The 72,089-nt window shown below is 41.7% G+C and overlaps 6 non-coding genes across 6 annotated transcripts; 2 read left to right on the top strand and 4 right to left on the bottom strand.

Annotated features, from left to right (window-relative positions):
* Window positions 1-35,058: 35,058 nt before the first annotated feature.
* Window positions 35,059-35,172, bottom strand: LOC140313541 (U5 spliceosomal RNA). Its single transcript, XR_011917059.1, has one exon. It is a non-coding gene; the product is annotated as a U5 spliceosomal RNA (small nuclear RNA).
* Window positions 35,173-35,560: 388 nt separating this feature from the next.
* LOC140313530 (U2 spliceosomal RNA) lies at window positions 35,561-35,751 on the bottom strand. Its single transcript, XR_011917050.1, has one exon. It is a non-coding gene; the product is annotated as a U2 spliceosomal RNA (small nuclear RNA).
* A 304-nt stretch (window positions 35,752-36,055) lies between these two features.
* LOC140313546 (U5 spliceosomal RNA) lies at window positions 36,056-36,169 on the bottom strand. The gene has a single exon (XR_011917064.1). It is a non-coding gene; the product is annotated as a U5 spliceosomal RNA (small nuclear RNA).
* A 4,999-nt stretch (window positions 36,170-41,168) lies between these two features.
* On the bottom strand, window positions 41,169-41,282 carry LOC140313549 (U5 spliceosomal RNA). The gene has a single exon (XR_011917067.1). It is a non-coding gene; the product is annotated as a U5 spliceosomal RNA (small nuclear RNA).
* Window positions 41,283-60,061: 18,779 nt separating this feature from the next.
* On the top strand, window positions 60,062-60,175 carry LOC140313552 (U5 spliceosomal RNA). The gene has a single exon (XR_011917069.1). It is a non-coding gene; the product is annotated as a U5 spliceosomal RNA (small nuclear RNA).
* A 308-nt stretch (window positions 60,176-60,483) lies between these two features.
* On the top strand, window positions 60,484-60,674 carry LOC140313560 (U2 spliceosomal RNA). Its single transcript, XR_011917077.1, has one exon. It is a non-coding gene; the product is annotated as a U2 spliceosomal RNA (small nuclear RNA).
* The last annotated feature ends 11,415 nt before the right edge of the window (window positions 60,675-72,089 follow it).

Raw genomic sequence — 72,089 nt, 5'->3', positions numbered from 1 at the left:
CCAACTGTGGTCGGACATTCACACCGTCTTACAGCGGAACACCTCCGCTCCCTCTTTTGATCATACATTGTCGGGCATTCGCACCTTTTCTTACCCGCTTTTTAATAACCATGGTCGGACTTTCATACCTTCTTGTAGCCGAACAACTCCGCTCCTGCTACTGATTGTGTAAAGTTTGGTATTTTAACATATTCTTACCTGTTTTTTTACCAACTATGGTCGGACATTCACACCTTCTTACAGCGGAACACCTCCGCTCCCTCTTTTTATGGTGTATGGTTGGGCATTAGCACCCTATTTTTACCCATTTTTCCGGAATTATGGGTGGACATTCACACCTTCTTGCAGCTGAACCACCTTAGCTCCCTATTTTGATCATGTATGGTCTGGCAATACTACCTTTTCTTACCCATTTGTGAGTAATTATGGCTGGACATTCACACCTACTTGCAGCCGAACACCACTTTTCCCAGTTTTGATGATGTATGGTCCAACATTCTTACCTTTTCTAACACATTTTTCAGCAATTATGGTCAGACATTCACACCTACTCACAGACGAACACCTCCGCTCCCGCATTTGATGGTGTATAGTCGGGCATTTTCACCCTTTCTCATCAGCTTTTTGCAAATTATGATCTGACATTCACACCTACTTGCAGTCGAACACCTCCACTCCATCTTTTGATGGTGTATGTTCGGGCATTCAAAACTTTTCTTATCCCAAATCATACCCGTTATGTATTATTTGGGATTTTATGTATAAAATGAATTCCTTCACTCAAACCAAGTTAAAACTGCTTTGTCCTTCATATTTATCAATGTCTAGATCGACTTCAACAAAGAACAACATTGGATTTTGCAGTAGTAGAAAGAGCAACACTGAAGGATCAGGAATCCGAGAATAAGCTTATTTTCATACGTTCTGCATGATTTGGGATTTTATGTATAAAATTAATTTCTTCACTCAAACCAAGTTGAAACTACTTTGTCCTTCATATTTATCAATTTCTAGATCGACTTCAACAAAGAACAACATTGGATTTTGCAGTAGTAGAGAGAGCAACACTGAAGGATCAGGAATCCGAGAATAAGCTTATTTTCATACGTTCTGCATGATTTGGGATTTTATGTATAAAATTAATTTCTTCACTCAAACCAAGTGGAAACTGCTTTGTCCTTCATATTTATCAATGTCTAGATAGATTTCAACAAAGGATATTTTAACCTTTTCTTACCCGCATTTTACCAACTGTGGTCGGACATTCACACCGTCTTACAGCGGAACACCTCCACTCCCTCTTTTGATCATACATTGTCGGGCATTCGCACCTTTTCTTACCCGCTTTTTACAAACCATGGTCGGACTTTCACACCTTCTTCTAGCCGAACACATCCGCTCCCGCTATTGATTGTGTACAGTCGGGTATTTTAACCTTTTCTTACCCGCTTTTTACAAACTATGGTCGGACATTCACACTTTCTTACAGCGGAACACCTCCGCTCCCTCTTTTGATGGTGTATGTTCGGGCATTCGAACCTTTTCTTACCCGCTCTTTACAAACTATGCTCGGACATTCAAACCTTCTTGTAGCCGAACACATCCACTCCTGCTTTTGATGATGTATGGTTAGGCATTCAAACCTACTTGTTGCCCGCTTTTCATTAATTATGGGTGGACATTCACACCTTGTCGCAGCCAAACACCTCCGCTCCCTGTTTTGATCATATATGGTTGGACATTCGCACCTTTTCTCACCCGCTTTTTGCAAACTATGGTCGGCCATTCACAGCTTCCTCTCCACCATACTTGTGTGGTGGGATATTCACACCCACTTGCATCCGAAGACCTCCGCCCCCACTTTTGTTGATATTTAGTCGGTCATTCGCACCTTTTTGGCAAACTATGGCCTTCTTGCAGCCAAACACCTCTGATCTTGCTTTTGATGATGTAAGGTTGGGCATTCAGACCTTGCTTCACCTGCTTTTCATCAAATATAGTTGGACATTCACACCATCTTGCAGCCGAACACTTCCGCTCCACCTTTTAGTGTTCTATCACACTTTTTTTTTCACCGCATTTTATAGACTATGGTTGGAAATTCTCAACCACTCTCATCTGAAGACCTCTCCTCCCGCTTTTGTTAATACATTTGAACTTTAGTCGGACATTCACACCTTCTTGCAGCTGAACAACCTCCACTCCCTCTTTTGATCATGTATGGTCTGGCAATACTACCTTTTATTACCCGTTTGTGAGTAGTTATGGCTGGACATTCACACATACTTGCAGCCAAACACAACCTCTCTCGCTTTTGATGATGTATGGACCGGCATTCTTACCTTTTATAACACATTTTTCAACAATTATGGTCGGAGATTCACACCTACTCACAGCCGAACAACTCCGCTCCTGCATTTGATGGTGTATAGTCGGGCATTCTCACCCTTTCTCATCGGCTTTTTGCAAATTATGATCTGACATTCACACCTACTTGCAGTCGATCAGCTCTGCTCCCTCTTTTGATTATGTTTGGTTGGATATTCGAATCTTTTCTTAACTGCTTTTTACTAACTTTGGTTGAACGTTCACACCTTCTTGTAGCCGAACACATCCACTCCTGCTTTTGATGATGTATGGTTGGGCATTCGCACCTTTTTTTTTACCCATTTTTCAGGAATTATGGGTGGACATTCACACCTTCTTGCAGCTGAACACCTCCTCTCCCGCTTATGATCATGTGCGGTTTGATATTCGAAAATTTTCTTTCATATTTTAAAGGAATTATTGATGTAAATTCAGACCTTCTTGCAGCTGAACCCCTCTGCTCCCTCTTTTGATGGTGTAAAGTCGGGCATTCGACCCTTTTCTTACCTGCCTTTTACAAACTATGGTCGGACATTCAAACCTTTATGTAGCTGAACACATCAGCATTAAACAAATTTGGGTTTGGGTCACACTTCATAAACTGGATAAGGATATTATATAGCTCCCCAAATGCGTGTGTCAGGACAAATGATCATACTTCTCCAAGCTTCAGTCTGCAGAGAGGTACAAGACAGGGTTGCCCACTTTCTCCCTCACTTTTTGCTATTTTCATCAAACCTTTAGCAGCTGCTATCAGACAAGATAGAAATATTAAAGGCACCCCAAAATATTGAGCATAAAATAAGTCTTTATGCTGATGATGTTTTGCTTTTCCTTCAGAACTCTCAAACGTCTCTCACTCACACGATCACACTCATAAATAAATTCTCAGCACTTTCTGACTACTCTATCAATTGGTCTAAGAACACAGTTCAGCCCATTAACTGTAGAATCCAGAATATACCTGTGATCACTTTACAGTCAGGAAATATTAGATATTTAGGCATAAACATTTCCTCCAGGCTCTCAGAGCTAACAAAGCTAAATTATGTGCAATTATTAAAGACAGTAGAGGACGATCTCTCTCGTTGGAAGTCCTTACCTATATCACTTATGGGGAGAGTTACAACCATTAAAATGATGATACTACCAAAAGTTAATTATTTGTTCTCAATGATCCCCATAAAACCATCTGCTACTTGGTTTAAGTCACTAGATTCATGCATCTCCAAATTTCTGTGGAAAAACAAACCACCACGTATTAGTTTAAAAACCCTACAGAAGACCAAGGACTGTGGTGGATTAGATTTACCTAATTTTCAGCACTATTCCTTAGCCAATAGGTTACAGTATATATCAAAATGGTTTAAACCTAGCCCAATAGATGAACCATGGATAAATATAGAACAAGCATTGTGTGATAATCTGGAAATCTCTGACCTGCCACTTATTAGTCAAAACGTAAAAAATCACAAATGTTTCAAAAGCATTAACATCAGCACCTCTCTGACAGCCTGGTGGGAATTTCTTAAAATAACAAAGTCCTCACTTTTCCCGTGTAAGCTTACACCCATCTGGAACAATCCTGACATACTGCAAAACAAAAAAATGCTAAACTTTACTCTGTGGAAGATCAAAGGAATCAAACATCTGGAACATATAATCCAAAATGGAAATTTTATTTCATTTGATGAGCTCATATCACAACATGAGATAGGCAGCAATAAATTCCTAGAATATAAAACAACTTAAGTCTATAATAACAAAGAAATATATCCTCCACCAACCAGACTTACAACTCCCAAATAGGGTAGCAGAATTTCTAAGCATCTGCACCCCAAAACTACTATAAAAAATATATAAATTATTGTCTAAGATAGATGACACAATGTCTCTTCCATCCTCAAAATGGGAGGCAGATTTATCCATCAGTTCTAGTCATAGCTTCTGCCACAAATATGTTTGAACACCTTCAAAATGACTCGAAATCCTAATTTACAGCTCATACAATACAAAATCCTTCATAGAACACACTATACAGGACAAAGGATGTTCAGGATGGGTCTAACACACTCAAATATCTGCTCACATTGCACAGATAACACACCTGATGATTATGCACACGCTTTGTGGTTTTGTGCGCCTGTCCAGAAGTTCTGGCTTGAAGTCTGTGAGGACCTATCAACATGGCTAAAGTGTAGCATCCCTGCATGCCCCACACTGTGCATACTGGGTGACTTAGACAACATCAACATGGAAATTAACTCAGCACACATGGTTCTCACAGTGTTATGTATCGCAAAGAAAACTATTCTCATGAACTGGAAAGCGAAGAACAATCTGTGTATTAACCAGTTTAGAAATTTTCTTTTAGATTATATTAGCATGGAAACGTGGGGCCCGGGTTGGTCATTGCTGGGGGGGACTGCGTGTCGGGCTTGGAGGGCAGATTTGGGGGCTTGCAGGTGGGGCTGTCTTGCGTTGTGGGGCGGGGTCCCTTAGGGGCCTTGGGGTGGTGGCTGCTGGCTCTATGCTGGGTGGCCGGGCCGCTCTGGCGTGGGTGGTGGTTCTGGGCCTGGGCCCTGGTGGCTCTGCGCTGCCTTACGCCCGGGGGGGGGGGGGGTGCTTTTCCCCTGTTGGGGGGGGCCTGGGCGATTGTGGGTCTCAGGCCCGGGCTGCTGCGACTGGTGTGACCGGGTGGTTTGTTTGTTTGTTTTTTGTTGTTGTTTGTTTGTTTTTTGTAGAGGTCCTCCGGGGTGGGGTGGGGTTGGGTTGAGTGGGGTGGGGCGGGATGGGTGCCTTCTGGGGGTACAGTAGCTCCCGGAATATGGTCGCTGCAGACCCCAAGCCTGGTGGACATCAGGCCCTCCTGCCCTGTGTTGGCTCCCAGGTAGCGGGGATGCCTATTGCAGCCAGTCCCTGGCTGCCCTCTCCGGGGGAGAGTAGCTCCTTTCAGGTACTCCTGGTGGCGCTAAGGCTGGATTCCCCTCAGAGGCCATGAATTGTTGTCTGTTTTGTTTTTTACAGGTGTAGCAGCTGGTTGTCTGGTTTTTGTTTCTATTTTTGTTCTGTTTCCTCTTCTTTCCTCTTCTTCTTTCCTTGTCCCCCGGTCCGGTTCAGTTCTATTACACGTTATATATTGTAAACAGAAATAAATAAATGGGCATCAAGGGGAGCTTTAGATTTATAAAACTTCCCTTGGCAAAGCAAATCTGTTTGGCATCAAAGGTATTCAGACTACAATTCTGCTGCCATAATGCTGAACAGGACAAGGAAAAAAAAAAAAAAAAGAAAAACGAAAATGACATACCTACTTTCCTTTATCCTTTTAATGGTTCTCACCTTCTCAACACTAAATGTGAGAAGTGTGAAATCAAAGACAAGAGTCCAGAGTATTTTATCCTTCTTAGACTCGATAAAATCAGATGTGTTTTTAATACAAGAATGTGGACTACCTTTTTTAAAAAACCATAGACAATGGGAGGAAATGTGGCCCCATTTATCGATATGGAGTTGCTCAAATCAAAATAAAAATGATGGTGTGGCCATTCTAATTAAAAATCTGCATGTTCTGGTGAAAGGTAGCACAGTGGTGAGAGACGGACGGGCACTTTTAGCACACTTGAATTTTATGGGGCAAGACTTTAACCTCTTAAATATTTATGGTTTCGATGGAAAAAATGACAGGTATGACCTTTTAGAAGATATACAGCTTTACATGCTAGGGCAAGTACCTTTAGTTGTAGGAGGGGATTTTAACTGTATCTTGAGCAGGAAAGATAGAAAAAGAGCAGGGGGAGATTTTAAAGTGGATAAGACTTCGATTTTACTTCAGGGCATATGCAGGGATTTTAAGCTTACTGACTGTTTTAAAACTATGCATCCCAGAGAGGAGGGCTTCACCTGGTTTAGTCATGATGGCACCAGAGCCTCTCGCATTGATTATTTCTTTACTAGAGATTGCCCACCCATGGATGTTAGATTAACCCCTGTTTTCTTTTCAGACCACCTTATGCTCTCCTGCACCCTTTCACCCCCTTCTGGTGTGACGGTCGGAAGTGGTCTGTGGAAACTCAACTGTTCCCTGTTGGAAGATGAAATCACAGTCAGTCAGTACAGGGAATGTTATAAAGAGTGGCAGACCCTTCAAGACCTCTACGAAACACATGCACAATGGTGGGAAATGGTGAAGGAAACGACCCAGACTTTTTTTAAACATCAAGGTAAACGTAAAAAAAGGAAAGAGAATAGATGTATGATGGGACTACAGAAACGCTTACAGCGCTACTTTAAACTAAATCAGTGTGGCATAGACTTTAATGAAGAAATCAAAGATGTCAATAAGGAAATGTCAGTTTTAGCAGAAATAAAGAGTAAAGGAATTTTTGTAAGAAGCAGGGAGCAGGAAATTGAGGAAGGTGAAAAATGCACACAGTACTTTTTTAAGACAGTTATAAATAAAAAGGAGTGTATTCAAAATCCAAAAAGAGAAGATGGGTTTTTAACAAAATCCACACAAGAGATGATTGAAACTGTACATACCTTTTATAGTAACATGTACAAAGAGAAACCAGTGCACTTGGAAACATTGGCAGAAATTTAAAAATTCGTTGACAAAACCGTAAAAGAGAATGCACACTTGACACAGGATTTTACTGCTTTAGAGAAAAATGCCTAACAGGTTTTAAGAGAAGTTGAGCTCCGGGTTTAGACGGGCTTCCTGCAGAATTCTATCTGACCTTTTGGGACCTTTTATCATCAGACATTTTAGATGTTTTTAAAGATTTTGAAAAACTCGACCGACTGCCTGACAGTTTTAGAGTGGGAATAGTGACTCTACTTTATAAAAAAGATGACAAGACTGACCTAAAGAATTGGAGGCCCATCACACTTTTAAACTTTGACTGTAAACTTTTTAGCAAGGTTTTAGCGACATGGATGTCCTTTGTTTTAGAGGAGGTAATGTGGCTTGTGCCATCTCAGGGAGACAACTCACCGACAGCCTCGTACTGACTCGAGACATCATTGATTACGCTAGAGACAGAAACACCCGGCTTGTCATCTTAAATTTAGACTTTGAAAAAGCTTTTGATCGGGTCTCGCATCAATATCTCTTTCAGGTGTTGCAAAAGGTGGGTTTCCCTCAAAGACTGACGACATGGGTGGGATTACTGTACCAAGATATAAGCAGTAGGTTCGTCATAAATGGTCACCTGACTGATGCAGTGAAAGTGAAGTGCGGTGTTCGGCAAGGATGCCCATTATATGCTCTCATGTATGTGTGTTGCATCGAGCCTGTAGCACAGATCTTGAGAAAAGATCAACAGATTAAAGGAGTTGTAATCCCAGGCAGTGCAGCCTTGGTAGCTAAATGTGTCCTATACATGGATGACATTAACATATTGTGTACAGATATTTTATCTATAAATAGAACTTTCGATGTCACTGACTGGTACGCCAAGGGATCAGGGGCAAAAATAAACAAAGAAAAGACACAAACCAAATTTTACGGACCATGGACAGAATCAGAGGTGACTGGACTCCCCCTGACAATTGCCCACAGAGACCAAAAAATACTAGGGATCAAATTTGATACAGAAGGAAAAGGAAAAACAAATTGGCCAGATATTGTGGGGAAAATAAGGAAACGACTAGGGTTTTGGGGACTCAGAGGACTGACAAGAAGGCAAGATTTTAATTATCAAAACAGTTATTTTACCTCTGCTGTTGCTTGCCAGTTCTGTCTTTATGCCACCTTGAAGAGTTCTTTTAGACCTGGAACGATCCATCTTTTATTTTTTATGGAACTCCAAATGGGAAAGGTTGAGGAGGGAAGTACTGAAGAAGCCAAAAGTGAAAGGAGGGAAAGCAGTACCAGATCTGTATTTGTTTTTAGGAAGTCTCTTTACCTCTGTCCAATTAAAGTGTGAAATGAACCCATCCAAAAACCCAGCGGCAGCTGCAATGGCAAGATTCTGGATGGGGGCCTACTTGAGAAGACTACGACTTTTACCATCAGACCTGAAAGTACCTGTGTCTTTTAATCTAACAGAAAGTTATGCTTTTATAAAGACATTTCTAAACCATTTTAATTTAGAACAAGAAGATGTACAAGTTTTAACGTGCCATCGATCTTTGGTCTCTGTTGTGCAGGAGCGGGCCCCAGTGAGTCCAGTGCGTGGGCTCACTATTGGCGAGCCCTCAACAGTTTGGCGCAGTGTGAACCTTTCAGCTCTTCCGAACAGACTTTGGGATTTGTCATGGATGGTGGCTCACGAGATTCTCCCAGACAGATCTGTCATGCACTCCAGGGGTATGTCGGCGACGGCCACCTGCCCCTGTCCAGGTTGTGGCGCGCCTGAGATGGTGAGGCATCTCTTCTGGGAGTGCAGTGCTGCTGTGGACTTGTGAGCAACAGCCAACTCCCTCCTTTTACAGTCCAACCATAATTAGTAAAAACTGGGGAAGAAAAGGCTCGAAAGCCCGACTATACACCATCAAAAGCGGGAGCGGAGGTGTTCAGCTGCAAGAAGGTCTGAATGTCCATCAATAATTGCTAGAAAACATGAAAGAAAATTTTCGAATGTCAAACCGCACATGATCATAAGCGGGAGAGGAGGTGTTCAGCTGCAAGAAGGTGTGAATGTCTACCCATAATTACTGAAAAATGGGTAAGAAAAGGTGCGAATGCCCAACCATACATCATAAAAAGCAGGAGTGGATGTGTTCGGCTACAAGACGGTTTGAATGCCCGAACATAATTTGTAAAAAGCGGTTAAGAAAAGGTTCGAATGCCCGAACATACACCATCAAAAGAGGTGCTCCGCAGTAAGACGGTCTGAATGTCCATCAATAATTGCTAGAAAACATGAAAGAAAATTTTCGAATATCAAACCTCACATGATGATAAGCGGGAGAGGAGGTGTTCGACTGCAAGTAGGTGTGAATATCAGATCATAATTTGTAAAAAGCGGGTAAGAAAAGGTAAGAATGCCCAACCATAAATTATCAAAAGCGGGATGTTTGGCTGGTATTTATCAATGTCTAGATAGATTTCAACAAAAAACAACGTTGTATTTTGCAGTAAAAGAAAGAGCAAAGGTTCAGAAATCCGAGAAAAAGCTTTTCGTGAGTTCTACATGATTTAGGATTTTGCTTATAAAATGAATTCCTTCACTCAAACTAAGTTAAAACTGCTTTGTCCTTCCATGTTTATCAATGTCGGGATAGATTAAAAAAAAAAACACGTTGTACTTTGCAATATTAGAAAGAGCAACACTGAAGGATCAGGAATCCGAGAATAAGCTTATTTTCATACGTTCTGTATGATTTGGGATTTTGCTATAAAATCAATTCCTTCACTCAAACTATGTTAAAACTGCTTTTAACTTCATATTTATTAATGTCTAGATCGACTTCAACAAAGAACAACATTGTATTTTGCAGTAGAAGAAAGAGCAACACTAAAGGATCCGAGAATAAGCTTTTCATGTGTTCTGCATGTGTTGGGATTTTGTCTTAAAATGAATTTCTTCACTCAAACTATGTTAAAACTGCTTTGTCCTTCATATGTACCCATTTCTACATATATTTCAAGCATAAACTTCCTCATATTACCCTGAATGAGAAAAAACAGCACTTGTGATTAAGCCAAACGCCCCTTTTGAGGAGTTCTGCATGATTTGGGATTTTATCTATAAAATGAATTCCTTCACTCAAACCAAGTTAAAACGGCTTTTACCTTGATATTTATCAATGTCTACATAGATTTAAACAAAAAAAAACATCGTACTTTGCCGTAAAAGAAAGAGCAAATCAAAAGTTTTAAGAATCCGAGAATAAGCTTTTTTCATACGTTCTGCATGATTTGGGATTTTATGTATAAAATTAATTCCTTCACTCAAACCAAGTTAAAACTGCTTTGTCATTCATATTTATCAATGTCTAGATCGACTTCAAGAAAGAATAACATTGGATTTTGCAGTAAAAGAAAGATGAAGTATCAGGAATCCGAGAATGAGCTTATTTTCATGCGTTTTGCATGATTTGGGATTTTGCTATAAAATGAATTACTTCACTTAAACTATGTTAAAACTGCTTTTAACTTCATATTTATCAATGTCTAGATCAATTTCAACTTCTTATACTGAGAAGTCCAATGTTGTTCTTTGTTGAATTCAATCTAGACATTGATAAATATGAAGGACAAATCAGTTTTAAAATAGTTTGAGTGAAAGAATGCATTTTATAAGCAAAATCTCAAATCATACAGAACTTACGAAAAGCTTTTTCTCGCTTTTCACTGCTTTTTACAAACTTTGGTCGGACGTTCACACCTTCTTGCAGCCGAACACCTCCGCTTCCGCTTTTGATGGTGTATATTCAGGCATTCGAACCTTTTCTTACCCGCTTTTTACAAACCATGGTCGGACTTTCACACCTTGCAGCCGAACACCACCTCTCCCGCTTTTGATGATGTATGGTCCAGCATTTTTACCTTTTCTAACACATTTTTCAGCAATTATGGTCGGACATTCACACCTACTCACAGCCGAACACTTCCGCTCCCGCATTTGATGGTGTATAGTCGGGCATTCTCACCCTTTCTCATCAGCTTTTTGCATATTATGATCTGACATTCACACCTTCTTGAAGCCGAACACCTCCGCTTCCGCTTTTGATGGTATATATTCGGGCATTCGAACCTTTTGTTACCCGCTTTTTCAAACCATGGGTGGACCTTCACACCTTCTTGTAGCCGAACACATCCGCTCCCTCTTTTGATGGTGTACAGTCGGGTATATTAACCTTTTCTTACCCGGTTTTTACAAACTATGGTCGGACATTCACACCTTCTTAAAGTGGAACACCTCCGCTCCCTCTTTTGATGGTGTATGTTCGGGCAATCGAACCTTTTCTTACCCGCTTTTTAGAAACTATGCTCGGACATTCAAACCTTCTTGTAGCCGAACACATCCACTCCTGCTTTTGATGATGTATGGTTGGGGATTCGCACCTTTTCTTAACCATTTTTCAGTAAATATTTGTGGACATTCAGACCTTCTTGAAGCTGAACACCTCCGCTCCCGCTTTTGATGGTGTATAGTCGGGCTTTCGAGCCTTTTCTTCTCCGGTTTTTACAAATTATGGTTGGACATTCAGACCTTTTTGCAGCCGAACACCTCCGCTCCCTCTTTTGATCATACATTGTTGGGCATTCGCACCTTGTCCTACCTGCTTTTTGCCAACTATTGTCGGACATTCACACCGTCTTACAGCGGAACACCTCCGCTCCCTCTTTTGATGGTGTATATTCGGGCATACGAACCTTTTTTTACCCGCTTTTTACAAACCAAGGTCGGACTTTCACACCTTCTCTTAGCTGAAGAACTCCGCTCCCTCTTTTGATTGTGTACAGTCGGGTAATTTAACCTTTTCTTACCCGCTTTTTACCATCTATGGTCGGACATTCACACCGTCTTACAGCGGAACACCTCCGCTCCCTCTTTTGATGGTGTATGTTCGGGCATTCGACCCTTTTCTTACCTGCCTTTTACAAACTATGGTTGGACATTCAAACCTTTTTGTAGCTGAACACATCAGCATTAAACAAATTTGGGTTTGGGTCACACTTCATAAACTGGATAAGGATATTATATAGCTCCCCAAATGCGTTTGTCAGGACAAATGATCAAACTTCTCCAAGCTTCAGTCTGCAGAGAGGTATAAGACAGGGTTGCCCACTTTCTCCCTCACTTTTTGCTATTTTCATCAAACCTTTAGCAGCTCCTATCAGACGAGATAGAAATATTAAAGGCACCCCAAAATATTGAGCATAAAATAAGTCTTTATGCTGATGATGTTTTGCTTTTCCTTCAGAACTCTCAAACGTCTCTCACTCACACGATCACACTCATAAATAAATTCTCAGCACTTTCTGACTACTCTATCAATTGGTCTAAGACCACAGTTCTGCCCATTAACTGTAGAATCCAGAATATACCTGTGATCACTTTACAGTCAGGAAATAATAGATATTTAGACATAAACATTTCCTCCAGGCTCTCAGAGCTAACAAAGCTAAATTATGTGCAATTATTAAAGACAGTAGAGGACGATCTCTCTCGTTGGAAGTCCTTGCCTATATCACTTATGGGGAGAGTTACAACCATTAAAATGATGATACTACCAAAAGTTAATTATTTGTTCTCAATGATCCCCATAAAACCTTCTGCTACTTGGTTTAAGTCACTAGATTCATGCATCTCCAAATTTCTGTGGAAAAACAAACCACCACGTATTAGTTTAAAAACCCTACACAAGACCAAGGACTGTGGTGGATTAGATTTACCTAATTTTCAGCACTATTCCTTAGCCAATAGGTTACAGTATATATCAAAATGGTTTAAACCTAGCCCAATAGATGAACCATGGATAAATGTAGAACAAGCATTGTGTGATAATCTGGAAATCTCTGACCTGCCACTTATTAGTCAAAACGTAAAACATCACAAATGTTTCAAAAGCATTAACATCAGCACCTCTCTGACAGCCTGGTGGGAATTTCTTAAAATAACAAAGTCCTCACTTGTCCCGTGTAAGCTTACACCCATCTGGAACAATCCTGACATACTGCAAAACAAAAAAATGCTAAACTTTACTCTGTGGAAGATCAAAGGAATCAAACATCTGGAACATATAATCCAAAATGGAAATTTTACTTTATTCGATGAGCTCATATCACAACATGAGATAGGCAGCAATAAATTCCTAGAATATCAACAACTTAAGTCTATAATAACAAAGAAATATATCCTCCACCAACCAGACTTACAACTCCCAACTAGGGTAGCAGAATCTCTAAGCATCTGCACCCCAAAACTACTATAAAAAATATATAAATTATTGTCTAAGATATATGACACAATGTCTCTTCCATCCTCAAAATGGGAGGCAGATTTATCCATCAGTTCTAGTCATAGCTTCTGGCCACAAATATGTTTGAACACCTTCAGAATGACTCGAAATCCTAATTTACAGCTCATACAATACAAAATCCTTCATAGAACACACTATACAGGACAAAGGATGTTCAGGATGGGTCTAACACACTCAAATATCTGCTCACATTGCACAGATAACACACCTGATGATTATGCACACGCTTTGTGGTTTTGTGCGCCTGTCCAGAAGTTCTGGCTTGAAGTCTGTGAGGACCTATCAACATGGCTAAAGTGTAGCATCCCTGCATGCCCCACACTGTGCATACTGGGTGACTTAGACAACATCAACATGGAAATTAACTCAGCACACATGGTTCTCACAATGTATCGCAAAGAAAACTATTCTCATGAACTGGAAAGCGAAGAACAATCTGTGTATTAACCAGTTTAGAAATTTTCTTTTAGATTATATTAGAATGGAAACGTGGGGACCGGGTTGGTCATTGCTGGGGGGGACTGCGTGTCGGGCTTGGAGGGCAGTTTTGGGGGCTTGCGGGTGGGGCTGTCTTGCGTTGTGGGGCGGGGTCCCTTAGGGGCCTTGGGGTGGTGGCTGCTGGCTCTATGCCGGGTGGCCGGGCCGCTCTGGCGTGGGTGGTGGTGCTGGGCCTGGGCCCTGGTGGCTCTGCGCTGCCTTGCGCCCGGGGGGGGGGGGGGGGGGGGCCCTGCCTGTGCCTGGGGGGGCTGGGTTACCCTGGACGCGCCACAGTATGGGTGGGTTGGTGCAGGTCCTGGTGCCGGGCTTGTTGTTCTGGGACCTCCAAGGTGTCCGCAGATGATTGTTTTTTTTCAGGGTGTCGGGGCGTGCGGTGGGGGGGGTGCTTTTCCCCTGTTGGGGAGGGCCTGGGTGATGGTGGGTCTCAGGCCCGGGCTGCTGCGACTGGTGTGACCGGGTGGTTTGTTTGTTTGTTTTTTGTTGTTGTTTGTTTGTTTTTTGTAGAGGTCCTCCGGAGTGGGGTGGGGTTGGGTTGAGTGGGGTGGGGCGGGATGGGTGCCTTCTGGGGGTACAGTAGCTCCCGGAATGTGGTCGCTGCAGACCCCAAGCCTGGTGGACATCAGGCCCTCCTGCCCTGTGTTGGCTCCCAGGTAGCGGGGATGCCTATTGCAGCCAGTCCCTGGCTGCCCTCTCCGGGGGAGAGTAGCTCCTTTCAGGTACTCCTGGTGGCGCTAAGGCTGGATTCCCCTCAGAGGCCATGGATTGTTGTCTGTTTTGTTTTTTACAGGTGTAGCAGCTGGTTGTCTGGTTTTTGTTTCTATTTTTGTTCTGTTTCCTCTTCTTTCCTCTTCTTCTTTCCTTGTCCCCCGGTCCGGTTCAGTTCTATTACATGTTATATATTGTAAACAGAAATAAATAAATGGGCATCAAGGGGAGCTTTACATTTATAAAACTTCCCTTGGCAAAGCAAATCTGTTTGGCATCAAAGGTATTCAGACTACAATTCTGCTGCCATAATGCTGAACAGGACAAGGAAAAAAAAAAAAAAAGAAAGACGAAAATGACATACCTACTTTCCTTTATACTTTTAATGGTTCTCACCTTCTCAACACTAAATGTAAGAAGTGTGAAATCAAAGACAAGAGCCCAGAGTATTTTATCCTTCTTAGACTCCATTAATACAAGAATGTGGACTACCTTTTTTAAAAAACCATAGACAATGGGAGGAAATGTGGCCCCATTTATCGATATGGAGTTGCTCAAATCAAAATAAAAATGATGGTGTGGCCATTCTAATTAAAAATCTGCATGTTCTGGTGAAAGGTAGCACAGTGGTGAGAGACGGACGGGCACTTTTAGCACACTTGAATTTTATGGGGCAAGACTTTAACCTCTTAAATATTTATGGTTTCGATGGAAAAAATTACAGGTATGACCTTTTAGAAGATATACAGCTTTACATGCTAGGGCAAGTACCTTTAGTTGTAGGAGGGGATTTTAACTGTATCTTGAGCAGGAAAGATAGAAAAAGAGTAGGGGGAGATTTTAAAGTGGATAAGACTTCGATTTTACTTCAGGGCATATGCAGGGATTTTAAGCTTACTGACTGTTTTAAAACTATGCATCCCAGAGAGGAGGGCTTCACCTGGTTTAGTCATGATGGCATCAGAGCCTCTCGCATTGATTATTTCTTTACTAGAGATTGCCCACCCATGGATGTTAGATTAACCCCTGTTTTCTTTTCAGACCACCTTATGCCCTCCTGCACCCTTTCACCCCCTTCTGGTGTGACGGTAGGAAGTGGTCTGTGGAAACTCAACTGTTCCCTGTTGGAGGATGAAATCATAGTCAGTCAGTACAGGGAATGTTATAAAGAGTGGCAGACCCTTCAAGACCTCTACGAAACACATGCACAATGGTGGGAAATGGTGAAGGAAACGACCCAGACTTTTTTTAAACAGCAAGGTAAACGTAAAAAAGGAAAGAGAATAGATGTATGATGGGACTACAGAAACGCTTACAGCGCTACTTTAAACTAAATCAGTGTGGCATAGACTTTAATGAAGAAATCAAAGATGTCAAAAAGGAAATGTCAGTTTTAGCAGAAATAAAGAGTAAAGGAATTTTTGTAAGAAGCAGGGAGCAGGAAATTGAGGAAGGTGAAAAATGCACACGGTACTTTTTTAAGAAAGTTATAAATAAAAAGGAGTGTATTCAAAATCTAAAAAGAGAAGATGGGTTTTTAACAAAATCCACACAAGAGATGATTGAAACTGTACATACCTTTTATAGTAACATGTACAAAGAGAAACCAGTGCACTTGGAAACATCGGCAGAAATTTTAAAATTCGTTGAAAAAACCGTAAAAGAGAATGCACACTTGACACAGGATTTTACTGCTTTAGAGAAAAATGCCTAACAGGTTTTAAGAGAAGTAGAGCTCCGGGTTCCTGCAGAATTCTATCTGACCTTTTGGGACCTTTTATCATCAGACATTTTAGATGTTTTTAAAGATTTTGAAAAACTCGACCGACTGCCTGACAGTTTTAGAGTGGGAATAGTGACTCTACTTTATAAAAAAGATGACAAGACTGACCTAAAGAATTGGAGGCCCATCACACTTTTAAACTTTGACTGTAAACTTTTTAGCAAGGTTTTAGCGACATGGATGTCCTCTGTTTTAGAGGAGGTAATTCACCCAGACCAGGCTTGTGCCATCTCAGGGAGACAACTCACCGACAGCCTCGTACTGACTCGAGACATCATTGATTACGCTAGAGACAGAAACACCCGGCTTGTCAACTTAAATTTAGTCTTTGAAAAAGCTTTTGATCGGGTCTCGCATCAATATCTCTTTCAGGTGTTGCAAAAGGTGGGTTTTCATCAAAGACTGACGACATGGGTGGGATTACTGTACCAAGATATAAGCAGTAGGTTCGTCATAAATGGTCACCTGACTGATGCAGTGAAAGTGAAGTGCAGTGTTCGGCAAGGATTTCCATTATATGCTCTCTTGTATGTGTGTTGCATCGAGCCTGTAGCACAGATCTTGAGAAAAGATCGACAGATTAAAGGAGTTGTAATCCCAGGCAGTGCAGGCTTGGTAGCTAAATGTGTCCTATACATGGATGACATTAACATATTGTGTACAGATATTTTATCTATAAATAGAACTTTCGATGTCACTGACTGGTACGCCAAGGGATCAGGGGCAAAAATAAACAAAGAAAAGACACAAACAAAATTTTACGGACCATGGACAGAATCAGAGGTGACTGGACTCCCCCTGACAATTGCCGACAGAGACCAAAAAACACGACGGATCAAATTTGATACAGAAGGAAAAGGAAAAACAAATTGGCCAGATATTGTGGGGAAAATAAGGAAACGACTAGGGTTTTGGGGACTCAGAGGACTGACAAGAAGGCAAGATTTTAATTATCAAAACAGTTATTTTACCTCTGCTGTTTCTTGCCAGTTCTGTCTTTATGCCACCTCGAAGAGTTCTTTTAGACCTGGAACGATCCATCTCTTATTTTTTATGGAACCCCAAATAGGAAAGGTTGAGGAGGGAAGTACTGAAGAAACCAAAAGTGAAAGGAGGGAAAGCAGTACCAGATCTGTATTTGTTTTTAGGAAGTCTCTTTACCTCTGTCCAATTAAAGTGTGAAATTAACCCATCCAAAAACCCAGCGGCAGCTGCAATGGCAAGATTCTGGATGGGGGCCTACTTGAGAAGACTACGACTTTTACCATCAGACCTGAAAGTACCTGTGTCTTTTAATCTAACAGAAGGTTATGCTTTTATAAAGACATTTTTAAACCATTTTAATTTAGAACAAGAAGATGTACAAGTTTTAACGTGCCATCGATCTTTGGTCTCTGTTGTGCAGGAGCGGGCCCCAGTGAGTCCAGTGCGTGGGCTCACTATTGGCGAGCCCTCAACAGTTTGGCGCAGTGTGAACCTTTCAGCTCTTTCGAACAGACTTTGGGATTTGTCATGGATGGTGGCTCACAAGATTCTCCCAGACAGATCTGTCATGCACTCCAGGGGTATGTCGGCGACGGCCACCTGCCCCTGTCCAGGTTGTGGCGCGCCTGAGACGTTGAGGCATCTCTTCTGGGACTGCAGTGCTGCTGTGGAATTGTGAGCAACAGTCAACTCCCTCCTTTTACAGTCCAACCATAATTTGTAAAAACCGGGGAAGAAAAGGCTCGAAAGCCCCACTATACACCATCAAAAGTGGGAGCAGAGGTGTTCAGCTGCAAGAAGGTCTGAATGTCCACCAATAATTACTGAAAAATTTTTAAGAAAAGGTGCAAATGCACAACCAAAAATCATCAAAAGCAGGAATGGATGTGTTCCGCTGTAAGAAGGTGTGAATGTCCGACCATGGTTTGTAAAAAGCGGGTAAGAAAAGGTTCGAATGCCCGAATATACACCATCAAAAGCGGAAGCGGAGGTGTTCCGCTGTAAGAAGGTGTGAATGTCCGACCATAGCTGGTAAAAAGCGGGTAAGAAAAGGTTCGAATGCCCGAATATATACCATCAACAGTGGAAGCGGAGGTGTTCGGCTGCAAGAAGGTGTGAACGTCTGATCAAAATTTGTAAAAAGCAGTTAAGAAAAGGTTCGAATATCCAACCAAACATAATCAAAATCGGGAGAAGAGCTGTTCAACTGCAAGTAGGTGTGAATGTCAGATCATAATTTGCAAAAAGCTGATGAGAAAGGGTGAGAATGCCCGACTATACACCATCAAATGCGGGAGCGGAAGTGTTCGGCTGTGAGTAGGTGTGAATGTCCGACCATAATTGCTGAAAAATGTGTTAGAAAAGGTAAGAATGCTGGACCACACATCATCAAAAGCGGCAGAGGTGGTGTTCAGCTGCAAAAAGGTGTGAATGTTCGACTAAAGTTTGTAAAAAGAGGGTAAGACAAGGTGCGAATGCCCGACAATGTATGATCAAAAGCGGCAGTGGAGGTGTTCAGCTGCAAGAAGGTCTGAATGTCCATCAATAATTGCTAGAAAACATGAAAGAAGATTTTCGAAAATCAAACCGCACATGATCATAAGTGGGAGAGGAGGTGTTCAGCTCCAAGAAGGTCTGAAAGTCCACCCATAATTCCTGAAAAATGGGTAAAAAAAAAGGTGCGAATGCCCAACCATACATCATCAAACGCAGGTGCGAATGCCAGACCATACATCATCAAAAGCAGGAGTGGAGGTGTTCAGCTACAAGAAGGTTTGAATGACCGAGCATAGTTTGTAAGAGGCGGGTAAGAAAAGTTTCAAATGCCCGAACATACACCATCAAAAGAGGGAGCGGAGGTGTTCCGCTGTAAGAAGGTGTGAATGTCTGACCATAGTTGGTAAAAAGCGGGTAAGAAAAGGTTAAAATACCCGACTGTACACAATCAATAGCGGTAGCAGAGTTGTTCGGCTACAAGAAGGTGTGAACGTCCGCCCAAAGTTTGTAAAATGCAGTTAAGAAAAGGTTCGAATATCCAACCAAACATAATCAAAAGCGGGAGCAGAGCTGTTCGACTGCAAGAAGGTTTGAATGTCAGATCATAATTTGCAAAAAGCTGATGAGAAAGGGTGAGAATGCCCGACTATACACCATCAAATGCGATAGCGGAGTTGTTCGTCTGTCAGTAGGTGTGAATGTCCGACCATAATTGCTGAAAAATGTGTTAGAAAAGGTAAGAAGGCCGGACCATACATCATCAAAAGCGGGAGAGGTGGTGTTCGGCTGTAGGAAGGTGTGAATGTCCAGCCATAATTACTCACAAACGGGTAAGAAAAGGTAGTATTGCTAGACCATACATGATCAAAACAGGGAGCGGAGGTGGTTCAGCTGCAAGAAGGTGTGAATGTCCGACTAAAGTTTGTAAAAAGCGGGTAAGACAAGGTGCGAATGCCCAACAATGTATGATCAAAAGAGGGAGTGGAGGTTTTCGGCTGCAAGAAGGTCTGAATGTCCAACCATAATTTGTAAAATCCGGGGAAGAAAAGGCTCGAAAGCCAGACTATACACCATCAAAAGCGGGAGCGGAGGTGTTCGGCTATAAGAAGGTCTGAATGTCCACCCATAATTACTGAAAAATGGTTAAGAAAAGGTGCGAATGCCCAACCATACATTATCAAAAGCAGGAGTGGATGTGTTCGGCTACAAGGTTTGAATGTCCGACTATAGTTTGTAAAAAGCGGTTAAGGAAAGTTTCGAATGCCCGAACATACACCATCAAAAGAGGTGCTCCGCAGTAAGACGGTCCGAATGTCCATCAATAATTGCTAGAAAACATGAAAGAAAATTTTCGAATATCAAACCGCACATGATGATAAGCGGGAGAGGAGGTGTTCGACTGCAAGTAGGTGTGAATGTCAGATCATAATTTGTAAAAAGCGGGTAAGAAAAGGTAAGAATGCACAACCATAAATGATCAAAAGCGGCAGCAGAGATGTTCGGCTGGTATTTATCAATGTCTAGATAGATTTCAACAAAGAACAACATTGGATTTTGCAATATTAGAAAGAGCAACACTGAAGGATCAGGAATCCGAGAATAAGCTTATTTTCATACGTTCTGTATGATTTGGGATTTTGCTATAAAATCAATTCCTTCACTCAAACTATGTTAAAACTACTTTTAACTTCATATTTATCAATGTCTAGATCGACTTCAACAAAGAACAACATTGTATTTTGCAGTAGAAGAAAGGGCAAATCAAAAGATTTAGGAATCCGAGAATAAGCTTATTTTCATGAGTTCTGCACGATTTTGGATTTTACGATAAAATGAATTCCTTCACTCAAACTATGTTAAAACTGCTTTTAACTTCATATTTATCAATGTCTAGATCGACTTCAACAAGGATCCGAGAATAAGCTTTTCATGTGTTCTGCATGTGTTGGGATTTTGTCTTAAAATGAATTCCTTCACTCAAACTATGTTAAAACTGCTTTGTCCTTCATATATACCCATTTCTACATATATTTCAAGCATAAACTTCCGCATATTACCCTGAATGACAAAGAACCACACTTGTGATTAAACGATACGCCCCTTTTGAGGAGTTCTGCATGATTTGGGATTTTATCTATAAAATGAATTCCTTCACTCAAACCAAGTTAAAAAGGCTTTTACCTTGATGTTTATCAATGTCTACATAGATTTAAACAAAAAAAACATCGTACTTTGCCGTAAAAGAATCAAATCAAAAGTTTTAAGAATCAGAGAATAAGCTTATTTTCATGCGTTCTGCATGATTTGGGATTTTATGTATAAAATGAATTCCTTCACTCAAACCAAGTGAAAACTGCTTTGTCCTTCATATTTATCAATGTCTAGATCGACTTCAACAAAGAACAACATTGGATTTTGCAGTAGTAGAAAGAGCAACACTGAAGGATCAGGAATCCGAGAATAAGCTTATTTTCATACGTTCTACATGATTTGGGATTTTATGTATAAAATTAATTCCTTCACTCAAACCAAGTTAAAACTGCTTTGTGCTTCATATGTATCAATGTCTAGATCGACTTCAACAAAGAACAACATTGGATTTTGCAGTAGAATAAAGAGCAACACTGAAGTATCAGGAATCCGAGAATAAGCTTATTTTCATGCGTTTTGCATGATTTGGGATTTTTCTATACAATGAATTACTTCACTTAAACTATGTTAAAACTGCTTTTAACTTCATATTTATCAATGTCTAGATCAATTTCAACTTCTTATCCTGAGAAGTCCAATGTTGTTCTTTGTTGAAGTCAATCTAGACATTAATAAATATGAAGGACAAATCAGTTTTAACATAGTTTGAGTGAAAGAATGCATTTTATAAGCAAAATCTCAAATCATACAGAACTTACGAAAAGCTTTTTCTCGCTTTTCACTGCTTTTTACAAACTTTGGTCGGACGTTCACACCTTCTTGCAGCCGAACACCTCCGCTTCCGCTTTTGATGGTGTATATTCGGGCATTCGAACCATTTCTTACCCGCTTTTTACAAACCATGGTCGGACTTTCACACCTTGCAGACAAACACCACCTCTCCCGCTTTTGATGATGTATGGTCCAGCATTTTTACCTTTTCTAACACATTTTTCAGCAATTATGGTCGGACATTCAGACCTACTCACAGCCGAACACTTCCGCTCCCGCATTTGATGGTGTATAGTCGGCATTCTCACCCTTTCTCATCAGCTTTTTGCATATTATGATCTGACATTCACACCTACTTGCAGCCGAACACCACTTCTCCCGCTTTTGATGATGTATGGTCCGGAATTCTAGTCTTTTCTAACACATTTTTCAGCAATCATGGCTGGACATTCACACCTACTCACAGCCGAACACTTCCGCTCCTGCATTTGATGGTGTATAGTCGGGCATTCTCACCCTTTCTCATCACCTTTTTGCAAATTATGATCTGACATTCACACCTACTTGCAGTCGAACAGCTCTGCTCCCGCTTTTGATTAGGTTTGGTTGGATATTCGAACATTTTCTTAACTGGTTTTTACAAACTTTGGTCGGACGTTCACACCTTCTTGCAGCCGAACACCTCCGCTCCCGCTTTTGATGGTATATATTCGGGCATTCGAACCTTTTCTTACCCGCTTTTTACAAACTATGGTCGGACATTCAAACCTTCTTGCAGCCGAACACATCTACTCCTTTTCTTACCCATTTTTCAGGAATTATGGGTGGACATTCACACCTTGCAGCTGAACACCTCCTCTCCCGCTTATGATCATGTGCGGTTTGATATTCGAAAATTTTCTTTCATGTTTCAAAGCAATTATTGATGGATGTTCAAACCTTCTTGTAGCCGAACACATCCACTCCTGCTTTTGATGATGTATGGTTGGGCATTCGCACCCTTTTTTTACCCATTTTTCAGGAATTATGGGTGGACATTCAGACCTTCTTGCAGCCAAAAGCCTCCGCTCCCTCTTTTGATCATACATTGTCGGGCAGTCGCACCTTTTCTTACCCGCTTTTTACCAACTATGGTCGGACATTCAAACCTTCTTGTAGCTGAACACATCCACTCCTGCTTTTGATGATGTATGGTTGGGCATTAGCACCTTTTCTTACCCATTTTTAAGTAATTATTGGTGGACATTCAGACCTTCTTGCAGCTGAACACCTCCGCTCCCGCTTTTGGTTGTGTATAGTCGGGCATTCGAGCCTTTTCTTCCCCGGTTTTTACAAACTATGGTTTGACATTCAGACCTTGCAGCCGAACACCTCCGCTCCCTCTTTTGATCATACATTGTCGGGCATTCGCACCTTGTCTTACCCGCTTTTTACAAACTTTAGTCAGACATTCACACCTTCTTGCAGCTGAACCACCTCCGCTCCCTGTTTTGATCATCTATGGTCTGGCAATACTACCTTTTCTTACCCATTTGTGAGTAATTATGGCTGGACATTCACACCTACTTGCAGCCGAACACCACTTCTCCCGCTTTTGATGATGTATGGACCGGCATTCTTACCTTTTCTAACACATTTTTCAGCAATTATGGTTGGAGATTCACACCTACTCACAACCGAACAACTCCGCTCCCGCATTTGATGGTGTATAGTCGGGAATTCTTACCATTTCTGATCAGCTTTTTGCAAATTCTGATCTGACATTCACACCTACTTGCAGTCGAACAGCTCTGCTACCGCTTTTGATTATGTTTGGTTAGATATTCGAACCTTTTCTTAACTGCTTTTTACAAACTTTGGTCGGACCTTCACACCTTCTTGCAGCCGAACAACTCCGCTCCCGCTATTGATTGTGTACAGTCGGGTGTTTTAACCTTTTCTTACCCGCTTTTTACAAACTATGGTCGGACATTCAAACCTTCTTGTAACCGAACACATCCACTCCTGCTTTTGATGATGTATGGTTGGGCATTCGAACCTTTTCTTACCCGCTTTTTACAAACTTTAGTCAGACATTTACACCTTGCAGCTGAACCACCTCCGCTCCCTGTTTTGATCATGTATGGTCTGGCAATACTACCTTTTCTTACCCATTTGTGAGTAATTATGTTTGGACATTCACACCTACTTGCAGCCGAACACCACCTCTCCCGCTTTTGATGATGTATGGACCGGCATTATTACCTTTTCTAACACATTTTTCAGCAATTATGGTTGGAGATTCACACCTACTCACAGCCGAACAACTCCGCTCCCGCATTTGATGGTGTATAGTCGGGCATTATCACCTTTTCTCATCAGCTTTTTGCAAATTATGATCTGACATTCACACCTACTTGCAGTCGAACAGCTCTGCTCCCGCTTTTGATTATGTTTGGTTAGATATTCTAACCTTTGCTTAACTGGTTTTTACAATTTTGGTCGGACCTTCACACCTTCTTGCAGCCGAACAACTCCGCTCCCGCTATTGATTGTGTACAGTCGGGTATTTTAACCTTTTCTTACCCGCTTTTTACAAACTATGGTCGGGCATTCAAACCTTCTTGTAGCTGAACACATCCACTCCTGCTTTTGATGATGTTTGGTTGGGCATTTGCACATTTTCTTACCCATTTTTCAGTAATTATTGGTGGACATTCAGACCTTATTGCAGCTGAACACCTCCGCTCCCGCTTTTGATGGTGTATAGTTGGGCTTTCGAGCCTTTTCTTCCCTTACAAATTATGGTTGGACTGTAAAAGGAGGGAGTCGGTTGTTGCTCACAAGTCCACAGCAGCACTGCACTCCCAGAAGACATGCCTCACCGTCTCAGGCGCGCCACAACCTGGACAGGGGCAGGTGGCCGTCACCGACATACCCCTGGAGTGCATGACAGATCTGTCTAGGAGAGTCTCGTGAGCCACCATCCATGACAAATCCCAAAGTCTGTTCGGAAGAGCTGAAAGGTTCACACTGCGCCAAACTGTTGAGGGCTCGCCAATAGTGAGCCCACGCACTGGACTCACTGGGGCCCGCTGCTGCACAACAGAGACCAAAGATCGATGTCACGTTAAAACTTGTACATCTTCTTGTTCTAAATTAAAATGGTTTAAAAATGTCTTTATAAAAGCATAACTTTCTGTTAGATTAAAAGACACAGGTACTTTCAGGTCTGATGGTAAAAGTCGTAGTCTTCTCAAGTAGGCCCCCATCCAGAATCTTGCCATTGCAGCTGCCGCTGGGTTTTTGGATGGGTTAATTTCACATTTTAATTGGACAGAGGTAAAGAGACTTCCTAAAAACAAATACATATCTGGTACTGCTTTCCCTCCTTTCACTTTTGGCTTCTTCAGTACTTCTCTCCTCAACCTTTCCCATTTGGAGTTCCATAAATAATAAAAGATGGATCGTTCCAAGTCTAAAAGAACTCTTCGAGGTGGCATAAAGACAGAACTGGTAAAATAACTGTTTTGATAATTAAAATCTTGCCTTCTTGTCAGTCCTCTGAGTCCCCAAAACCCTAGTCGTTTCCTTATTTTCCCCACAATATCTGGCCAATTTGTTTTTCCTTTTCCTTCTGTATCAAATTTGATCCCTAGTATTTTTTGGTCTCTGTGGGCAATTGTCAGGGGGAGTCCAGTCACCTCTGATTCTGTCCATGGTCCGTAAAATTTGGTTTGTGTCTTTTCTTTGTTTATTTTTGCCCCTGATCCCTTGGCGTACCAGTCAGTGACATCGAAAGTTCTATTTATAGATAAAATATCTGTACACGATATGCTAATGTCATCCATGTATAGGACACATTTAGCTACCAAGCCTGCACTGCCTGGGATTACAACTCCTTTAATCTGTCGATCTTTTCTCAAGATCTGTGCTACAGGCTCGATGCAACACACATACAAGAGAGCATATAATGGGCATCCTTGCCGAACACCGCACTTCACTTTCACTGCATCAGTCAGGTGACCATTTATGACGAACCTACTGCTTATATCTTGGTACAGTAATCCCACCCATGTCGTCAGTCTTTGAGGGAAACCCACCTTTTGCAACAACTGAAAGAGATATTGATGCGAGACCCGATCAAAAGCTTTTTCAAAGTCTAAATTTAAGATGACAAGCCGGGTGTTTCTGTCTCTAGCGTAATCAATGATGTCTCGAGTCAGTACGAGGCTGTCGGTGAGTTGTCTCCCTGAGATGGCACAAGCCAAATTACCTCCTCTAAAACAGAGGACATCCATGTCGCTAAAACCTTGCTAAAAAGTTTACAGTCAAAGTTTAAAAGTGTGATGGGCCTCCAATTCTTTAGGTCAGTCTTGTCATTTTTTTTATAAAGTAGAGTCACTATTCCCACTCTAAAACTGTCAGGCAGTCGGTCGAGTTTTTCAAAATCTTTAAAAACATCTAAAATGTCTGATGATAAAAGGTCCCAAAAGGTCAGATAGAATTCTGCAGGAAGCCCATCTAAACCCGGAGCTCGACTTCTCTTAAAACCTGTTAGGCATTTTTCTCTAAAGCAGTAAAATCCTGTGTCAAGTGTGCATTCTCTTTTACGGTTTTGTCAACGAATTTTAAAATTTCTGCCGATGTTTCCAAGTGCACTGGTTTCTCTTTGTACATGTTACTATAAAAGGTATGTACAGTTTCAATCATCTCTTGTGTGGATTTTGTTAAAAACCCATCTTCTCTTTTTAGATTTTGAATACACTCCTTTTTATTTATAACTTTCTTAAAAAAGTACCGTGTGCATTTTTCACCTTCCTCAATTTCCTGCTCCCTGCTTCTTACAAAAATTCCTTTACTCTTTATTTCTGCTAAAACTGACATTTCCTTTTTGACATCTTTGATTTCTTCATTAAAGTCTATGCCATACTGATTTAGTTTAAAGTAGAGCTGTAAGCGTTTCTGTAGTCCCATCATACATCTATTCTCTTTCCTTTTTTTACGTTTACCTTGCTGTTTAAAAAAAGTCTGGGTCGTTTCCTTCACCATTTCTCACAATTGTGCATGTGTTTCGTAGAGGTCTTGAAGGGTCTGCCACTCTTTATAACATTCCCTGTATTGACTGACTATGATTTCATCCTCCAACAGGGAACAGTTGACTTTCCACAGACCACTTCCTACCGTCACACCAGAAGGGGGTGAAAGGGTGCAGGAGAGCATAAGGTGGTCTGAAAAGAAAACAGGGGTTAATCTAACATCAGTGGGTGGGCAATCTCTAGTAAAGAAATAATCAATGCGAGAGGCTCTGGTGCCATCATGACTAAACCAGGTGAAGCCCTCCTCTCTGGGATGCATGGTTTTAAAACAGTCAGTAAGCTTAAAATCCCTGCATATGCCCTGAAGTAAAATCGAAGTCTTATCCACTTTAAAATCTCCCCCTGCTCTTTTTCTATCTTTCCTTCTCAAGATACAGTTAAAATTCCCTCCTACAACTAAAGGTACTTGCCCTAGCATGTAAAGCTGTATATCTTCTAAAAGGTCATACCTGTCATTTTTTTCATTGAAACCATAAATATTTAAGAGGTTAAAGTCTTGCCCCATAAAATTCATGTGTGCTAAAAGTGCCCGTCCGTCTCTCGCCACTGTGCTAACTTTCACCAGAACATGCAGAGTTTTAATTAGAATGGCCACACCCTCATTTTTATTTTGATTTGAGCAACTCCATATCGATAAATGGGGCCACATTTCCTCCCATTGTCTATGGTTTTTTAAAAAAGGTAGTCCATATTCTTGTATTAAAAACACATCTGATTTTATGGAGTCTAAGAAGGATAAAATACTCTGGGCTCTTGTCTTTGATTTCACACTTCTCACATTTAGTGTTGAGAAGGTGAGAACCATTAAAAGGATAAAGGAAAGTAGGTATGTAATTTTCGTTTTTCTTTTTTTTTTTTTTTCCTTGTCCTGTTCAGCATTATGGCAGCAGAATTGTAGTCTGAATACCTTTGATGCCAAACAGATTTGCTTTGCCAAGGGAAGTTTTATAAATGTAAAGCTCCCCTTGATGCCCATTTATTTATTTCTGTTTACAATATATAACATGTAATAGAACTGAACCGGACCGGGGGACAAGGAAAGAAGAAGAGGAAAGAAGAGGAAACAGAACAAAAATAGAAACAAAAACCAGACAACCAGCTGCTACACCTGTAAAAAACAAAACAGACAACAATCCATGGCCTCTGAGGGGAATCCAGCCTTAGCGCCACCAGGAGTACCTGAAAGGAGCTACTCTCCCCCGGAGAGGGCAGCCAGGGACTGGCTGCAATAGGCATCCCCGCTACCTGGGAGCCAACACAGGGCAGGAGGGCCTGATGTCCACCAGGCTTGGGGTCTGCAGCGACCATGTACCCCCTGTACTGTACCCCCAGAAGGCACCCATCCCGCCCCACCCCACTCAACCCAACCCCACCCCACCCCGGAGGACCTCTACAAAAAACAAACAAACAACAACAAAAAACAAACAAACAAACCACCCGGTCACACCAGTCGCAGACGCCCGGGCCTGAGACCAACCATCACCCAGGCCCCCCCAAACAGGGGAAAAGCACCCCCCCCCACCGCACGCCCCAACACCCTGAAAAAAAAACAACCATCTTGGAGGTCCCAGAACAACAAGCCCGGCACCAGGACCTGCACCAGCCCAGCCATACTGTGGCGCGTCCAGGGTAACCCAGCCCCCCCAGGCACAGGCAGGGCCCCCCCCCCCCCGGGTGCAAGGCAGCGCCCAGCCACCAGGGCCCAGGCCCAGCACCACCACCCACGCCAGAGCGGCCCGGCCACCCGGCCACCCGGCCACCCGGCAAAGAGCCAGCAGCCACCACCCCAAGGCCCCTAAGGGACCCCGCCCCACACCGCAAGACAGCCCCACCCGCAAGCCCCCAAAACTGCCCTCCAAGCCCGACACGCAGTCCCCCCCAGCAATGACCAACCCGGTCCCCACGACCCGAGAGGCCACCAGACGCCCGAAGCCACACAGCCCCCCCCCCAGCACACACCCAACCGCCCAGAGCGACGGGACAGCAACCCACCACCACCACTATGTGATCAAGCTAATCAGAGGGGACCAGAGAGAATTAAATTCAGCCAATTGATGTTTTGAGGAGGCAGACATTGTTTTCATGCTAATATAATCTAAAAGAAAATTTCTAAACTGGTTAATACACAGATTCTTCTTCGCTTTCCAGTTCATGAGAATAGTTTTCTTTGCGATACATAACACTGTGAGAACCATGTGTGCTAAGCTAAATTCCATGTTGATGTTGTCTAAGTCACCCAGTATGCACAGTGTGGGGCATGCAGGGATGCTCCACTTTAGCCATGTTGATAGGTCCTCACAGACTTCAAGCCAGAACTTCTGGACAGGCGCACAAAACCACAAAGCGTGTGCATAATCATCAGGTGTGTTATCTGTGCAATGTGAGCAGGTGTTTGAGTGTGTTAGACCCATCCTGAACATCCTTTGTCCTGTATAGTGTGTTCTATGAAGGATTTTGTATTGTATGAGCTGTTAATTAGGATTTCGAGTCATTCTGAAGGTGTTCAAACATATTTGTGGCCAGAAGCTATGACTAGAACTGATGGATAAATCTGCCTCCCATTTTGAGGATGGAAGAGACATTGTGTCATCTATCTTAGACAATAATTTATATATTTTTGATCGTAGTTTTGGGGTGCAGATGCTTAAAGATTCTGCTACCCTAATCGGGAGTTGTAAGTCTGGTTGGTGGAGGATATATTTCTTTGTTATTATAGACTTAAGTTGTTGATATTCTAGGAATTTATTGCTGCCTATCCCATGTTGTGATATGAGCTCATCAAATGAAATAAAATTTCCATTTTGAATTATATGTTCCAGATGTTTGATTCCTTTGATCTTCCACAGAGTAAAGTTTAGCATTTTTTTGTTTTGCAGTATGTCAGGATTGTTCCAGATGGGTGTAAGCTTACACGGGACAAGTGAGGACTTTGTTATTTTAAGAAATTCCTACCAGGCTGTCAGAGAGGTGCTGATGTTAATGCTTTTGAAACATTTGTGATTTTTTACGTTTTGACTAATAAGTGGCAGGTCAGAGATTTCCAGATTATCACACAATGCTTGTTCTGCATTTATCCATGGTTTAAACCATTCTGATCTATACTGTAACCTATTGGCTAAGGAATAGTGCTGAAAATTAGGTAAATCTAATCCACCACAGTCCTTGGTCTTCTGTAGGGTTTTTAAACTATTACGTGGTGGTTTGTTTTTCCACAGAAATTTGGAGATGCATGAATCTAGTGACTTAAACCAAGTAGCAGGTGGTTTTATGGGGATCATTGAGAACAAATAATTTACTTTTGGTAGTATCATCATTTTAATGGTTGTAACTCTCCCCATAAGTGATATAGGTAAGGACTTCCAACGAGAGAGATCGTCCTCTACTGTCTTTAATAATTGCACATAATTTAGCTTTGTTAGCTCTGAGAGCCTGGAGGAAATGTTTATGCCTAAATATCTAATATTTCCTGACTGTAAAGTGATTGCAGGTATATTCTGTACCCTACTGTTAATGGGCAGAACTGTGGTCTTAGACCAATTGATAGAGTAGTCAGAAAGTGCTGAGAATTTATTTATGAGTGTGATCGTGTGAGTGAGAGACATTTGAGAGTTCTGAAGGAAAAGTAAAACATCATCAGCATAAGGACTTATTTTATGCTCAATATTTTGGGGTGCCTTTAATATTTCTATCTTGTCTGATAGCAGCTGCTAAAGGTTCGATGAAAATAACAAAAAGTGAGGGAGAAAGTGGGCAACCCTGTCTTGTACCTCTCTGCAGACTGAAGCTTGGAGAAGTTTGATCATTTGTCCTGACACATGCATTTGGGGAGCTCTATAATATCCTTATCCAGTTGATGAAGTGTGACCCAAACCCAAATTTTTTTAATGCTGCGAATAAAAAATTCCAGTTCACTCGATCAAATGCTTTTTCTGCATCTAGAGAGTGTATTGTGGTTTCCAGGTTGTTGATGGTAGAATAGTTTATGAGATTAATTAGCCTGCGAGTGTTAGTGGATGAGTGTCTACCCTTTATAAAACCTGTCTGGTCAGGTTGTATTATAAGTGGAGTTATTTTTTCTATTCTTTTGGCGAGGGCTTTACAAATTATTTTGAGGTCTGCAGTTATTAGAGATATTGGGCGGTAGCTGGATGGAAGTATGGGGTCTTTTCCTGGTTTCTGTAGCAGGATAATGTTAGCAGAGTTCATGTGGGAGGATAATCTGCCATTCTGCTTAACTTGTAATACCATTTTGTGAAATGCAGGTGCCAAAACAGTCCATAATTCTTTGTAGAACTCTGCTGGAAAACCATCTGGTCCCGGGGCTTTGTTACTAGGTATATGTTGAAGGGCTCATGGAGTTCTCCTATTGAGAGAGGTGAATCCAGAGCCATTTTCTGTTCGGTTTGTAATTAAGGAATTTTGCTATTACTAAGAAACTGATCTATGTTACTGTCTGATGGATCATTTTGTGATGAATATAAGGTTTTATAGAAGTCCCTAAAAGCATTGTTGATTACATCGGGGTCATGGGTGACATTTCCTTTTGAGTCTTTAACAGAAGTGATTGTTGTTTCTCTTTAGTTGGTTAGCTAGGAACCTTCCAGATTTATTGCCGTGCTCAAAGTTCTCCAAGCGAAGTCCTTGTATCAGAAACTGTGTTTGTTCGTCAATAATTTTGTTTAATTCAAGTTTAGCTTTTCTTAGTTCATTCAGTATGTATTCCTCTTTGGAGGTACTGTAGACAATTTCTAATGATTTAATCCTGAGTTCTAAATCTGATATCCTTGAACTTTCCCTCTTTTTCTTATTTGATGAAAAAGAGATTATTTTGCCTCTCATAACTGCTTTTCCGGCTTCCCAGAGAGTACAAGCTGACATTCCTGGCAGGTCATTATTTTCTAAATATACAGACCATTCCCTTTTGAAATAATTAATAAAATCAGGTTCTTTTAGTAATGATGTATTAAATCTCCGATTCCTAGCTGGTGGTGTAACTCTGTTATTCTTCAGTGTGATAGAAACTGGAGCGTGATCACTGATACTGATGGGGTGGATTTTGGTGTCTGAAATATCCCTCATCAAGGAACTGCTAACTAAGAAATAATCTATTCTTGAATATCAGTGGTGTACCGGTGAGAAGAAGGTATATTCTCTAAGAGTGGGGTGGTGGGAGCGCCAAGCATCACAAAGACCAAAATCTTTCATATACTGTTTAACAATATTCGTGGACTGCCAGTTCCGCTGACTTCCTGTAGTACTGAGTCTGTCTACTCCTGAGTCTAATACCATGTTAAAGTCCCCTCCTATGATGAGTGTGTTATCTGAGTGATCAGAGAGTGAAGTGAAAAAGGAGTGAAAAAATGAGGGGTCATCAACATTTGGACCATATATATTTGCAATGCATAAATTCATATTTTGAATAGATAAATTTACTATTAGAAATCTACCTTCTGGATCTATAACTGTGTTGTTTACGGTGAAATTTACTCTTCTATTTATCAGAATGGCTACACCTCTTTGTCTGGAGTTGTAACAGGCTGAGTACACATGAGGAAACTGTGCTGTGGTGAGAACATCAGCTACAGTCTTTGATAAATGAATCTCCTGTAATAAAACAATATCCGCTTGTAAATCCTTCAATTTATTGGAGATTTTTAATCTCTTCTCCCTGGACCCAGCTCCATGCACATTCCATGAGATAAACCTCAGTGTGGACATGCTCAGACTAACGCAGTGAGTGCTGGATGCTTGCTAAAAGCATCCCGTGCATGTGTGTGCATATATGCTTCCATGAACATGCCATTGTTGGTGTTTCAGTTGTCAGTATGAGCTTGCTACAATATGTACTTGCGCTGTCGATGCTGTGTGGAACTTGATTATGTGCTCTGCTCAAAACTCTATGTGCGCCGTGCTTCTTAACATTACTTATTAAGGTGGAAACCCAGCAGGTTGGGGAAGAAAGACAGAATAGAAAAAAGAGTGGAAGTGTGAGATAGAAAAAATAAAAACAAAAACAAAAAAACATACCCAAATAAACAAATATGAACTGCATATATCCTGTGCTGGTGAGACTGGCAGTGAGCTATATATTTTGCCTTGATAGATAACTGTGAATTGGATAGATAATTTCATCTTACTTATATGTCATCTACAGTGAAATGATTCATACAAGTTAACGAATACAGATCACCTGGAGTTTAGAAGAGCCAAGGAGTGGTTTCCTGGTCGCGGTAAAGCTGTCCGTTGATGAATAATTTATCCACCGCGATGACAGCTCGGCAGCCTCCTTCCATGAACTTTCTCCGGATGGGGAACAGAACCCTGCGTCTTTCCAGGATTTCTTTGGGGAACTGGTCGTTGATGCTGAAGTCCGTTCCTCTCAGCTCCCTGCCGCGGCCCCTCACCTGGACCTTCTGTTGGAAATGCTCGAACTTGGCCACAATCGGTCTCGGTCGGCGGGCATCAGGTCTCTTCCCTCCCAGGCGGTGGACTCGGTGAAAAGTAATGTTTTTCACTACATCTACTGGAAGTTTCAGTTGTTTTTGGATGAAGTTTTTCACTGCGAGTTCAGGATCCTCGCCTGCCTGCTCCGGGATTCCAGAAAACACCAGATTGTCCCTCATACTACGAGCCTGGAGATCAATAATTGATTCTTTCATCCTCTTGTTCTCATCAGAGATCCGGCTCATTCCTTTGGTGAGTGATCTCACTGATCCTCTGAGGGCTGCGTTTTCTGCAGCCAGCGTCTGCACCTGTTGCTGGCTGAACTCCAACGACTCCCGTAATGCCTGGAACTCTCTGTGTAGAATCTCTAACAGAGACATACGGGCGTCGAAGCTGGATAGTTTCTTATCTATTGATGTCAAAATGTCCGTAGAATCATTACCAGCTGGAGACGTCGCTCCGGGTGACTCTTCATTACGACTTCTCTTTGAGGTAGAAGCCTTGCTGCTAGCAGATGGGGTTTGGTTAGTTTTCCCCATGACGATCCTGTCAAAACACTCGTTGATGAAATCCGTGAGGCTCTCCAGGCTTTCTTCACTGTACTCCAGTGTTTTGTTTTTGTTTCACCCGATAATATATTTATTTAAAAAGTAGTTATTGGCGTAGTTATAATCTTACTATATTGTTTGCTCTATTTGAGGAGCGCCTTGTTTGAATCTGCCGATAGTCTCACACAATCTCGCGACACTACAGCATCACTCTCCCTCCTTTCCTGCTCCAATGTTTCGTTTTTCTAAGTTATCAAAACAAATTACACACTCAGGTTATTTCTTGGGAAACTAGCTCTTCCTTCATTTCTTTAGGTGAAAATTGAGTAGGGTGATCTATATTTCCTTTTCGGACTCTCGGTGTTGGCCTCTGACGCAATGTTGCATTTAACTTTGAGTCCCTGGGGGTTGATTGCAGAGCTAAAGTTAAAAAGGAGACCTCATTTGGTGAGTCGGAGGGGAAGACTCTAGGTTCTTCCACTGAAGAACTGTCTGAAAGGGACCTAACCCTTCCCCTCTTCTCTGATACCACTGGGGAATCAGAGGACAAGTCAGATGCCGTCCTGTTCGGCTGTTGACCTTCGGGGAGGTGAGTATCTTCACTAGACTCACCTGTCTGCTCTTCCTCCTCATTTAGCGTAGCTCCACCCTCTGCTTGTGAATTCTCACAGTTCAGCACTGAGTGCTGAGGCCTCTACAGGCCCCACCCCTTTTTGCTCCTCACTTCCAATCCAAGCTTTTGGCGGGAAGTTTGAATTTATTGGGTCAATCTCTTCACTTTGTTCACCAACTAACACCTCTGGTCCTTCTCTTTGTTGGCTTGACTGTGGCTTTACCGTCTTTAATTTGTTGGCAAAATATTTAGGGCAATCTCTGAAGAGGTGATTTAATTCTCCACAGAGATTACATTTCCTGCCATTAGGACACTCTCCAAAAGTGTGCCCAATTTCTCTGCACTTCCCACATATCACCTTGGTACAAGCCTCAACCAGGTGCCCATAATCACCGCACTTGCGGCAGAGCTTGGGCTGCCCCTGGTAGTGGATGTAACCTCGGTTTTCGAGGTGGCCAGAGTGTCACTTTGCATCTCCGCCCACCCGCTGCACTGAGCACTCTTCAGCCCTTTTAAATGGTATAACTTTGCACTCCCGCACGCTCCAGCGAGCACCATTCAAGCAACAACTTTGCACTCCAGCTTCGAACATCGGCACAGTCGCAACAAGTAAGGCGACTCTACTCAGAGAAGTCACTCTGCACAATAACAAGATTTCTTTTGCACAGACAGAAAGGGCTTCACCCGCAAATGTAAAGCCTGCCAAAAATAGAAACAACTCATTAGTGCTGCTCTCCACGGAAATCTTTAGTAAAAGGCGAAAGACTTGTACGTTATGAAGAGAAACCAGAGTACGATTATCCGTCACTGCGGGAGCAGGGCATCAGGCTAGTTGGCATAGCCACCTTCCCCATGGTGAGCTTTGCTTTGTTGAGACGCTTGCTCCCCCCACTTGCTCCTCGGCTGACCAAGTAGGAACAATCGGGCGCTATTCAATGGCTGCCTTGTCTTTTACTCTGTGCAAAAGACAAGGCAGCCATAAACACCATGGGAACACCGTATTGAGGCTTTGTTCTGACCGCTCATTTGGTGTCGCGTTTCTTTCAAGTAATTCTCCCGGTTAGCCCGCACTCGGCTCGCTCCCAGAGCCGTGTTAAAGTCTACTTCGCATTCACTCCCTTTTCTCAGCAGACTAAAAGAAACTTCCATCCTGCACCGCTGTTTGCTTTTTCACAAGAGCAGAGAAGAGCGAACCCTTCCCAGCGGCACTGCAGTACCGGGTCGATGGTTGGAGTGAACGGAGCAAGCTCCTTTTTCATCTCCTATTGCTAAAAATCCATTTAATATGTAGTCCTCGTATAGAGGACATATCAGATATTAAACTGATAAGAACAGATATTACACTTGATCTTAGTCAAAAGGCCGAGAAACGATAACTGTCCACTGGTTCACGTCCGAGGGCCCTTCCTGGCACAATGCGCACTTGTAGCGGTGTTCTTTTTATGGCCATAGGTGGCCAGAGTGTCACTTTGCAACTCCGCCCACCCGCTGCACTGAGTACTCTTCAGCCTTTTTAAATGGTATAACTTTGCACTCCCGCACGCTCCAGCAAGCACCATTCAAGCAACAACTTTGCACTCCAGCTTCGAACATCGGCACAGTCGCAACAAGGCGACTCTACTCAGAGAAGTCACTCTGCACAGTAACAAGATTTCTTTTGCACAGACAGAAAGGGCTTCACCCGCAAAGGTAAAGCCTGCCAAAAATAGAAACAACTCATTAGTGCTGCTCTCTACGGAAGTCTTTAGTAAAAGGCGAAAGACTTGTACGTTATGAAGAGAAACCAGAGTACGATTATCCGTCAGTGCGGGAGCAGGGCATCAGGCTAGTTGGCATAGCCACCTTCCCCATGGTGAGCTTTGCTTGGTTGAGACACTTGCTCCCCCCCCTTGCTCCTCGGCTGACCAAGTAGGAACAATCGGGGCCCTATTCGATGGCTGCCTTGTCTCTTACTCTGTGCAAAAGACAAGGCAGCAACAAAAACACCACGGGAACACGGTATTGAGGCTTTGTTCTGACCGCTCATTCGGTGTCGCATTTCTTTCAAGCAATTCTTCGCATTCACTCTCTTTTCTCAGCAGACTCTTGGGATTTTATCTATAAAATGAATTCCTTCACTCAAACTATGTTAAAACTGCTTTGTCCTTCATATTTACCATGTCTAGAAAGATTTAAACAAAAAAAACAACGTTGTACTTTGCAGTAAAAGAAAGAGCAAATCTAAAGTTTCAGGAATCCGAGAATAAGCTTACTTTCATGAGTTCTTCACGATTTCGGATTTTGCTATAAAATGAATTCCTTCACTCAAACTAAATTAAAACTGCTAAACCGCTAATCTGTTACATGTAATGCAGATGTCAAATTCACCAAAATAGGATCTAAAGGTATTCGGCCAATCGAGCTGTAGCAGCTTTGGTAAAAGAGTATAAGTTGAAGAGTTTGTGAATAAAGATATGCGCACACATAGTGAGCTGTAGGAAAATAGGCAGGGAGCAATGCCGGCTGGGGTATATGTTCTTGTATGTTGTCTGACTGTTTGATTTGAATGTGTTGTGTAAGTGTCCTGTTGAATGTTACATGTTTGGGCTTTGACACGCTTCACTGTGGTTGTTAACTGTGTGGTGTGTTCTGAAATGTTATATGTTTGGGCTGTGTGACATGCTTAATGCTTGTCAGTAGCTACCCACTTATTCATATATAGCAACTGACAACATAAGAAGTCCGGACATACTTTGATAGTAGTTGTAGAAGTATCCTTATTGATAATAGATAAACTAATTCATAGTGATAGAACAGTAGATGAACAGGTGCCTGCACATGTCTCACGAAAATAAAATGGGTGTATGATTGCTGACGGCAGAGCAATACTGCCAAACTTATGAGTTCTTGTGGCAAACTTGATTCAGTGTCTTGACGTGTATACGCTGTTTCGCTGACTTGATTGTCACAAGAAACAAAGTGTGTTTGATAAGATCCGACCATTTTATTACGGGAGGATCAGTATGTATGGATTCTGATGTGACTGATAAACCCATTCGTATCTTAAGCATAATCTAATACGTTAGACAACGCCCTGGCACACAATCAAAAAGCGGTTTTGTGTCCCCACAGTCCATAATGTAGAAAAAAGAGAAAAAAGCCTTTCTGATTTGGTGTGTGTGCTCACAGTGCAGAGTGTAGAGAAAAGAGAGAAAAGAAAGCCATTTTGGTGTCACGGGTGTTGTGACTTACACACACACATTTCTGAATTGAGAAAGGAAATGATTTTAGAGGAAGCACTAGAGTTTAGATCCCACATTTGTTGATAGGCATTCATTTATTTCTTTACTTCTGATGAAGTTTCAACAATAAACAACAAACTTTGTATTATGAGAAAGAACCAGACTCATTCTTCAGGAATCCGAAAATAAGCTCTATTTTACGAGTTATGCACGAATTCAGATTCTCCTATAAAACAAATTCCTTAACTAAAACCAAGTTAAGACTGCTTTGTCCTTCATATTTATTCATGTCTAATGAAGTTTCAACGATAAACAACGTTGTACTTTGTAGAATGAGAAAGAACTTCTTCAGCAATAAGCATCTCTCGACATATGACGAAGTAAAGATTTTGCTATAAAATTAATTCCTTCTATCAGCCTGACTTAAAACTGTTTGTCCTCCTTATTTATCCACTTCAAATCAAGTTTCAACAATTAAAAGCATTTTGTAGTTTGAGAAAGAACAACTTAATCTTCAGCAATCAGTATGAAAAGAGGGTAAGAAAAGGTGCAAATGCCAAACATACATCACTAAAAGGTGGAGCGGAAGTATTCGGCTGCAAGTAGGTGTGAATATCCGACCATAATTTGTAAAAATCGGGTAAGAAAAGGTTTCGAATGCCCGACTATATATTAACAAAAGCGGGAGGAGAGGTCTTCGGATGAGAGTGGGTGAGAATTTCCAACCATAATCTATAAAATGCGGTGAAAAAAAAGGTGTGAATGCCCCATAGAACATTAAAAGGTGGAGCGGAAGTGTTCGGCTGCAAGAAGGTGTGAATATCCGACTATATTTGGTGAAAAGCAGGTGAAGCAAGGTCTGAATGCCCAACCTTACATCATCAAAAGCGAGATCAGAGGTGTTTGGCTGCAAGAGGGCCATAGTTTGCCAAAAGTGGTTAAGGTGCGAATGACCGACTAAATATCAACAAAACTGGGGGCGGAGGTCTTCGGATGCAAGTGGGTGTGAATATCCCACCATACAAGTATGGTGGAGAGGAAGCTGTGAATGGCCGACCATAGCAAAAAGCGGGTGAGAAAAGGTGCGAATGTCAAACCATACATGATCAAAACAGGGAGCGGAGGTGTTTGGCTGCGACAAGGTGTGAATGTCCACCCATAATTAAAAAGCGGGTAAGAAAAGGTTAAAATACCCGACTGTACACAATCAAAAAAGGGAGCGGAGTTGTTCAGCTACAAGAAGGTGTGAAAGTCCGACCATGGTTTGTAAAAAGCGGGTAAGAAAAGGTTCGAATGCAAGAATATACACCATCAATAGCGGAAGCGAAGGTGTTCTGCTTCAAGAAGACGTGAACGTCCGACCAAAGTTTGTAAGAAGCAGTTAAGAAAAGGTTCGAATATCCAACCAAACATAATCAAAAGCGGAAGCAGAGCTGTTCGACTGCAAGTAGGTGTGAATGTCAGATCATAATTTGCAAAAAGCTGATGAGAAAGGGTGAGAATGCCCGACTATACACCATCAAATGCGGGAGCGGAGTTGTTCGGCTGTGAGTAGGTGTGAATGTCTGACCATAATTACTGAGAAATATGTTAGAAGAGGAAGGAATGCCGGTCCAAACATCATCAAAAGCAGGAGTGGATGTGTTCGACTAGAAGAAGGTTTGAATGTCCATCAATAATTGCTTTAAAACATGAAAGAAAATTTTCGAATATCAAACCGCAAATGATCATAAGCGGGAGAGGAGGTGTTCAGCTGCAAGAAGGTGTGAATGTCCACCCATATTTACTGAAAAATGGGTAAGAAAAGGTGCGAATGCCCAACCATACATCATCAAAAGAGGGAGCGGAGGTGTTACGCTGTAAGACGGTGTGAATGTCCGACCATAGTTGGTAAAAAGCGGGTAAGAAAAGGTTAAAATACCCGACTGTACACAATCAATAGCGGTAGCGGATTTGTGGGGCTACAAGAAGGTGTGAAAGTCCGACCATGGTTTGTAAAAAGCGGGTAAGAAAAGGTTTGAATGCCCGAATATATACCATCAAAAGCGGAAGCGGAGGTGTTCGGCTGCAAGAAGGTGTGAACGTCCGACCAAAGTTTGTAAAAAGCAGTTAAGAAAAGGTTCGAATACCTAACCAAACATAATAAAAAGCGGGAGCAGAGCTGTTCGACTGCAAGTAGGTGTGAATGTCAGATCATAATTTGCAAAAAGCTGATGAGAAAGGGTGAGAATGCCCGACTATACACCATCAAATGCGGGAGCGGAAGTGTTCGGCTGTGAGTAGGTGTGAATGTTCGACCATAATTACTGAAAAATGTGTTAGAAAAGACTAGAATGCTGGACCATACATCATCAAAAGCGGGAGAAGTGGTGTTCGGCTGCAAGTAGGTGTGAATGTCCAGCCATAATTACTCACAAACGGGTAAGAAAAGGTAGTATTGCCAGACCATACATGATCAAAACAGTGAGCGGAGGTGGTTCAGCTGCAAGGTGTGAATTTCTGACTAAAGTTTGTAAAAAGCGGGTAAGACAAGGTGTGAATGCCCGACAATGTATGATCAAAACAGGGAGCGGAGGTTTTCGGCTTCAAGGTGTGATTATCCACCCATAATTACTGAAAAATGGGTAAGAAAAGGTGCGAGTGCCAAACCATACATCATCAAAAGCAGGAGTGGATGTGTTCGGCTACAAGAAGGTTTGAATGTCCGACCAAAGTTTGTAAAAAGCGGGTAAGAAAAGGTTTGAATGCCCGAATATATACCATCAAAAGCGGAAGCGGAGGTGTTAGGCTGCAAGAAGACGTGAACGTCTGACCAAAGTTTGTAAAAAGCAGTTAAGAAAAGGTTTGAATATCCAACCAAACATAATCAAAAGCGGGAGCAGAGCTGTTTGACTGCAAGTAGGTGTGAATGTCACATCATAATTTGCAAAAAGCTGATGGGAGTTGTTCGGCTGTGTGTAGATGTGAATCTCCGACCATAATTGCTGAAAAATGTGTTAGAAAAGGTAAGAATGCCGGTCCATACATCATCAAAAGCGAGAGAGGTGGTGTTCGGCTGCAAGTAGGTGTGAATGTCCAGCCATAATTACTTACAAACGGGTAAGAAAAGGTAGTATTGCCAGACCATACATGATCAAAACAGGGAGAGCAGGTCTTTGGCTGCGACAAGGTGTGAATGTCCACCCATAATTTATGAAAAGTGGGCAACAAATAGGTGCGAATGCCCGAACATACACCATCAAAAGAGTGAATGTCCGACCATAGTTGGTAAAAAGCGGGTAAGAAAAGGTTAAAATACCCGACTGTACACAATCAATAGCGGGAGCGGATGTGTTCGGCTACAAGAGGTTGTGAAAGTCCACCCAGGGTTTGTAAAAAGCAGGTAACAAAAGGTTTGAATGCCCGAATATATGCCATCAAAAGCGGAAGCGGAGGTGTTTGGCTGCAAGAAGGTGTGAACGTCCGACCAAAGTTTGTAAAAAGCAGTTAAGTTAACAAGTAAGGCGACTCTACTCAGAGAAGTCACTCTGCACAGTAACAAGATTTCTTTTGCACAGACAGAAAGGGCTTCACCCGCAAAGGTAAAGCCTGCCAAAAATAGAAACAACTCATTAGTGCTGCTCTCCACGGAAGTCTTTAGTAGAAGGCGAAAGACTAGTACGTTATGAAGAGAAACCAGAGTACGATTATCTGTCAGTGCGGGAGCAGGGCATCAGGCTAGTTGGCATAGCCACCTTCCCCATGGTGAGCTTTGCTTGGTTGAGACGCTTGCTCCCCCCCCTTGCTCCTCGGCTGACCAAGTAGGAACAATCGGGCCCTATTCGATGGCTGCCTTGTCTTTTACTCTGTGCAAAAGACAAGGCAACAACAAAAACACCACGGGAACACCGTATTGAGGCTTTGTTCTGACCGCTCATTCGGTGTCGCGTTTCTTTCAAGCAATTCTTCGCATTCACTCTCTTTTCTCAGCAGACTCTTGGGATTTTATCTATAAAATGAATTCCTTCACTCAAACTATGTTAAAACTGCTTTGTCCTTCATATTTACCATGTCTAGAAAGATTTAAACAAAAAAAACAACGTTGTACTTTGCAGTAAAAGAAAGAGCAAATCTAAAGTTTCAGGAATCCGAGAATAAGCTTACTTTCATGAGTTCTTCACGATTTCGGATTTTGCTATAAAATGAATTACTTCACTCAAGCTAAATTAAAACTGCTAAACCACTAATCTGTTACATGTAAGGCAGATGTCAAATTCACCGAAATAGGATCTAAGGGTATTCGGCCAATCGGGCTTTAGCAGCTTTGGTAAAAGAGTATAAGTTGAAGAGTTTGTGAATAAAGGTGTGCGCACACATAGTGAGCTGTAGGAAAATAGGCAGGGAGCAATGCCGGCTGGGGTATATGTTCTTATATGTTCTCTGACTGTTTGATTTGAATGTGTTGTGTAAGTGTTGTGTAAGTGGCCTGTTGAATGTTACATGTTTGGGCTTTGACACGCTTCACTGTGGTTGTTAACTGTGTGGTGTGTCCTGAAATGTTATATGTTTGGGCTGTGTGACATGCTTAATGCTTGTCAGTAGCTACCCACTTATTCATATATAGCAACTGACAACATAAGAAGTCCGGATATACTTTGATAGTAGTTGTAGAAGTATCCTTATTGATAAGAGATAAACTAATTCATAGTGATAGAACAGTAGATGAACAGGTGCCTGCACATGTCTCACGAAAATAAAATGGGTGTCTGATTGTTGACGGCAGAGCAATACTGCCAAACTTATGAGTTCTTGTGGCAAACTTGATTCAGTGTCTTGACGTGTATACGCTGTTTCGCTGACTTGATTGTCACAAGAAACAAAGTGTGTTTGATAAGATCCGTCCATTTTATTACGGGAGGATCAGTATGTATGGATTCTGATGTGACTGATAAACCCATTCGTATCTTAAGCATAATCTAATACGTGAGACAACGCCCTGGCACACAATCAAAAAAAAAAGAGAGAGCGGTTTTGTGTCCCCACAGTCCATAATGTAGAAAATAATGTAGAAAAGAGAGAAAAAAGCCTTTCTGATTTGGTGTGTGTGCTCACAGTGCAGAGTGTAGAGAAAAGAGAGAAAAGAAAGCCGTTTTGGTGTCACGGGTGTTGTGACTTACACACACACATTTCTGAATTGAGAAAAGAAATTATTTTAGAGGAAGCAGTAGAGTTTAGATCCCACATTTGTTGATAGGCATTCATTTATTTTTTCTTTTAATCAGTTTTAAAGTGAATACTAACTGAGAAATGAAAAAGGTGAAGAGTTTAGAAGCTTGGTTCAAGAGCAAAACTTGGTTTATATCAGCTGAGTCTCTAAATAGAACAGCAAAGGGCTTCATCGAACATTTAAAAAAGATTCGGATTGTTAGAATATCCAGAATTTATAGGAATGGTGGTGATTACTCTTATTTTCTAGAATGGAAATAACTGCACCATGTCTGTTTTATGAATTTAAGGGCTAAAAAGTTTTGTTCTCGTTTTTCTATGATTAACCGAATGTATGTGAGAGTCCAAACAGACAGAAGGGTTACGGCCGAGCGCTGGACCTTCCAAAAAAGATGAGACAGGCTGGACCCGTGCCATACTAGTTAAGACCTGCCTGTGGATAACAGGTTCTTTAAACTCTCACACACACAAACTCACACACACGTTCGCACACATACACCCATACACACACTCATTCTTGAGCTTGCTGCAAGATTAAACCTTTGCATTAACTGACTCCAGCAACTCTGAGTCTCATTGAGAGAATTTTCTCAACAATTGGGTCCTCAAACCAGATCTCGACGTTTTTTCTGCCGTCCAGGGTCGTGGCAGTGCAGGCATCAACAATTATGGTGTTATTTCACCCATTAACACTTAAGGTACCTCATGCAGTGGCTGTGATATGGTTACTTAACAAAATATCTTTACCAGACATCTCTCCTACATAACTGTTCTTCTTTCACAGCCACACCTTGTTGTCGAGAGATATGCTACACTTCATCCATCCACACTGCTACCTACCCCACAGATGGAAAGCCTCATGATTGCATGTCAGAAATAACCATCAGTGTTTTACCCAGGCCAGACTTAACTGATATACGTTATGAAAATGCAGAAATAACTATATTTATTCGACAGGTCAAGCAAAAAACCCTGATGGCACAAATGCTACAGGATTTGCAGTAGTAACAGAAACTGAAGTTTTCTTAAAACAACCACTACCAAAAAATTACTCTGTTCAAGCAGTCGAATTGGTAGCTTTAACTGAAGCTTGTAAATTAAATAACAAAAAGGTTGTTAACGTGTACACTGACAGTCAGTATGCCTTCTCAACTGTACATGTGTTAACACAGCATTGGAAAAACAGGTATGTTGACATCCACAGCTAAATGTATAAACTACAAATATTTTAGCATTATTAGATGTTATTCAATTGCCATCTACAATAGACTCGTATGAATGACCGGAAGGAAAACCATACTGCCAAAAAATTTGTTTAAATATGCTGCAGTATTGAGCCATGGACCATGTCATGTCTCAACAGGAGGGATGGAAGCAATAATGAACAAGGTTTTTACAGCATATGGTTTTACTAATTATTGAAATATTTTTTTTAGAATGAATAAAGTTTTGTCTAGCAGGTCAAATATGTGCAAAATACAATCCAGAGGGCAATCTAAGACCAAAACGAAGATAATTCCCTAAGCCAGTGTATCTTTTTCAACATATTTGTTTGGATTTCATTATTGTGTAGATTTCATTGAACTAAATTAATGTTAAGGGAAACGATTCTGCTCAGTGACAACAGGTTTTTACCAAATGGACTGAAATATTTCCATGTGCACAAGCAGATGCACTCTCAGTAGCAAAAGCATGGGTAAAATAAATCATTTCTAGATTTGAAATTCCTGAAAAGATCTTCAGTGATAATTTGACACACTTTGTAAACAATGTCATCTCACTGATGGTAAAGAACTTAAAATAGACCTTAGAAACCACTGTGCATATCATCCACAATCAGCAGGTTGCGTGGAGAGACACAATGGAATAATTAAGTCAAGAATGAAAAAAATCATGGAAGAAATGGGAAATATTGGGTTTACTGTTTACCATCCTAAAAATGCATCCTCCAACTAGCACAAGATGAACTCCATTTGAGAAAAGGTATGGAAGACCATTTGTACTTCCACAGTCAAAACACAGTCATCAACTGACATGATGAAGAAGAAAAAAAGAGAAAAAACCTTAGCAGAATACAAATATTAACAAGTAGAGAGATCTCTTCTGTTTAGTTTGTTCCAGGTGAACCGGTGAAGCAATCTCTGAAGACAATAAAACCCGGGGACTGGATCATCATCAAAGTGATAAAGAAAAAGAAGTGGTCCAGCCCAAGGGGGGAAGGTCCATTTCAGGTACTACTTACATCACCCACAGCAGCTGAAGGACTTCTTGGATTCACTTATCATATTGTACCACGACCTTCAGAAGTAGGGAAAGATTAGTTACCCACCACTGTTTTCTGAGGCAAAAGTCTGACTACAAAGGGGAATTCTCTCTACAGGAGGGAGTTCATCTCAACCTCAGTAAAGAAAACAACGGCTAACATGAGAACATAGGGTGTGACTAAAATATGACAGAGATGAAAGAAAATGGATGTACAAAGGCCGTGGCATCCATTCAGATTACCAGGATTTTGTGGGTTAAGAGGAACCAGCTGTGTATTATTAATCATTACTCTTATTATAGTATTCCCAATTTTATGGTGTGAAGCATGGATTAGCAGAAATAAAGATGATGCAGGACAGAGTACTACCACTGTCCCCTTGACATAGAAAGTGCCACACTAGTAATAACATTTATTTAAACTTGGAGATAAATGGAGAAAATAATCTCATATACAATAGCTGAGAAAGAAAAAACAGAACACTTTTGAAGACACGATTAAAACAACATTTAGAACATACAATAAGCTTAAAAGGAGTGACAAATCTGCGACTGCGAAGGCATAGAAGTCTAATTAAAAACAGGAGCAGTAGGACAGACTTTTGTGAAATCTGAGTAAGCTCTGGGAATCAAATTTAGATAATGATCAGACTTGGCCTTTCTTATTTCTGCTGTACTATATTTCTAAGCTTCCTAAAAGCAAGGCAATGACCCGGGTCCCTCATATGCCCAGCTAGCATCCAAGGTTTATTTATTTTTTAAGTAAAGAAGACAGTTCTGCCGAAAGCCAGGGACTAGACCTGTTCTAAGTTCTATACTTTTTAAAAGGGGCGTGTTTATCAACAATTGAATTAGAAGATTTACAAAAATGGTCAAGTGCTAGATCTTCATCTGGGATTTTAACAGTGTCATGAGTATAACTATTCAACAGATCAGTTAAAATAAAAGCCTGCTCATGGAGATGTTTCAGGATCTGGATATCAAGCGTGGACCTAATGTTTTCATTTTTGCAATTCTGATACAGGCTATTGAGCAGTGATAACTAACACCAAGTTCAGATACTGCGGATTTTCTACCTTTGATTTGTTAAGATTGAGCCAATCAGGGACAACCTTGAAGGATATCTTAAGTTTGGTTTTGTAGGATCAGTAATTACCGGAGAAAGGTTGATATTGGTACACACTTTTTTTAAATGATCAGAGGCAGAGTTCAACTTGTTTAAATTAAAATTGCCACACAGAGATTGGGTTTAGGCCACATGCACACAGAATGACATCAACAAATATAAGAAATATTAAACATTTACACATAGATTTTTGAATACATGTAGAGGAATGATACTTTGAAATGTGCTCATTGCGGAGTTATGATCAGTTGAGTAATGAAGGTTGAACTATTCTGGGAAAGAGGTTCTATTCCCAGCATCATGATGGACACTCCTGATATAGAAGGTTTCGCTAACGCATTGGAATTGTTTTACTATTTTCATATGCATGTGCAATGAAGAATTGCTTGCTGCTGATAAATGCAAAGAAGAACAGCTTACACATAGATGCTCACATATAGGCTGCTGAATGCAATGAAGACCTGCTTATCCAGTAAAGTTCAATGTCAATATGTGATATTCAATTAGGATTTGCAAAACAGTGAAGTTAAACAATGAATGGGTCCATAGTCGGTATGAGAAGACTACAGGAATATTTACCTGGGTGTACGTTCAAACAGAGATGAGAAAATTGCGATAAATAATTGTTTGTTAGTATGTATATGAATGTTATGTGTATAAACCGTGTTGAGTTGTAGTTACTCAGTAGTGTCTCAGTGAAACAACCGACGGGGGAAGCCTTGCGGTGACAACAAAAGCAGTGTTTTACTGATCAGTCAAGTTGCTCCAGTGTGTTTGGCGACAAGAAGGTTTGAAAGTCCGACCATTGTTTGTAAAAAGCGGCTGAGAAAAGGTTCGAATGCCCGAATATATACCATCTAAAGCGGAAGCGGAGGTGTTCGGCTGCAACAAGGTGTGAATGTCCGACCATAGTTGGTAAAAAGCGGGTAAGAAAAGGTGAAAATACCCGACTGTACACAATCAGTAGCGGGAGCGAAGTTGTTCGGCTACTAAAAGGAGTGAAAGTCCGACCCTGGTTTGTAAAAAGCGGGTAAGAAAAGGTGCAAATGCCAGACAATGTATGATCAAAAGAGGGAGCGGAGGTTTTCGGCTGCAAGAAGGTCTGAATGTCCAACCATAATTTATAAAAACCGGGGGAAAAAAAGGCTCGAATGCCCGAATATATACCATCTAAAGCGGAAGCGGAGGTGTTCGGCTGCAACAAGGTGTGAATGTCCGACCATAGTTGGTAAAAAGCGAGTAAGAAAAGGTTGAAATACCCGACTGTACACAATCAATAGCGGGAGCGAAGTTGTTCGGCTACTAAAAGGAGTGAAAGTCCGACCCTGGTTTGTAAAAAGCGGGTAAGAAAAGGTGCAAATGCCCGACAATGTATGATCAAAAGAGGGAGCGGAGGTTTTCGGCTGCAAGAAGGTCTGAATGTCCATCCATAATTTATAAAAACCGGGGGAAAAAAAGGCTCGAATGCCCGACTATACACGATCAAAAGCGGGAGCAGAGGTGTTCGGCTGCAAGAAGGTGTGAACGTCCGACCAAAGTTAGTAAAAAGCAGTTAAGAAAAGGTTCGAATATCCAACCAAACATAATCAAAAGCGGGAGCAGAGCTGTTCGACTGCAAATAGGTGTGAATGTCAGATCATAATTTGCAAAAAGCTGACGAGAAAGGGTGAGAATGCCCGACTATACACCATCAAATGCGGGAGCGGAGGTGTTCGGCTGTGAGTAGGGTTGAATCTCCGACAATAATTACTGAAAAATGGGTAAGAAAAGGTGTGAATGCTCAACCATACATCATCAGAAGCAGGAGTTAATGTTTTCAGCTACAAGAAGGTTTGAATGTCCGACCATTGTTTGTAAAAGGCAGGTAAGAAAAGGTTTGAATTCCCGAACATACACCATCAAAAGAGGGAGCAGAGGTGTTCCGCTGTAAGAAGGTGTGAATATCCGACCATAGTTGGTAAAATGCGGGTAAGAAAAGGTTGAAATACCCGACTGTACACAATAAAAAGAGGGAGCGGAGTTGTTCAGCTAAGAGAAGGTGTGAAAGTCCGACCATGGTTTGTAAAAAGCGCGTAAGAAAAGTTTCGTATGCCCGAATATACACCATCAAAAGCGGAAGCGGAGGTGTTCGGCTGCAAGAAGGTGTAAACGTCCGACCAAAGTTTGTAAAATGCAGTTAAGAAAAGGTTCGAATATTAACCAAACAAATCAAAAGTGGGAGAAGAGTTGTTCGATTCAACCCTACTCACAGCCGAACACCTCTGCTCCCACATTTGATGGTGTATAGTCGGGCATTCTCACCCTTTCTCATCAGCTTTTTGCAAATTATGATCTGACACTCACACCTATTTGCAGTCGAACAGCTCTGCTCCCGCTTTTGATTATGTTTGGTTGGATATTCGAACCTTTTCTTAATTGCTTTTTACTAACTTTGGTCGGACGTTCACACCTTCTTGCAGCCGAACACCTCTGCTCCCGCTTTTGATCGTGTATAGTCGGGCATTCGAGCCTTTTTTTCCCCCGGTTTTTATAAATTATGGTTGGACATTCAGACCTTCTTGCAGCCGAAAACCTCCGCTCCCTCTTTTGATCATACATTGTCGGGCATTTGCACCTTTTCTTACCCGCTTTTTACAAACCAGGGTCGGACTTTCACTCCTTTTAGTAACCGAACAACTTCGCTCCCGCTACTGATTGTGTACAGTCGGGTATTTTCACCTTTTCTTACCCGCTTTTTACCAACTATGGTCGGACATTCACACCTTGTTGCAGCCGAACACCTCCGCTTCCGCTTTTGATGGTATATATTCGGATATTCGAACCTTTTCTCAGCCGCTTTTTACAAACAATGGTCGGACTTTCAAACCTTCTTGTCGCCAAACACACTGGAGCAACTTGACTGATCAGTAAAACACTGCTTTTGTTGTCACCGCAAGACTTCCCCCGTCGGTTGTTTCACTGAGACACTACTGAGTAACTATAACTCAACACAGTTTATACACATAACATTCATATACATACTAACAAACAAACAATTATTATTTATCGCAATTTTCTCATCTCTGTTTGAACGTACACCCAGGTAAATATTCCTGTAGTCTTCTCATACCGACTATGGACCCATTCATTGTTTAACTTCACCGTTTTGCAAATCCTAATTGAATATTACACATTGACATTGAACTTTACTGGATAAGCAGGTCTTCATTGCATTCAGCAGCCTATATGTGAGCATCTATGTGTAAGCTGTTCTTCTTTGCATTTATCAGCAGCAAGCAATTCTTCATTGCACATGCATATGAAAATAGTAAAACAATTCCAATGCGTTAGCGAAACCTTCTATATCAGGAGTGTCCATCATGACGTTGGGAATAGAACCTCTTTCCCAGAATAGTTCAACCTTCATTACTCAACTGATCATAACTCCGCAATGAGCACATTTCAAAGTATCATTCCTCTACATGTATTCAAAAATCTATGTGTAAAGGTTTAATATTTCTTATATTTGTTGATGTCATTCTGTGTGCATGTGGCCTAAACCCAATCTCTGTGTGGCAATTTTAATTTAAACAAGTTGAACTCTGCCTCTGATCATTTAAAAAAAGGTGTGTACCAATATCAACCTTTCTCAGGTAATTACTGATCCTACAAAAACAAACTTAAGAGATCCTTCAAGGTTGTCCCTGATTGGCTCAATCTTAACAAATCAAAGGTAGAAAATCTGCAGTATCTGAACTTGGTGTTAGTTATCACTGCTCAATAGCCTGTATCAGAATTGCAAAAATGAAAACATTAGGTCCACGCTTGATATCCAGATCCTGAAACATCTCCATGAGCAGGCTTTTTTTTAACTGATCTGTTGAATAGTTATACTCATGACACTGTTAAAATCCCAGATGAAGATCTAGCACTTGACCATTTTTGTAAATCTTCTAATTCCATAGTTGATAAACACGCCCCTTTTAAAAAGTATAGAACTTAGAACAGGTCTAGTCCCTGGCTTTCGGCAGAACTGTCTTCTTTACTTTTTTTTTTTCCCCTTGTCCTGTTCAGCATTATGGCAGCAGAATTGTAGTCTGAATACCTTTGATGCCAAACAGATTTGCTTTGCCAAGGGAAGTTTTATAAATGTAAAGCTCCCCTTGATGACCATTTATTTATTTCTGTTTACAATATATGATATGTAATAGAACTGAACCGGACCGGGGGACAAGGAAAGAAAAAGAGGAAAGAAGAGGAAACAAAACGAAAATAGAAACAAAAACCAGACAACCAGCTGCTACACCTGTAAAAAACAAAACCGACAACAATCCATGGCCTCTGAGGGGAATCCAGCCTTAGCGCCACCAGGAGCACCTGAAAGCAGACAAGCAGAGAAAAAACAAACACACAAACAAACAAAAACAAGCACAAGAAGCGGCAATCGCATACAACACAGCTGTGGATATAGATGACCTGAGACGACATGATAATACATCAACTGCTTAACGACCATGCTACTGGACTAATGAACGTGTGTGTGTGTGTGTGTGTGTGTGTGTGAGAACATGCAACACCCATGGCACAAGACCTACATGATAACCGTGCTTAGTTATGAGTGTATAAGCGTACAGGGCCACAATCCACAGCCCCCCCCCAAGCAATCAGAAGCAGACAGAGAGGGCCACAAGACCCAGGCCACCAGCAGCCCCCAGAGAGCACAGAACCCAGGAAGCCCACCGCAGGGGCAACCACGCATCCACCCAGAAGACTGCAGAGGAAGCCCCCGGAAAGAGCCCCAATAAGCATAGGGCAGAGGCCCTCCGGGAGCCAGGGGCAACAGCCCACCGACCCCGCCAGGCCCCAGCTGCCCAGACATGGGCCGTGCACTGGACCCGGGCCCCAGGAGCCCGAGCGCCCCCAAACCCCCCGGCAGAGGCCCCACCCAATACCCAGGAGGGCCAAGCGCCCCAGACAGCCACACAGTGGGTCAGCGCCTGCCCAAGCGCTCCTGGCCAAGTGCCCTGGGAGTCAAGATGTGCCCACAGGTGGGTGAAGTCGCGAGCAGCGGGGAGAGGCAATGCTGCCCCCCCATCGGGAGAAGCACAGGCAGGCCAGGCGACAGCAAGTCCTACATCCAGGCCCAATCATTACCACACACACTTTCACGTCCCATACATCCACACATCCACACGTCCTCCCTCCCTCGACTCCACTGGGGTGTAGTGCAGCGGGCACACCAGGGGGCCAGCAGCCCCCCAGCCACCACAGACCCCGAACCAGCAGAACAATTAATTAATCCTCCTGGCCCCTCCCGCCCCGAGCAGCAACCAGGAAGCAGGGGTGTGCGAAGAAGACCCCTCCCCTCACCCTTCTGGCTCTTCAATATTTTCTAATAGTGAGCAATTAAAATTGAGGGGCAGCCAAACTTGTAGAACTGGGAGTGCGGCCTTCTGGGCAGCCTACATACCCAAAGAGCCCCGCCCACCAGATGCCACTCAGTGTAACCACCCCGCAAGACCTAATGTGTGTGTGTGAGTGTGTTTGATAAGTAGTAATGTCTAAGGTGTAATTAAAACAGGGGCGGGGAACTGCAGAGTGCAACCAAAGGGGACCACCTACGTGGCCCCATCCACTACACCCCACCGAACACACACGCCCCCAAAACCCTTCATGTGTGAGTGTGTGCTGTGTACAGGAGCCAGAAGGGAGAGGGGTATGAGGATATACACCAGTGGAGCTACTCTCCCCCAGAGAGGGCAGCCAGGGACTGGCTGCAATAGGCATCCCCGCTACCTGGGAGCCAACACAGGGCAGGAGGGCCTGATGTCCACCAGGCTCGGTGCCTGCAGCGACCATATTCCGGGAGCTACTGTACCCCCAGAAGGTACCCATCCCGCCCCACCCCACTCAACCCAACCCCACCCCGGAGGACCTCTACAAAAAACAAACAAACAACAACAAAAAACAAACAAACAAACCACCCGGTCACACCAGTAGCAGCAGTTTTCTTTGCGATACATAACACTGTGAGAACCATGTGTGCTGAGTTAATTTCCATGTTGATGTTGTCTAAGTCACCCAGTATGCACAGTGTGGGGCATGCAGGGATGCTACACTTTAGCCATGTTGATAGGTCCTCACAGACTTCAAGCCAGAACTTCTGGACAGGCGCACAAAACCACAAAGCGTGTCCATAATCATCATAATCATCAGGTGTGTTATCTGTGCAATGTGAGCAGATATTTGAGTGTGTTAGACCCATCCTGAACATCCTTTGTCCTGTATAGTGTGTTCTATGAAGGATTTTGTATTGTATGAGCAACCCCCCCCCCCAACAGGGGAAAAGCACCGCCCCCCCAACCGCACGCCCCAACACCCTGAAAAAAAAACAACAATCTGTGGACACCTTGGAGGTCCCACGCCAGAGCGGCCCGGCCACCCGGCATAGAGCCAGAAGCCACCACCCCAAGGCCCCTAAGGGACCCCGCCCCACACCGCAAGACAGCCCCACCCGCAAGCCCCCAAAACTGCCCTCCAAGCCCGACACACAGTCCCCCTCAGCAATGACCAACCCGGTCCCCACGACCCAAGAGACCACCAGACGCCCGAAGTCACACAGCCCCCCCCAGCACACACCCAACCGCCCAGAGCGACAGAAACCCACCACCACCACTATGTGATAAAGCTAATCAGAGGGGACCAGAGAGAATGAAATTCAGCCAATTGATGTTTTGAGGAGGCAGACATTGTTTCCATGCTAATATGATCTAAAAGAAAATTTCTAAACTGGTTAATACGCAGATTGTTCTTCGCTTTCCAGTTCATGAGAATAGTTTTCTTTGCGATACATAACACTGTGAGAACCCTGTGTACTGAGTTAATTTCCATGTTTATGTTGTCTAAGTCACCCAGTATGCACAGTGTGGGGCATGCAGGGATGCTACACTTTAGCCATGTTGATAGGTCCTCACAGACTTCAAGCCAGAACTTCTGGACAGGCGCACAAAACCACAAATCGTGTGCATAATTATCAGGTGTGTTATCTTTGCAATGTGAGCAGATGTTTGAGTGTGTTAGACCCATCCTGAACATCCTTTGCCCTGTATAGTGTGTTCTATGAAGGATTTTGTATTGTATGAGCTGTTAATTAGGATTTCGAGTCATTCTGAAGGTGTTCAAACATATTTGTGGCCAGAAGCTATGACTAGAACTGATGGATAAATCTGCCTCCCATTTTGAGGATGGAAGAGACATTGTGTCATCTATCTTAGACAATAATTTATATATTTTTGATAGTAGTTTTGGGGTGCAGATGCTTAGAAATTCTGCTACCCTAGTCGGGAGTTGTAAGTCTGGTTGGTGGAGGATATATTTCTTTGTTATTATAGACTTAGAAGTTGTTGATATTCTAGGAGTTTATTGCTGCCTATCTCATGTTGTGGTATGAGCTCATCAAATGAAATAAAATTTCCATTTTGGATTATAAGTTCCAGATGTTTGATTCCTTTGATCTTCCACAGAGTAAAGTTTAGCATTTTTTTGTTTTGCAGTATGTCAGGATTGTTCCAGATGGGTGTAAGCTTACACGGGACAAGTGAGGACTTTGTTATTTTAAGAAATTCCCACCAGGCTGTCAGAGAGGTGCTGATGTTAATGCTTTTGAAACATTTGTGATTTTTTACGTTTTGACTAATAAGTGGCAGGTCAGAGAATTCCAGATTATCACACAATACTTGTTCTATATTTATCCATGGTTCATCTATTGGGCTAGGTTTAAACCATTTTGATATATACTGTAACCTATTGGCTAAGGAATAGTGCTGAAAATTAGGTAAATCTAATCCACCACTGTCCTTGGTCTTCTGTAGGGTTTTTAAACTAATACGTGGTGGTTTGTTTTTCCACAGAAATTTGGAGATGCATGAATCTAGTGACTTAAACCAAGTAGCAGATGGTTTTATGGGGATCATTGAGAACAAATAATTAACTTTTGGTAGTATCATCATTTTAATGGTTGTAACTCTCCCCATAAGTGATATAGGTAAGGACTTCCAACGAGAGAGATCGTCCTCTACTGTCTTTAATAATTGCACATAATTTAGCTTTGTTAGCTCTGAGAGCCTGGAGGAAATGTTTATGCCTAAATATCTAATATTTCCTGACTGTAAAGTGATCACAGGTATATTCTGGACTCTACAGTTAATGGGCAGAACTGTGGTCTTAGACCAATTGATAGAGTAGTCAGAAAGTGCTGAGAATTTATTTATGAGTGTGATCGTGTGAGTGAGAGACGTTTGAGAGTTCTGAAGGAAAAATAAAACATCATCAGCATAAAGACTTATTTTATGCTCAATATTTTGGGGTTGGATGCCTTTAATATTTCTATCTTGTCTGATAGCAGCTGCTAAAGGTTAGATGAAAATAGCAAAAAGTGAGGGAGAAAGTGGGCAACCCTGTCTTGTACCTCTCTGCAGACTGAAGCTTGGAGAGGTTTGATCATTTGTCCTAACACACACATTTGGGGAGCTATATAATATCCTTATTCAGTTGATGAAGTGTGACACAAACCCAAATTTGTTTAATGCTGCGAATAAAAATTTCCAGTTCACTCGATCAAATGCTTTTTCTTCATCTAGAGATACTATTGTGGTTTCCAGCTTGTTGATGGTAGAATAGTCTATGAGATTAATTAGCCTGCGAGTGTTAGTGGATGAGTGTCTACCCTTTATAAAAGCTGTCTGGTCAGGATGTATTATAAGTGGAGTTATTTTTTCCATTCTTTTGGCAAGGGCTTTACAAATTATTTTGAGGTCTGCATTTATTAGAGATATTGGGCGGTAGCTGGATGGAAGTATGGGGTCTTTTCCTGGTTTCTGTAGCAAGATAATGTTAGCAGAGTTCATGTGTGGGGATAATCTGCCATTCTTCTTAACTTGTAATACCATTTTGTGAAATGCAGATGCCAAAACAGTCCAAAATTCGTCGTAGAACTCTGCTGGAAAACCATCTGGTCCCGGGGCTTTGTTACTAGGCATATGTTGAAGGGCTTCATGGAGTTCTCCTATTGAAAGAGATGAATCCAGAGCCATTGCCTGTTAGGTTTGTAATTTTGGAAGGTTGATATTACTAAGAAACTGATCTATGTTACTGTCTGATGGATCATTTTGTGATGAATATAAGGTTTTATAGAAGTCCCTAAAAGCAATGTTGATTGCATCGGGGTCATGGGTGACATTTCCTTTTGAGTCTTTAACAGAAGTGATTGTTGTTTTCTCTTTGTTTCTCTTTAGTTGGTTAGCTAGGAACCTTCCAGATTTATTGCCGTGCTCAAAGTTCTCCAAGTGAAGTCTTTGTATCAGAAACTGTGTTTGTTTATCAATAATTTTGTTTAATTCAAGTTTAGCTTTTCTTAGTTCATTCAGTATGTGTTCCTCTTTGGAGGTACTGTAGACAATTTCTAATGATTTAATCCTGAGTTCTAAATCTGATATCCTTGAACTTTCCCTCTTTTTCTTATTTGATGAAATAGAGATTATTTTGCCTCTCATAACTGCTTTTCCGGCTTCCCAGAGAGTACAAGCTGACATTCCTGGCAGGTCATTATTTTCTAAATATACAGACCATTCCCTTTTGAAATAATTAATAAAATCAGGGTCTTTTAGTAATGATGTATTAAATCTCGAATTCCTAGCTGGTGGTGTAACTCTGTTATTCTTCAGTGTGATAGAAACTGGAGCGTGATCACTGATAGTGATGGGGTGGATTTTGGTGTCTGAAATATCCCTCATCAAGGAACTGCTAACTAAGAAATAATCTATTCTTGAATATGAGTGGTGTACTGGTGAGAAGATGGTGTATTCTCTAAGAGTGGGGTGGTGGGAGCGCCAAGCATCACAAAGACCAAAATCTTTCATATACTGTTTAACAATATTCGTGGACTGCCAGTTCCGCTGACTTCCTGAAGTACTGAGTCTGTCTACTCCTGAGTCTAATACCATGTTAAAGTCCCCTCCTATGATGAGTGTGTTATCTGAGTGATCAGAGAGTGAAATGAAAAAGGAGTGAAAAAATGAGGGATCATCCACATTTTTACCATATATATTTGAAATGCATAAATTCATATTTTGAATAGATAAATTTACTATTAGAAATCTACCTTCTGGATCTGTAACTGTGTTGTTTACGGTGAAATTTACTCTTCTATTTATCAGAATGGTTACACATCTTTGTCTGGAGTTGTAACAGGCTAAGCAAATAGATACAAATAGATAGTGATAGTTAACAGACTAAACAGAAGAGATCTCTCTACTTGTTAATATTTGTATTCTGCTAAGGTTTCTTCTCTTTTTCTTTTTTTTCTTCATCATGTCAGTTGATGACTGTGTTTTGACTGTGGGAGTACAAATGGTCTTCCATACCTTTTCTCAAATGGAGTTCATCTTGTGCTAGTTGGAGGATGCATTTTTAGGATGGTAAACAGTAAACCCAATATTTCCCATTTCTTCCATGATTTTTTTCAGTCTTGACTTAATTATTCCATTGTGTCTCTACACCAAACTGGCTGATTGTGGATGATATGCACAGTGGTTTCTAAGGTCTATTTTAAGTTCTTTGCCATCAGTGAGATGACATTGTTTACAAAGTGTGTCAAATTATCACTGAAGATCTTTTCAGGAATTTCAAATCTAGAAATGATTTATTTTACCCGTGCTTTTGCTACTGAGAGTGCATCTGCTTGTGCACATGGAAATATTTCAGTCCATTTGGTAAAAACCTCTGTTGTCACTGAGCAGAATCGTTTCCCTTAACATTAATTTAGTTCAATGAAATCTACACAATAATGAAATAATGAAATCCAAACAAATATGTTGAAAAAGATATACTGGCTTAGGGAATTATCTTCGTTTTGGTCTTAGATTGCCCTGTGGATTGTATTTTGCACATATTTGACCTGCTAGACAAAACTTTATTCATTTATTTATTCTAAAAAAAATATTTCAATAATTAGTAAAACCATATGCTGTAAAAACCTTGTTCATTATTGCTTCCATCCCTCCTGTTGAGACATGACATGGTCCATGGCTCAATACTGCAGCATTTTTAAACAAATTCTTTGGCAGTATGGTTTTCCTTCCAGTCATTCATACGAGTCTATTGTAGATGGCAATTGAATAACATCTAATAATGCTAAAATATTTGTAGTTTATACATTTAGCTGTGGATGTCAACATATCTGTTTTTCCAATGCTGTGTTAACACATGTACAGTTGAGAAGGCATACTGACTGTCAGTGTAAACGTTAACAACCTTTTTGTTATTTAATTTACAAGCTTCAGTTAAAGCTACCAATTCGACTGCTTGAACAGAGTAATCTTTTGGTAGTGGTTGTTTTAAGAAAACTTCAGTTTCTGTTACTACTGCAAATCCTTTCATAACGTATATCAGTTAAGTCTGGCCTGGGTAAAACACTGATGGTTATTTCTTACATGCAATCATGAGGCTTTCCATCTGTGGGGTAGGTAGCAGTGTGGATGGATTAAGTGTAGCACATCTCTCAACAACAAGGTGTGGCTGTGAAAGAAGAACAGTTATGTAGGAGAGATATCTGGTAAAGAAATTTTGTTAAGTAACCATATCACAGCCACTGCATGAGGTACCTTAAGTGTTAATGGGTGAAATAACACCATAATTGTTGATGCCTGCACTGCCAATGGCTTCTGGCCATTGATTCAAAAATACGATCTCGTCACTTTTTCCCCCTTTCAGTGGACACTGGCCCCTAATTACTGCAATTCAGCAGGGATTTCATTAGGAGTACTGGACTCCCCCGTGCACGGTTTCAGCTCCGACCCTGGACGGCGGAAAAAACGTTGAGATCTGGTTTGAGGACCCAATTGTTGAGAAAATTCTCTCAATGAGACTCAGAGTTGCTGGAGTCAGTTAATGCAAAGGTTTAATCTTGCAGCAAGCTCAAGAATGTGTGTGTGTATGGGTGTATGTGTGCGAACGTGTGTGTGAGAACGTGTGTGTGAGAGTTTAAAGAACCTGTTATCCACAGGCAGGTCTTAACTAGTATGGCACGGGTCCAGCCTGTCTCATCTTTTTTGGAAGGTCCAGTGCTCGGCCGTAACCCTTCTGTCTGTTTGGACTCTCACATACATTCGGTTAATCATAGAAAAACGAGAACAAAACTTTTTAGCCCCTTAAATTCATAAAACAGACATGGTGCAGTTATTTCCATTCTAGAAAATAAGAGTAATCACCACCATTCCTATAAATTCTGGATATTCTAACAATCTGAATCTTCTTTAAATGTTCGATGAAGCCCTTTGCTGTTCTATTTAGAGACTCAGCTGATCATAAACCAAGTTTTGCTCTTGAACCAAGCTTCTAAACTCTTCACCTTTTTCATTTCTCAGTTAGTATTCACTTTAAAACTGATTAAAAGAAAAAATAAATGAATGCCTATCAACAAATGTGGGATCTAAACTCTACTGCTTCCTCTAAAATAATTTCCTTTCTCAATTCAGAAATGTGTGTGTGTAAGTCACAACACACTGTGACACCAAAACGGCTTTCTTTTCTCTCTTTTCTCTACACTCTGCACTGTGAGCACACACACCAAATCAGAAAGGCTTTTTTCTCTCTTTTCTACATTATGGACTGTGGGGACACAAAACCGCTCTCTCTTTTTTTTTTTTGATTGTGTGCCAGGGCGTTGTCTCACGTATTAGATTATGCTTAAGATACGAATGACTTTATCAGTCACATCAGAATCCATACATACTGATCCTCCCGTAATAAAATGGTCGGATCTTATCAAACACACTTTGTTTCTTGTGACAATCAAGTCAGCGAAACAGCGTATACACGTCAAGACACTGAATCAAGTTTGCCACAAGAACTCTGATGTCAGCAATCATACACCCATTTTATTTTCGTGAGACATGTGCAGGCACCTGTTCATCTACTGTTCTATCACTATGAATTAGTTTATCTATTATCAATAAGGATACTTCTACAACTACTATCAAAGTATGTCCGGACATCTTATGTTGTCAGTTGCTATATATGAATAAGTGGGTAGCTACTGACAAGCATTAAGCATGTCACACAGCCCAAACACATAACATTTCAGGACATACCACATAGTTAACAACCACAGTGAAGCGTGTCAAAGCCCAAACATGTAACATTCAACAGGACACTTACACAACACATTCAAATCAAACAGTCAGACAACATACAAGAACATATACCCCAGCCGGCATTGCTCCCTGACTATTTTCCTAGATTAGCGGTTTAGCAGTTTTAATTTAGTTTGAGTAAAGGAATTCATTTTATAGCAAAATCCGAAATCGTGAAGAACTCATGAAAGTAAGCTTATTCTCGGATTCCTGAAACTTTAGATTTGCTCTTTCTTTTACTGCAAAATACAACGTTGTTTTTTTTGTTTAAATCTTTCTAGACATGGTAAATATGAAGGACAAAGCAGTTTTAACATAGTTTGAGTGAAGGAATTAGATAGATAAAATCCCAAGAGTCTGCTGAGAAAAGAGAGTGTATGCGAAGTAGACTTTAACACGGCTCTGGGAGCGAGCCGAGTGCGGGCTAACCGGGAGAATTGCTTGAAAGAAACGCGACACCGAATGAGCGGTCAAAACAAAGCCTCAATACGGTGTTCCCGTGGTGTTTTTGTTGCTGCCTTGTCTTTTGCACAGAGTAAAAGACAAGGCAGCCATCGAATAGGGCCCGATTGTTCCTACTTGGTCAGCCGAGGAGCAAGGGGGGGGGGGGGGAGCAAGCGTCTCAACAAAGCAAAGCTCACCATGGGGAAGGTGGCTATGCCAACTAGCCTGATGCCCTGCTCCCGCAGTGACGGATAATCGTAGTCTGGTTTCTCTTCATAACGTACAAGTCTTTCGTCTTTTACTAAAGACTTCCGTGGAGAGCAGCACTAATGAGTTGTTTCTATTTTTGGCAGGCTTTACCTTTGCGGGTGAAGCCCTTTCTGTCTGTGCAAAAGAAATCTTGTTACTGTGCAGAGTGACTTCTCTGAGTAGAGTCGCCTTACTTGTTGCGACTGTGCCGATGTACGAAGCTGGAGTGCAAAGTTGTTGCTTGAATGGTGCTCGCTGGAGCGTGTGGGAGTGAAAAGTTATACCATTTAAAACGGCTGAAGAGTGCTCATTGCAGCGGGTGGGCGGAGTTGCAAAGTGGCACTCTGGCCACCTATGGCCATAAAAAGAACACTGCTAAAAGTGCGCATTGTGCCAGGAAGGGCCCTCGTACGTGAACCAGTGGACAGTTATCGCTTCTCGGCCTTTTGGTTAAGATCAAGTGTAGTATCTGTTCTTATCAGTTTAATATCTGATATGTCCTCTATACGAGGACTACATATTAAATGGATTTTTAGCAATAGGAGTTGAAAAAGGAGCTTGCTCCGTTCACTCCAAGCATCGAACCGGTACTGCAGTGCCGCTGGGAATGGTGCGCTCTTCTCTGCTCTTGTGAAAAATCAAACAGCGGTGCAGGATGGAAGTTTAGGGGAGCCCAAGATGAAACTTTCTTTTAGTCTGCTGAGAAAAGAGAGTGAATGCGAAATGCGAAGTAGATTTTAACACGGCTCTGGGAGCGAGCCGAGTGCGGGCTAACCGGGAGAATTGCTTGAAAGAAACGCGACACCGAATGAGCGGTCAGAACAAAGCCTCAATACGGTGTTCCCGTGGTGTTTAAGAAAAGGTTAAAATACTCGACTGTACACAATCAATAGCGGCAGCGGAGTTGTTCGGCTACAAGAAGATGTGAAAGTCAGACCATGGTTTGTAAAAAGCGGGTAAGAAAAGTTTGGAATGCCCGAATATATACCATAAAAAGCGGAAGCGGAGGTGTTCGTCTGCAAGAAGGTGTGAACATCCGACCAAAGTTTGTAAAAAGCAGTTAAGAAAAGGTTCGAATATCCAACCAAACATAATCAAAAGCGGGAGCAGAGCTGTTCGACTGCAAGTAGGTGTGATTCTATGTATAAAATGAATTCCTTCACTCAAACCAAGTAAAAACTGCTTTGTCTTTAATATTTATCAAATCCCAAATCATGCAGAACGTATGAAAATAAGCTTATTCTCAGATTACTCATCCTTCAGTGTTGCTCTTTCTTCTACTGCAAAATCCAATGGTGTTCTTTGTTGAAGTCGATCTACACATTGATAAATATGGACAAAGCAGTTTTAACATAGTTTGAGTGAAGGAATTCATTTTAAAACAAAATCCCAAAACATGCAGAAAACATGAAAAGCTTATTCAAGGATTCCTTATCCTTCAGTGTTGCTCTTTCTTATATTGCAAAGAACAACGTGGTTTTTTGTTTTGTTTAAATCTATCTCGACATTGATAAATATGGAAGGACAAAGCAGTTTTAACTTGGTTTGAGCAAAGCAATTCATTTTATAGCAAAATCCGGAATCGTGCAGAACTCATGAAAGCAAGCTTATACTCGGATTCCTGAAACTTTAGATTTGCTCTTTCTTTTACTGCAAAGTACAACGTTGTTTTTTTTGTTTAAATCTTTCTAGACATGGTAAATATGAAGGACAAATCAGTTTTAACATAGTTTGAGTGAAAGAATGCATTTTATAAGAAAAATCCCAAATCATGCAGTACTCACGAAAAGCTTTTTCTCAGTTTTCACTGCTTTTTACAAACTTTGGTCGGACGTTCACACCTTCTTGCAGCCGACCCCCTCCGTTTCCGCTTTTGATGGTGTATATTCGGGCATTTGAACCTTTTCTTACCCGCTTTTTACAAACCATGGTCGGACTTTCACACCTTCTTGCAGTCGAACACCACCTCTCCCGCTTTTGATGGTGTATAGTTGGGCATTCAAACCTTTTCTTACCCGCTTTTTACCAACTATGGTTGGACATTCACTCCATCTTACAGCGGAACACCTCCGCTTCCGCTTTTGATGGTGTATAGTCTGGCATTCGAACCTTTTCTTACCCGCTTTTTACAAACTATGGTCGAACATTCAAACCTTCTTGTAGCCGGAAACCTCTGCTCCCTCTTTTGATCATATATTGTCGGGCATTCGCAGTTTTTCTTACCCGCTTTTTACAAACCATGGTCGGACTATCAAACCTTCTTGTAGCCGAACACATCTGCTCCCGCTATTGATTGTGTACAGTCGGGTCGGACATTCACACCTTCTTACAGCGGAACACCTCCGCTCCCTCTTTTGATGGTGTATGTTCGGGCATTCGAACCTTTTCTTGCCCTCCTTTTACAAACTATGGTCGGACATTCAAACCTTCTTGTAGCCGAACACATCCACTCCTGCTTTTGAAGATGTATGGTTTGGATTTCGCACCTTTTCTTAACCATTTTTCAGTAATTATTGGTGGACATTCAGACCTTCTTGCAGCTGAACACCTCCGCTCCCGCTTTTGATGGTGTATAGTCGGGCTTTCCAGCCTTTTCTTCCCCGGTTTTTACAAAGTATGGTTGGACATTCAGACCTTACAGCCAAAAACCTCCGCTCCCTCTTTTGATCATACATTGTCGGGCATTCGCACCTTGTCTTACCCGCTTTTTACAAACTTTAGTCAGAAATTCACACCTTGTGGCTGGACATTCACACCTACTTGCAGCCGAACACCACTTGTCCAGCTTTTGATGATGTATGGTCCGGCATTTTAGTCTTTTCTAACACATTTTTCAGCAATTATGGTCGGACATTCACACCTACTCACAGCCGAACACTTCCACTCCCGCATTTGATGGTGTAAAGTCGGGATTCTCACCCTTTCTCATCAGCTTTTTGCAAATTATGATCTGACATTCACACCTACTTGCAGTCGAACAGCTCTTCTCCCGCTTTTGATTATGTTTGGTTGGATATTCGAACCTTTTCTTAACTGCTTTTTACAAACTTTGGTCAGACGTTCACACCTTTTTGCAGCCGAACACCTCCGCTTCCGCTTTTGATGGTATATATTCGGGCATTCAAACCTTTTCTTACCCGCTTTTTACAAACTATGGTCGGACATTCAAACCTTCTTGTAGCCGATCACATCCACTCCTGCTTTTAATGAAGTATGGTCGGGCATTCGCACCTTTTTTACCCATTTTTCAGCAATTATGGGTGGACATTCAAACCTTCTTGCAGCTGAACACCTCTCCCGCTTATGATCATGTGCGGTTTGATATTCAAAAATTTTCTTTCATGTTTTAAAGCAATTATTGATGGACATTCAAACCTTCTTGTAGCCGAACACATCCACTCCTGTTTTTGATGATGTATGGTTGGGCATTCGCACACCTTTTCTTACCCATTTTTCAGTAATTATTGGTGGACATTCAAACCTTCTTGCAGCTGAACACCTCCGCTCTCGCTTTTGATGGTGTATAGTCGGAATTTTGAGCCTTTTCTTCCCCGGTTTTTACAAATTATGGTTGGACATTCAAACCTTCTTGTAGCTGAACCACCTCCGCTCCCTGTTTTGATCATGTATGGTCTGGCAATACTACCTTTTCTTACCCGTTTGTGAGTAATTATGGCTGGACATTCACACCTTCTTGCAGCCGAACACCACCTCTCCCGCTTTTGATGATGTATAGTCCAGCATTCTTTCCTTTTCTAACACATTTTTCAGCAATTATGGTCGGACATTCACACCTACTCACAGACGAACACCTCTGCTCCCTTATTTGATGTTGTATATTCGGGCATTCTCACCCTTTCTCATCAGCTTTTTGCAAATTATGATCTGACATTCACACCTACTTGCAGTCGAACAGCTCTGCTCCCGCTATTGATTGTGTACAGTATTTTAACCTTTTCTTACCCGCTTTTTGACAACTATAGTCGGACATTCACACCGTCTTAGACCCGAACACCTCCGCTCCCTCTTTTGATGGTGTATGTTCTGGCATTCGAAACTTTTCTTACCCGCCTTTTACAAACTCTGCTCGGACATTCAAACCTTCTTGTAGCCGTACACATCCACTCCTGCTTTTGATGATGTATGGTTTGGCATTCGCAAATTTTTTTTACCCATTTTTCAGGAATTATGGGTGGACATTCAGACCTTTTGCAGCTGAACACCTCCGCTCCCGCTTTTGATCATACATTGTCGGGCATTCGCACCTTGTCTTACCCGCTTTTTACAAACTTTAGTCGAACATTCACACCTTTTTGCAGCCGAACACCACCTCTGCCGCTTTTGATGATGTATGGTCCGGCATTCTTACCTTTTCTAACACATTTTTCAGCAATTATGATCGGACATTCACACCTACTCACAGCCGAACACCTCCGCTCCCGCATTTGATTATGTTTGGTTAGATATTCGAACCTTTTCTTAACTGCTTTTTACAAACTTTGGTCGGACGTTCACACCTTCTTGCAGCCGAACACCTCCTTTTCCGCTTTTGATGGTATATATTCGGGCATTCGAACCTTTTCTTACCCGCTTTTTACAAACTTTGGTTGGACATTCAAACCTTCTTGTAGCCGAACACATGCACTTCTGCTTTGATGATGTATGGTTGGGCATTTGCACCTTTTCTTACCCATTTTTCAGTAATTACGGATGGACATTCAAACCTTCTTGCAGCTGAACAACTCCTCTCCCGATTATGATCATGTGCGGTTTGATATTCGAAAATTTTCGTTCATGTTTTAAAGCAATTATTGATGGATATTCAAATCTTCTTGTAGGCGAACATATCCACTCCTGCTTTTGATGATGTATGGTCTGGCAATACTACCTTTTCTTACCCGTTTGTGAGTAATTATGGCTGGACATTCACACCTACTTGCAGCCGCACCCCACCTCTCTCGCTTTTGATGATATATGGACCGGCATTTTTACCTTTTCTAACACATTTTTCAGCAATTATGGTCGGACATTCACACCTACTCACAGACGAACACCTCCGCTCCCGCATTTGATGGTGTATAGTTGGGCATTTTCACTCTTTCTCATCAGCTTTTTGCAAATTATGATCTGACATTCACACCTTCTTGCAGCTGAACACCTCCGCTCCCGCTTTTGATGGTGTATAGTCGGGCTTTCGAGCCTTTTCTTCCCCGGTTTTTACAAATTATGGTTGGACATTCAGACCTTGCAGCAGAACACCTCCGCTCCCTCTTTTGATCATACATTGTTGGGCATTTGCACCTTGTCCTACCCGCTTTTTACAAACTTTGGTCGGACGTTCATACTTTCTTGCAGCCGAAGACCTCCGCTTCTGCTTTTGATGGTGTATATTCGGGCATACGAACCTTTTCTTACCCGCTTTTTACAAACCATGGTCGGACTTTCACACCTTCTCTTAGCTGAACAACTCCGCTCCCTATTTTGATTGTGTACAGTCGGGTATTCTAACTTTTTCTTACCCGCTTTTTACCAACTATGGTCGGACATTCACACCTTCTTACAGCGGAACACCTCTGCTCCCTCTTTTGATGGTGTATGTTCGGGCATTCGACCCTTTTCTTACCTGCCTTTTACAAACTATGGTCGGACATTCAAACCTTTATGTAGCTGAACACATCAGCATTAAACAAATTTGGGTTTGGGTCACACTTCATAAACTGGATAAGGATATTATATAGCTCCCCAAATGCGTGTGTCAGGACAAATGATCATACTTCTCCAAGCTTCAGTCTGCAGAGAGGTACAAGACAGGGTTGCCCACTTTCTCCCTCACTTTTTGCTATTTTCATCAAACCTTTAGCAGCTGCTATCAGACAAGATAGAAATATTAAAGGCACCCCAAAATATTGAGCATAAAATAAGTCTTTATGCTGATGATGTTTTGCTTTTCCTTCAGAACTCTCAAACGTCTCTCACTCACACGATCACACTCATAAATAAATTCTCAGCACTTTCTTTCTACTCTATCAATTAGTCTAAGAACACAGTTCAGCCCATTAACTGTAGAATCCAGAATATACCTGTGATCACTTTACAGTCAGGAAATATTAGATATTTAGGCATAAACATTTCCTCCAGGCTCTCAGAGCTAACAAAGCTAAATTATGTGCAATTATTAAAGACAGTAGAGGACGATCTCTCTCGTTGGAAGTCCTTACCTATATCACTTATGGGGAGAGTTACAACCATTAAAATGATGATACTACCAAAAGTTAATTATTTGTTCTCAATGATCCCCATAAAACCATCTGCTACTTGGTTTAAGTCACTAGATTCATGCATCTCCAAATTTCTGTGGAAAAACAAACCACCACATATTAGTTTAAAAACCCTACACAAGACCAAGGACTGTGGTGGATTAGATTTACCTAATTTTCAGCACTATTCCTTAGCCAATAGGTTACAGTATATATCAAAATGGTTTAAACCTAGCCCAATAGATGAACCATGGATAAATATAGAACAAGCATTGTGTGATAATCTGGAAATCTCTGACCTGCCACTTATTAGTCAAAACGTAAAACATCACAAATGTTTCAAAAGCATTAACATCAGCACCTCTCTGACAGCCTGGTGGGAATTTCTTAAAATAACAAAGTCCTCACTTGTCCCGTGTAAGCTTACACCCATCTGGAACAATCCTGACATACTGCAAAACAAAAAAATGCTAAACTTTACTCTGTGGAAGATCAAAGGAATCAAACATCTGGAACATATAATCCAAAATGGAAATTTTATTTCATTTGATGAGCTCATATCACAACATGAGATAGGCAGCAATAAATTCCTAGAATATAAAACAACTTAAGTCTATAATAACAAAGAAATATATCCTCCACCAACCAGACTTACAACTCCCAAATAGGGTAGCAGAATTTCTAAGCATCTGCACCCCAAAACTACTATAAAAAATATATAAATTATTGTCTAAGATAGATGACACAATGTCTCTTCCATCCTCAAAATGGGAGGCAGATTTATCCATCAGTTCTAGTCATAGCTTCTGGCCACAAATATGTTTGAACACCTTCAAAATGACTCGAAATCCTAATTTACAGCTCATACAATACAAAATCCTTCATAGAACACACTATACAGGACAAAGGATGTTCAGGATGGGTCTAACACACTCAAATATCTGCTCACATTGCACAGATAACACACCTGATGATTATGCACACGCTTTGTGGTTTTGTGCGCCTGTCCAGAAGTTCTGGCTTGAAGTCTGTGAGGACCTATCAACATGGCTAAAGTGTAGCATCCCTGCATGCCCCACACTGTGCATACTGGGTGACTTAGACAACATCAACATGGAAATTAACTCAGCACACATGGTTCTCACAGTGTTATGTATCGCAAAGAAAACTATTCTCATGAACTGGAAAGCGAAGAACAATCTGTGTATTAACCAGTTTAGAAATTTTCTTTTAGATTATATTAGCATGGAAACGTGGGGACCGGGTTGGTCATTGCTGGGGGGGACTGCGTGTCGGGCTTGGAGGGCAGTTTTGGGGGCTTGCAGGTGGGGCTGTCTTGCGTTGTGGGGCGGGGTCCCTTAGGGGCCTTGGGGTGGTGGCTGCTGGCTCTATGCCGGGTGGCCGGGCCGCTCTAGCGTGGGTGGTGGTTCTGGGCCTGGGCCCTGGTGGCTCTGCGCTGCCTTACGCCCGGGGGGGGGGGGGGTGCTTTTCCCCTGTTGGGGGGGGCCTGGGCGATTGTGGGTCTCAGGCCCGGGCTGCTGCGACTGGTGTGACCGGGTGGTTTGTTTGTTTGTTTTTTGTTGTTGTTTGTTTGTTTTTTGTAGAGGTCCTCCGGGGTGGGGTGGGGTTGGGTTGAGTGGGGTGGGGCGGGATGGGTGCCTTCTGGGGGTACAGTAGCTCCCGGAATATGGTCGCTGCAGACCCCAAGCCTGGTGGACATCAGGCCCTCCTGCCCTGTGTTGGCTCCCAGGTAGCGGGGATGCCTATTGCAGCCAGTCCCTGGCTGCCCTCTCCGGGGGAGAGTAGCTCCTTTCAGGTACTCCTGGTGGCGCTAAGGCTGGATTCCCCTCAGAGGCCATGAATTGTTGTCTGTTTTGTTTTTTACAGGTGTAGCAGCTGGTTGTCTGGTTTTTGTTTCTATTTTTGTTCTGTTTCCTCTTCTTTCCTCTTCTTCTTTCCTTGTCCCCCGGTCCGGTTCAGTTCTATTACACGTTATATATTGTAAACAGAAATAAATAAATGGGCATCAAGGGGAGCATTAGATTTATAAAACTTCCCTTGGCAAAGCAAATCTGTTTGGCATCAAAGGTATTCAGACTACAATTCTGCTGCCATAATGCTGAACAGGACAAGGAAAAAAAAAAAAAAAAAGAAAAACGAAAATGACATACCTACTTTCCTTTATCCTTTTAATGGTTCTCACCTTCTCAACACTAAATGTGAGAAGTGTGAAATCAAAGACAAGAGTCCAGAGTATTTTATCCTTCTTAGACTCGATAAAATCAGATGTGTTTTTAATACAAGAATGTGGACTACCTTTTTTAAAAAACCATAGACAATGGGAGGAAATGTGGCCCCATTTATCGATATGGAGTTGCTCAAATCAAAATAAAAATGATGGTGTGGCCATTCTAATTAAAAATCTGCATGTTCTGGTGAAAGGTAGCACAGTGGTGAGAGACGGACGGGCACTTTTAGCACACTTGAATTTTATGGGGCAAGACTTTAACCTCTTAAATATTTATGGTTTCGATGGAAAAAATGACAGGTATGACCTTTTAGAAGATATACAGCTTTACATGCTAGGGCAAGTACCTTTAGTTGTAGGAGGGGATTTTAACTGTATCTTGAGCAGGAAAGATAGAAAAAGAGCAGGGGGAGATTTTAAAGTGGATAAGACTTCGATTTTACTTCAGGGCATATGCAGGGATTTTAAGCTTACTGACTGTTTTAAAACTATGCATCCCAGAGAGGAGGGCTTCACCTGGTTTAGTCATGATGGCACCAGAGCCTCTCGCATTGATTATTTCTTTACTAGAGATTGCCCACCCATGGATGTTAGATTAACCCCTGTTTTCTTTTCAGACCACCTTATGCTCTCCTGCACCCTTTCACCCCCTTCTGGTGTGACGGTCGGAAGTGGTCTGTGGAAACTCACCTGTTCCCTGTTGGAAGATGAAATCATAGTCAGTCAGTACAGGGAATGTTATAAAGAGTGGCAGACCCTTCAAGACCTCTACGAAACACATGCACAATGGTGGGAAATGGTGAAGGAAACGACCCAGACTTTTTTTAAACATCAAGGTAAACGTAAAAAAAGGAAAGAGAATAGATGTATGATGGGACTACAGAAACGCTTACAGCGCTACTTTAAACTAAATCAGTGTGGCATAGACTTTAATGAAGAAATCAAAGATGTCAATAAGGAAATGTCAGTTTTAGCAGAAATAAAGAGTAAAGGAATTTTTGTAAGAAGCAGGGAGCAGGAAATTGAGGAAGGTGAAAAATGCACACAGTACTTTTTTAAGACAGTTATAAATAAAAAGGAGTGTATTCAAAATCTAAAAAGAGAAGATGGGTTTTTAACAAAATCCACACAAGAGATGATTGAAACTGTACATACCTTTTATAGTAACATGTACAAAGAGAAACCAGTGCACTTGGAAACATTGGCAGAAATTTAAAAATTCGTTGACAAAACCGTAAAAGAGAATGCACACTTGACACAGGATTTTACTGCTTTAGAGAAAAATGCCTAACAGGTTTTAAGAGAAGTTGAGCTCCGGGTTTAGACGGGCTTCCTGCAGAATTCTATCTGACCTTTTGGGACCTTTTATCATCAGACATTTTAGATGTTTTTAAAGATTTTGAAAAACTCGACCGACTGCCTGACAGTTTTAGAGTGGGAATAGTGACTCTACTTTATAAAAAAGATGACAAGACTGACCTAAAGAATTGGAGGCCCATCACACTTTTAAACTTTGACTGTAAACTTTTTAGCAAGGTTTTAGCGACATGGATGTCCTTTGTTTTAGAGGAGGTAATGTGGCTTGTGCCATCTCAGGGAGACAACTCACCGACAGCCTCGTACTGACTCGAGACATCATTGATTACGCTAGAGACAGAAACACCCGGCTTGTCATCTTAAATTTAGACTTTGAAAAAGCTTTTGATCGGGTCTCGCATCAATATCTCTTTCAGGTGTTGCAAAAGGTGGGTTTCCCTCAAAGACTGACGACATGGGTGGGATTACTGTACCAAGATATAAGCAGTAGGTTCGTCATAAATGGTCACCTGACTGATGCAGTGAAAGTGAAGTGCGGTGTTCGGCAAGGATGCCCATTATATGCTCTCATGTATGTGTGTTGCATCGAGCCTGTAGCACAGATCTTGAGAAAAGATCAACAGATTAAAGGAGTTGTAATCCCAGGCAGTGCAGCCTTGGTAGCTAAATGTGTCCTATACATGGATGACATTAACATATTGTGTACAGATATTTTATCTATAAATAGAACTTTCGATGTCACTGACTGGTACGCCAAGGGATCAGGGGCAAAAATAAACAAAGAAAAGACACAAACCAAATTTTACGGACCATGGACAGAATCAGAGGTGACTGGACTCCCCCTGACAATTGCCCACAGAGACCAAAAAATACTACGGATCAAATTTGATACAGAAGGAAAAGGAAAAACAAATTGGCCAGATATTGTGGGGAAAATAAGGAAACGACTAGGGTTTTGGGGACTCAGAGGACTGACAAGAAGGCAAGATTTTAATAATCAAAACAGTTATTTTACCTCTGCTGTTGCTTACCAGTTCTGTCTTTATGCCACCTCGAAGAGTTCTTTTAGACCTGGAACGATCCATCTTTTATTTTTTATGGAACTCCAAATGGGAAAGGTTGAGGAGGGAAGTACTGAAGAAGCCAAAAGTGAAAGGAGGGAAAGCAGTACCAGATCTGTATTTGTTTTTAGGAAGTCTCTTTACCTCTGTCCAATTAAAGTGTGAAATGAACCCATCCAAAAACCCAGCGGCAGCTGCAATGGCAAGATTCTGGATGGGGGCCTACTTGAGAAGACTACGACTTTTACCATCAGACCTGAAAGTACCTGTGTCTTTTAATCTAACAGAAAGTTATGCTTTTATAAAGACATTTTTAAACCATTTTAATTTAGAACAAGAAGATGTACAAGTTTTAACGTGACATCGATCTTTGGTCTCTGTTGTGCAGCAGCGGGCCCCAGTGAGTCCAGTGCGTGGGCTCACTATTGGCGAGCCCTCAACAGTTTGGCGCAGTGTGAACCTTTCAGCTCTTCCGAACAGACTTTGGGATTTGTCATGGATGGTGGCTCACGAGATTCTCCCAGACAGATCTGTCATGCACTCCAGGGGTATGTCGGCGACGGCCACCTGCCCCTGTCCAGGTTGTGGCGCGCCTGAGACGGTGAGGCATCTCTTCTGGGAGTGCAGTGCTGCTGTGGACTTGTGAGCAACAGCCAACTCCCTCCTTTTACAGTCCAACCATAATTAGTAAAAACTGGGGAAGAAAAGGCTCGAAAGCCAGACTATACACCATCAAAAGCGGGAGCGGAGGTGTTCAGCTGCAAGAAGGTCTGAATGTCCATCAATAATTGCTTTAAAACATGAAAGAAAATTTTCGAATGTCAAACCGCACATGATCATAAGCGGGAGAGGAGGTGTTCAGCTGCAAGAAGGTGTGAATGTCTACCCATAATTACTGAAAAATGGGTAAGAAAAGGTGCGAATGCCCAACCATACATCATAAAAAGCAGGAGTGGATGTGTTCGGCTACAAGAAGGTTTGAATGCCCGAACATAGTTTGTAAAAAGCGGTTAAGAAAAGGTTCGAATGCCCGAACATACACCATCAAAAGAGGTGCTCCGCAGTAAGACGGTCTGAATGTCCATCAATAATTGCTAGAAAACATGAAAGAAAATTTTCGAATATCAAACCTCACATGATGATAAGCGGGAGA

The sequence above is a fragment of the Leuresthes tenuis genome, unplaced genomic scaffold (assembly GCF_036924035.1).
Source record: "Leuresthes tenuis unplaced genomic scaffold, fLeuTen1.0.hap1 SCAF_8, whole genome shotgun sequence".
NCBI lineage: Eukaryota > Metazoa > Chordata > Actinopteri > Atheriniformes > Atherinopsidae > Leuresthes > Leuresthes tenuis.
Note: the sequence above shows the minus strand (reverse complement) of the source record. Positions and strands in the feature narration are given on the sequence as shown.